Source organism: Ranitomeya imitator, chromosome 8 (genome assembly GCF_032444005.1).
Source record: "Ranitomeya imitator isolate aRanImi1 chromosome 8, aRanImi1.pri, whole genome shotgun sequence".
In the NCBI taxonomy this organism is placed as follows: Eukaryota; Metazoa; Chordata; class Amphibia; order Anura; family Dendrobatidae; genus Ranitomeya; species Ranitomeya imitator.
Window position 1 is genome coordinate 179,652,618 of NC_091289.1, and position 63,637 is coordinate 179,716,254.

The window sequence follows — 63,637 nt, forward strand, 5'->3', positions numbered from 1 at the left end:
GTGTTATCAGTCATTGTACAGGAGGAGGTGAGCTGTGACATCACCTATTGTGAATGGTGGATCCTGTATTATCTACTGTATATAGAGGAGTTATCAGTCATTGTACAGGAGGAGGAGGTGAGCTGTGATATCACCTATTGTGAATGGTGGATCCTGTATTATCTACTGTATATAGAGGTGTTATCAGTCATTGTACAGGAGGAGAAGGTGAGCTGACATCACCTATTGTGAATGGTGGATCCTGTATTATCTACTGTATATAGAGGAGTTATCAGTCATTGTACAGGAGGAGGAGGTGAGCTGTGATATCACCTATTGTGAATGGTGGATCCTGTATTATCTACTGTATATAGAGGTGTTATCAGTCATTGTACAGGAGGAGGAGGTGAGCTGTGATATCACCTATTGTGAATGGTGGATCCTGTATTATCTACTGTATATGGAGACATTATCACTGTAAAGTGGAGTCTTAAACCGTAGCATCCAGTGTAAAAATGGCAAAATTACCAATTTATTTATTTTAATCATGATAAAATATAAGTTGGAAGTTATTTTTTCTATTTCCAAAATGCATACAACACAAAACTGTGGCTCATTTTTTGATTCTCGCTTTCTTTTAAGATGTGACATCCGGGTTCACCAGGTGCTTCGACCAAGGCTGAATGTCCACATCCGTGTGCCATTGGTAAATGCTGCACAGATCGTCCACGCGGCTCCTGCTCCAAACTCAGCGGCCTCACAACAGGTTGTCAATTTCGGGTCAGGATATCTGCAGCCAGGAAAGATCTGTGAATCCAGTCCAAAATGCGTCAGCGTTATGATTGTTTCTGAAACTTTTCTGATGTTTTTTGCCTTATTTTTGGGGGGAGATATTAGGTTCTCTTCCCAAAAATTTGGATGGGTTTATATGTGACAGGTGCTGAAACATCTAATCTGTTCTAGACCAGACCCATCATCCCAGCGGTTATAACTTGGTTTTCAATTTTGAGGAGCAAAAAAAATGCACATTTGTTTTAGAACCAAAAAGTTTTTTCTTGTTTTGTTTTAATTAACCCTTTGAAGCTGCCAATGTATTAGAAACAGAACAATTACAATAAAAGTTATAGCAAAACCTAAGATTTTTTTTCCCCGTAGACAATATATAACATATGTTCCTGACGTCCCACATGTGGAGTTTGATCTTGGCAACCGTGTCCTAATAGTAATAATAAAGAAAAGCGTCTGGCACTTTACTTCTAGACATATATTCAGCTGCCGATCACATTGGTTGCAGATATTTCCGTGTCTGCTCCATTCATCTAAACGGTTCCCAGAAATCTATAGACGAGCCGCAGTAACCGCCTCGTGCACACGTGAAGAATGGATGTTTTAGTTGCAGAAATTTCACTCGAAACGATAATTCAACCAGAAATTCCAAAACTTTTTCATCATTAAATATTCAATGGTTATTTTAACTTTTTTTTTTTTTTTTTTACACTTGGGTCTATGTGCATTTGTGTCACTGTATAGGAGCCTGATCATATGAATTCTTCCCATGATAAACTTTAAAGGGGTCGTCCATATTTGGCAGGAAAATCTGAAGTCACTCTGTGCGACTGCAGGAGTGTGAACCCACAAATTATCCGCATTGGAGTACGAGGTGAGGATTTTCTGACGTCATGTTACCCCATGTATGCGATTTGCATACCCCCAGTCACATCCCGACTAGACGTGCTCAATACAAGTCAATTGAGAAAGGTCAGAAAACGTCTAGTCGGAATGTGGCCGGAAGTACGTAAATCCCATACATGCAGTAACACGACACCAGGTCTCGCTGCCGGCAGCGCAGAATCCAGACAGGGCGCAATCTGCGAGATTTGAGGATTCACAAGTCTGCAGTTACATAGATTAACTGCGGACTAGGAGGAGGCGGCGCCCGCAGGCCCGGAGAGATGGCTGTGTTGCGTTTCATTGGGATGGGGAGTCTTGCCCCCAGGACGGTTTCACGGTATGAGGGGGCACATTTTATAAAGGAGTATAACTAAAAGAGCCACCTTGTCAGAATGCAGCATTAGTGCTGCACAAGGTGGCTCTTTTAGTTACAAACGCCTGGAGGGGGTGGTGGGGGGGGTTCAGACAGGCGTTTTTCCGGCCGCCGGAAAAACTATTTTCGATGGATACTGAAAAAAAACAGATGAAACATGAGAACATCCATCGCTAATACAAGTCTATGAGAAAAAAACAAATCCAGTGGCAACTTTTGCCGGATCCGTTTTTCTCAAAATTCCCCATATTGTGCCTGATGGCAAAAAACTGATGTGTGACAGTAGCCTAAGGTATCGTCAAAAAGTGTTTTGTACAACGTTAGGAAGTTATTAATTCCTGATCACTGGGGGCCCTACTATCCCACCCCAAGAACGGAGTCTAAAGATCATCATTTGGATGGAGCAGAGGTCGAGCATTCCCAACGCCCCTCATCCTCTATAGGGCGGCTGAGGAGAGTTGAGCCCTGTGCCCAGCGAGCCCCTTAGACAATAAATGACCCCTTGTGATGTTAAAGTTATCCCCTATCCCAACTTGGCACAATCGCTTTTAAAAAGGGATTTTCCAAGACTAAAGTTTAATAGGAAGAAACATTCCCCACCACAATAAACGTTGAAATTCACTTATATTCGCAAAAAAGTACCCGCGGCTTCCCACTTGTTTACAGTGGTCCCTTCACCGCACTCTTATCCCATGAGATCCGGCAACGGGGTGCAGACCCGTTACTCCAGCCCTGTATTGGATTTTGGGGCATCACTATGTAGAGGAGACCGCGCATGTGTGGACTAAGCTGTCTGTATTATCCGTGCATGTGCAAGTCCAAGTTAAAGGGATGGTCTGATGTCTGTACACCGTATGACCAGACAATATGGCTGGATGACTACAGAGAAGAGGGGGTCATATGACCGCTGTAAAGAAGCGGCTAAAGCAGGAACTTTTACTAATGTAAGTAAGTGTCCCTCAATGAGGCGACGGAGAAAAGTTAATTGTGGAGGGGTATGATGCTGCCTTTTCAAGAATATTTTCTTAAGTGTGCTTTTCATAGTGCAGCATACAAAAAAAAATAATTACATGGGGAAAAAAAGTTACACAGTATATATTTAATACATAATAATAAAATATATTAATTTGTGTATACATATCTAATATATAAAGGTGTGTGTAGGTGTCTGTAATTGACAGCTGCCAGATGTGAACAAGGGGGACTTAAAGAGTGAGAGCGATGGCGCCAAAGAGTATATACCGTACAGTTGCTAAGGTGGGGCCCCGACATGGGATACTCACCACACACGGGGATATGAACACACAAAATGTGCCCCACACTACCACGTGCTTGAACACATATACCACCCTCAGCACACATTTCACCACACATACACCAACCACGCCACATAAAAGTCGAAACAAAATTCGCCACATGCAAAACTCACCTCATGGAAAACTCGCCACATGCAAAACTTGCACACCCGGAAAAATTGCACACGCACAAGAGTTGCAACTAGTGTTGAGTATTCCGATACTGCAAATATCGGGTATAGGCCAGGCCTCGACCAATCAGAGACGGGCACAGCATGGCGACGATGATGTCGTAAAGGTTGCCTCGACCAATCAGCGACGGGCACAGTCTGCCGCGAATTCGCCTCAACCAATCTGTCTGTCTGTCTTGGAAATCCCGGCTCTCTGATTGGTCGAGGCCGTCAGGCCTCGACCAATCAGCAACGGGCACAGCGACGATGATGTCATAAAGGACGTAGACATCTCACGTTTCTGATTCAGCGACGGGCACAGTATCGACGTAGATATCATAATGGTTACCATGGCGACAATGACGTCATAAAGGTTGCCTCGACCAATCAGCGACGGGCACAGTCTGCCGCGAATTCTGGAATCATCATTGTCCATATATTACAGGGACATGCATATTCTAGAATACCCGATGCGTTAGAATCGGGCCACAATCTAATAAATATATATATATATATATATATATATATATATATATATATATATATATATATATATATATATATATATATATATATATATATATATATATATATATATACACATACACACACACATTTATATGCACACTATAAGTTATATAAAAAAAATTACTGTATAATTTTTATTTATGATATTTATAAAAAGATTCATATACCGTATATACTCGAGTATAAGCCGAGATTTTCAGACCATTTTTTGGGGGCTAAAAGTCCCCCTCTCGGCTTAGGCCTCTTTGACACTGCATTGCAACGGACCCGTACCGACGGCCGTTGTGAAAGTTTTGCACGATGTGGGCAGCGGATGCAGTTTTTCGACTCATCCGCTGCCCATTCCGCAGTCCGGGGAGGAGGGGGCGGAGTTTCGGCCGCAATGAACAAAAATAAATAGTTACATTGAACTTTTTTTGTGACGACGGTCTGCCAAAACACGACGCATCCGTTGCACAACGGACGCGACGTGTGGTGATCCGTCGCTAATACAAGTCTATGGGGAAAAACGCATCCTGCAAGCACATTTGCAGGATCCGTTTTTTGCCCAAAACGACAGATTGCGACGGATGCCAAACGATGGAAGTGTGAAAGAGGACTTATACTCGAGTCATACCCAGGGGTTAGCAGGGGAGGGGGAGCGGGGGCTGTCTAATTATACTCACCTGCTCCTGGCGCGGTCCCAGCAGGTCCCTGGCTCCCCAGCTTTTTCCTGTACTGAGCAGTCACATGGTACCGCTCATTACAGTAATGAATATGCTACTTCACCTCCCATAAGGGTGGAGCCGCACATTCATTACTGTAATGAGCGGTAACATGTGACCGATCAGTACAGGAAAAAGCTGCGGTGCCGGGGAAGCACGGACTGCACAGTGCCAGGAGCAGGTGAGTATAACGGGGAGGGGAGCAGCCGAACGTGGAGCTGGTGACTATAGCAAGTCCCGGGGGCCTGAGCGACGGAGAGGTGAGTATGTGATTTTTTTTTTGTTTATTGCAGTAACAGCAAATGGGGCAAGTGTTTGTATGGAGCATCTTATGGGGCCATAATCAACATTTGTGCAGCATTATATGGGGCAAATGTCTGTATGGAGCATCTTACGGGGCCATAAAGTTTCTGCAGCACTATATGGGGCAAATATCTTTATGGAGCATCTTATGTGGCCATAATCAACATTTGTGCAGCACTATAATGGGCAAATGTGTCTATGGAGCATCTTATGGGGCCATTATTAACCTTTATGCAGGATTATATGTGGCGTATTTTAATTTGGAGCATCTTATGGGGCCATCAAACTGTATGGAGCATTATATGGGGCTCCTGATTCAATATGGATATTCAAAAACACTTAACCTACTGATGTCTCAATTAATTTTACTTTTATTGGTATCTATTTTTACTTTTGACATTTACCGGTAGCTGCTGCATTTCCCACCCTAGGCTTATACTCGAGTCATTAAGTTTTCCCAGTTTTTTGTGGCAAAATTAGGGGGGGGTCGGCTTATACTCGAGTATATACGGTATTTATTTAGAGTATATGCATATAAACACACACATATACTCTAATTCTATATTAACTTTTTTTTTTCTTTTTCATAGCATCTCCTAACCATTCCAATTTTAAAAACGGACAGCACATGTATGTGATTTTCATAGACCCATAAACTCGTATAGGTGACTCATCTGTGACGCAGATCCAGAACGGACGTTTAGAGGACACCATTTGCAAAACACGGACATGTGAATAGTCAGACTAAAATGACTCTGTTCTATCCATAACAAAAAAACAAAATCAAAACATTAAACCAAATGGAACAGCTGAAACAAGCAGTTTTTGCTCCACTTCGCAGCCATATGCCTCCCCAGGTACGATCACATGCGATTAGTCCCAGATCTCATTACCAGTCTTAGAACAAAACGACACGACTTGAGTTTGCCAAACTGATGCAAAATATTTATTCCAAGTTATTAGCTGCAGTGCTGACGTCGCCCTCACATACAGGTAACCAGTTCTTTAATCTGTAAATAATGTTATCAAAATAATCTTCTGAAATCTTCCCCAACAAATGGTCTTTTTTTTTTTTTCAAAGTTTTTTTTTTGTTTTTTGTTTTTTACCCAAATCTGGTTGTATTTTACAATCCACCCTGAATGTCAAGGCTTTGAAAAGAAAAAAAAAAAAAAAAGAAAAGGAAAAAAAAAAAAGTAAAATAGAAAAAAAAAAAAAAAAAAAATCAATTCTTCTGAATATCTTACAGATGCAAAGTCATTTTCCCCTTAAAACAAATACAAGCTAGAGAGCTCCAAGACAAAGTACCCGCTGTTACTAGCGTTGCAGAACATTGACGTATCATCACATTCGGGATGATAAAAAAATAAAAATAAGAAAATACAAACAAGTGAACGTTTAACCAAACAGTGATTGATTTTAGTGGGTTAACTTTGATTTAACTTGCACAGTTAGAAGCTTTGCTGCCTGCAAAATGATTTGTGTCATACTCCATAAAAACAAGAGAGGATGTAGGGAAAAGTAAAAAAAAACTAACAGAAAAAAAAAAGAAAATAAATGCCATCCTGCTTGCCTTCAGAGCTCATACAAAACACGGTTTGTGTTTAGGAAGCATAAAAAGACATTGAGCGCACCTTCCCCCTCCCCCACTCCTAAAAAGCTGCGATATGTCCCATTTTTCACAAAATACTCGAGAGCTACTCTGAGAATTGGAGGCCGGGTAGCAGAGAACCCCACACTTGTAACACAAGAACGTGTTTTTTTTTTGTTTTGTTTTTTATTTCCCCATAGCCTGGACACACGGTACAATGCAGTAGACAGGGGCAAGGAGAGTCTCGCTGTGTTTTTTTTTTTTTTTTAAAGGTTTCAAGATTCATCGTCTGAAGTGTCTGTGCTGCTTGTGTCGGAGTCTGAGCACTCGCTGGGGTCGGGGGTCAGAGGGACACGCCAATCAAAGAGCAGAGCACATCTTCGGGGCTGTCTGAGGAAGCCATTTCTTCTTAGCTTTAAGACAAAAAAAAAAAAAATTAAAAATAAGATAAGTATAACTTTTTCAGGAAATTCAATCAAAGTGAACACATGAGCATGAACACATTTTGCAGTATTTCTGTCCCAACAAAGTCATTGAGATTTCTGGAATCTCTGGCACATGTTGCTTATTTTTTTCCTTCCAGATGTGACTTGCAGCAGGTCAATCCTTTAGGGGATGTGCACACGTATTTTGGAGCTCTGCGAATTTTTCCGCAGCAGATTTGAGAAATCCGCAGGTAAAAGGCACTGGGTTTTACCTGCTTATTTACCGTGGTTTTTATGCGGATTGTGGGGATTCCACCTGCGGAATTGACATGCTGCGGAATGTAACCCGCAGCGTTTCCGCGCGTTTTTTTCCGCAGCATGTGCACTGCGGATTGCGGTTTCCATAGGTTTACAGTGTGCTGTAAACGCATGGAAAGCTGATGCGGACCCGCAGCAAAATCCGCAACGTGTGCACATAGCCTTAAGCGTTTTTCATTCATTCTAATGAGTGGGGGAAAAAAAAATGTAGTAGAGCTGCAAATACTTATGCCAAGAGACACGTTGTTGATGCAGAAAACTCAGCAGCAAATACTTAACATGTGCACAATCCCTAATGGGCATCAATAGCCACCGACTACAAATATTGCCGATCTGCCCTTAAACCAGAGTCAAGATCAACAATTCCAGAAAATCACATTCACCTGCTGAGATTTAATGTGAAACTCCTGTAGTTCCTCCTCAGTTAGGGGCAGACAATCTTCGTCGTTTTCTGGAGACTCCTGCCATCCCATTTCTTTCAAAAGCCTGAAAGCAAATAAAAGAACAAAAATAGAAATAAAATAAAAATACAATAAAATATTATAATATCTTAAATAAAACTGCACAATGCAGAGGTAATGTATGCAGTAATTATATTACAGACGCCACTAGTTCGGAGGTTCGTATCACAATAGATCAGGATCAGATTACAATTTCATGGTGCGACAATTACTTCAAGTAACAAAGAACGGGTTATAGATGTTTTTGAGGTTTTCCAGTCAAGCAATTTGATTGGAAGGTGTTACTCTAAATTACCTACGCCTTTAGTTTATTTTTGCACTGCCATAGTAATTACGGGTGAAAGAAAGGCGATTACGGCAGCTAAATAGGAAAGGGTTCTTTACAGTTAGAGCAGTCAGAAAGTGGAATGCCCGAACACAAGAGGTAGTAATGGCCGACACTGACAGCTTTTTTTTGTTTTTTTTAATAGAAGGGCTGGATGATTTCCTCGATACACATGACATTGTGGGTTATAGTGAAATTGGTGGAGAAAGGATGAACTTGATGGACAGGTCTTTTTTTCAACCTATGTAAAGCTATGCAGATATGAGTCTATAATGGTAAGAGGACACAGACAACTAAGAGGGATGAGCTAAAAACACGTTGGATCTGGCAATATCAGTGGTATCTGCATTGCATCTAAATTTTAACCCTTACCGGTGTTCTGCTTCCAGTGAATACGACAGCCGATCCCTTCTCTCATCCCCAGAGCCAGAGATACCATTGTGATGGCCGCCTACATTAATGTGCCCGGTAGAGTTGTCATTATGATCCAATGGACTCGGAACCTACCCAAAACAAAACATACTGCAGTTTAACCGACTATTAGTGCAAGGAACTAGGTAGATATCAGGAAAATCTAATATATATTTGTGATGATCTTCAGATAGTACGTATACATGATATGGGGACTATCCTCTTGTACTCCGTATTGGCAGGGGGCTGAATAGGTTTGGTAAATCCAGCAGACAGCTCCAATATCTCCAGACAGACGACAGAATGAGTTGCACTGAGCTCCGTGAATGGCTTCCAGGCACTTTCATGAGCCAGACTGGAGCTGTACAACATCAACAACTGCTAAGCTATAGAGTAGTGGCCATATCAGAAATTCATAGGTCATATGCTCAGTGCAGAACTAAACAGAGCCAAAAACGGCCTCTGGCGATCAAATGCACAAGAACTGGTCATCATGTATTGTTTGCACAGAGAAGACGAAGGAGAATAGCCATGATTTGTGTGTGTGGGTCTCCAACTTTGCAAAACTGCAGCTCCAAACGTGCCCGGACAAGCAGAGTTTTGCAACAGCTGGACACCCAGCTACAATAGATCCCTGCAGGCAAGATCCAAAATCAGCAGCTGCTAAACACATCCCTGTGGCGTGAACAAGGCTATGCACGGAGGTGACTGAGGGTTCACACCATTAACTCATCAAATCAGGACTTCGGCTACGTTCACACTAGCGTTGTGCGCCGCTGCGTCGGCGACGCGACGCACAACGCACCGAAAAACGCGTGCAAACGAACGCAAAAACGCTGCGTTTTTCGACGCGTGCGTCGTTTTTTGACGAAAATCGGACGCAAGGAAAATGCAACTTGTTGAGTTTTCTTGGTCCGGCGCTAGCGTCAAAAAAGACGCACGTGTCGGAAAACGCAACAAGCAAAAACATAGGGGCGCATGACGCGTGCGTCGCCCGACGCTAGCGCGACGCACACTAGCCGAACGCTAGTGTGAACGTAGCCTTATTGAGAAATCAATTGAATGCAGTTTATGCATCTTACATCTTCCAGTTTATCGGTATCTCTGTCTTCCAACTGGTCGGCATCTTGATCATCTTTTAGTGCCTTTAGAAATTCGCTCTTTTTGTCAGGGACTCGTCGCGTCATGCGGGTGAGACGTGAGATGCTGAGCTCCAGTGGTGGGGTAACACTGGCAGTGCCCTGGGAAAAACAAGAGAAATGAGAAGATCTCATCAGAAAAGAAAGTCACGCAATAGCTGATCAAACACTGCGCTGCTCAATGGTCTCCGTACTTTGCAGGACCCGGTAGGGGCTGCACGTGATGGACCTGTGACGTTTTTCAAGCTTATTAATAAGCATGTAGCAATGTACGATGTGCTACGATCAGACACAAATCGTGTCCAGTGTTTTGCACCTACAAATCCCTGCATATAGTGCCCGAGTGAAGAATCAAAAAAGGGGAACCTCAGCTGTGTAGAGAATAATAGGATATACCAGATTCATATTCATTTTTTTTTTAAAGTTTCTCTCTCAGACATCATTGTGAAAAGACGGAACGAAAAAGGATGGTATATATCCCGGGGATCATCAATTACTAAGGCTGGGTTCACACTGCGTTGTGTGAACCTGTCTAATGGACTACGTTACACCGCAGTGTAGCGCAGTCCATTAACGCCGCCATTACTTGCAATGGTGAACGCATTGCTAGCGCACGCCCACAATGGGCGTTAACTAGCGATGTGCCGTCATTGAGTGACGGACCCGAGACGCGGGCTGCAGCGTTTCCGGGTCCGTCACTGCTAGCGCACTGCTAGCGCAGATTGAGCTAGCAGATGCTCCATCTGCGCTAGCGCAGTGTCAAAGTCGGCACTTGCGTTAGTGCAGTCCGTTTAACGGACTGCACAACGCAAGTGTGAACCTAGCCTAAGGCAGCAATGCAAATTAACATATACATACGGCACATATCTGACTGTTTGGTACGTTACCTCTTTTGGGGAGGTCAATACAGGTGCTGGGGCCAACACTGGGCTAGTGAAAGAGGAATCTCTGTTGAAAAACGAGCTGGATTTGGGCTCCCGGCCATTTGCCTTCCAGGGGCCAGGCTGTAAAAGATGAAGAGCCTCGGTAATAGTGCTTTTAAACAGAAGAGACACTCGGGACTATAAACTTTTTTTCCCCTATTTTGCACGGTCCTCCACAGTTTTTTTTTTTTACGCATATATTTTCAGCAGACATAACTTTTGTCTGGATAGTTGGTTTATGCAGTTATTTTTGCTGCTCAAGGAGATTCAATGACTACAGACATTAAACGATTATTATTACCTTAGTGGATGAGGTCACAGGTTTGGGAATCAGGTTTTTGTACACGATTGGCCCGGAGGGGCTGGTCTTGTTGTTTCCATTGGAAAGGTGAGGTACAGGAGATGCAAATGCAGCAGAGAAAGCGGATGGATCGTCCTTTGAGATCTTTTTGATGACCAGCATCTTGAGGGGCTGCTTGGAACTGGGAGGATTTTCTTTATAAAACACGAAAAAAAATAAAATGCAAATAAATAAAAGGGCAGCCAGCATAGCATATTGACATTTTAATGGGCTCCTACCCAACCGAAATCAAAACTTTAACCGCTTAACGACCGCCGATATTTCTAAAGGTATAAGGCTACTTATTCCTCAGCACCGCTTTTTAGTGGCGCTGAGAAAAAAAGGGTATAGCGCCCCCCCCAGCATTGGGGGGTAGCCGAGACCCTGGAGAACATGATCAGGGCTGATTTTTATGGTCCCCCGATTGCCGTCACTTACACAAAAATTAAAAGTCTGATTTACAATTAATTTTGTGTACTTAGCGCCTAAAACCTGTATAACACGGATGACAACTACAAAGTGACATACCCCAGACTCCTGTCGGGGTCCCGGTCTGCTTGCTCTGAATGATCTGCTTTCCAGGCTCAGGATTTAAAGATGGCTGCAACAAACATAATGAGTGACTGTTTAGTAAACTTGTTTCTGTACAATAAAGGACATCAACTCCATGCCCTTAATACCCGACTTCAGCTACATAAAAACCATCATGTATTTTACAACTACCGTATTTTTCGGACTACAAGACGCACTTTTTCCCACCCAAAAAAGGGGGGAAAATGGGGGGTGCGTCTAATAGTCGCAATGCAGGCTTACCGTGGCGGCAGAGGCGCGGTGGCAGAGGTGCAGCGGCAGAGGTATGGGGGCAGAGGAGGCGCAGTAAGCGGGGTCCCTTTCTCGGGTGAGGTGATGCAGCAGCCCGGTATGCAGCAGAGCTGGGTGAATCCTGTTGTTATCGGTGGGCGCGGCCATCTTCCTGAGGCCGCGCGTGCGCAGATGGAGCGCTCTGCTTCCCGGGGCTTCAGGAAAATGGCCGCGGGAGGCCGCGCGTGCGCAAATGGAGATCGCGGCGGCCATTTTCCTGAAGCCCCGGGAAGCAGAGCGCTCCATCTGCGCACGCGCGGCCTCAGGAAGATGGCCGCGCCCACCGATAACAGGATTCACCCGGCTCTGCTGCATACCGGGCTGCTGCATCACCTCACCAGAGAAAGGGACCCCGCTTACTGCACCTCCTCTGCCGCTGCACCTCTGCCACCGCACCTCTGCCGCTGCACCTCTGCATTGCCTGCACGGTAAGCCTGGGACCCCTCTCACGCCATACCTCTGACAGCACCTCCTCATCCCAGCACCTCCTCATCCCAGCGCCTCCTCATCCCAGCACCTCCTCATCCCAGCACCTCCTCATCCCAGCATCACCCCACCTCTGCCGACACCTTGCCTCCTGTGACCCTGCTCTGCCACCGCCAGCCCTCAGGTAAGATACTGTAAATTCGGACAATAAGACGGACCCCCATCTTATAAAAAAAATCTTTTTTTCTGCAATTTTCACCCCAAATTTGGGGTGCGTCTTATGGTCCGGTGCGTCTTATAGTCCGAAAAATACGGTACCTGATGGGTTTTCTTTTTTATTTACACCTTGAGCAAGGGAGTATTATTGTGTCTTAATTGGATTAACCCTGTGGTGGTAGGGAGACTCATTTGTGGCAGGGGAAATACAAAGTATTTTCAGTAGTATTCTACATTGTATTTTAGGTCTTTAGATTAATCCACGTACAAAGTCTTCCTCCTCGAACTGTGGCTTTTTCTTGTCCGCGTTCTTTTCCTCTCGGGCCTCGGACGGCTGCTTTTCCTGCAGGGAAGTGTTCTTACGGAGAGCACTGCCGTTCCGGTGGCGATGGCCGGCGCTTCCTGCCCCGTTACTGCCACTGACTCCTCTCTGCAGCGGGCCGTCCTGCTGCCCCCTTGACACCCCATGCCACCCGGGCTGTGATGATGGGTTAGTCCCTTTCGAGACCCCGGAGTCCACCGAATCATGGCGTAGAAGGGATGGTTGGTGCCACGAATCTGAGAAAGAAGACACAGGAATGAGAGTTGTACTTGGGCTGCTGATATGTTTGGTCTTCAGAGAATGGAAAACACTCTGGATGGAAATGAGATCGTCATTCACTTCGAGCACAGCAAAATCTCAAAAACAAGTAACACTATTAACCCCAGCAGACATATGTGCACACCCTACATTGGGTGTGTTGTGCATGCTCCGGAGCTGAACTCAGCCTTCTCCATATACAGTGACAATTGCCTCCAATGGCAGCGACAGAGGCCAGATCCGAACTGTCGTGCCAGCCGGAGGCCTTCAGTAGTCACTGTTCATCTTTGTAGCTTGCTACTACAATATACAACACAAGCTAACCAAACTATCACAGATTCAAGCTTTGTATGGGGACTAAAGAAAAAAAAAATAATGTTTAAATTCCCAATTAAAAAAAAAAACCTAAACAGGTGTGTCATCGCTGGGCCCATAAATGATTGATTTATGGAAGTTTAAAATAAAACTATATGGTAAACAAAGGAAAAAAAAATAACTGGCGTCTTTCACGTTATCCTGCATCTCCTCAAAAAAAGATGGAATAAAGTGCAATAAAACATTGTCATGTACCCCAACAAATGTTTCTAATATTAACTATAACTTGCCACACAAAAAACAAAACAAAACCGTAAAACAGCTCCACTGGCAGAAAAGAAAGTTGCGAGTCTCAAATAAAAAGGGCGACCAAAACAGTTATGTTTGCAATATATTTTTTCTTTCTTTTAGGGAGGTGGGAAGTTTTGGTACTGTGTTAGCTGGAAAAAAAAAGTTTGATTGCTCTCAGTAGGAGAAATAAAATAATAATCTTGCAGTTCTGAGACCTTTAATGACTGTTTTTTGTTTTTTTTAACTTTTACAATGGTAACCAGGATAAATATCGGGTTACTAAGCGCGGCCCTGCACTTAGTAACCCGATATTTACCCTCGTTACCCGGGTGCTGCAGGGGGACTTCGGCATCGTTGAAGACCGTTTCAACGATGCCGAAGTCGTTCCCCTGATCGTTGGTCGCTGGAGAGCGCTGTCTGTGTGACAGCTCCCCAGCGACCACACAACGACTTAGGCTACTTTCACACTAGCGTCGGAATCTCCCCGTCGCAATGCGTCGGGGAGAGATTCCGACGCTAGCGTTTAACGTACTGCACAATGGAGGCAGCGGATGCATTTCTCCGGCGCATCCGCTGCCCCATTGTAAGGTGCGGGGAGGTGGGGGCGAAGTTCCGTCAGGAGCAAAAAACGTTACATGTAGCGTTTTTTGCTTCCGACGGTCCGCAAAAGCATGACGCATCCGTCGCTCGACGCATGCGACGTGTGGCAATCCGTCGCAAATGCGTCGTCAATACAAGTCTATGTGACGGATTGCAGAAAACGCTAGTGTGAAAGTAGCCTTACCAACGATCACGGCCAGGTCGTATCGCTGGTCGTGATCGTTGGTAAGTCGTTTAGTGTAAAGGCCCCTTCACATTAAGCGACGCTGCAGCGATACCGACAACGATCCGAATCGCTGCAGCGTCGCTGTTTGGTCGCTGGAGAGCTGTCACACAGACCGCTCTCCAGCGACCAACGATGCCGGTAACCAGGGTAAACATCGGGTAACTAAGCGCAGGGCCGCGCTTAGTAACCCGATGTTTACCCTGGTTACCATGCTAAAAGTAAAAAACAAACAAACACTAGATACTTACCTACAGCCGTCTGTCCTCCAGCGCTGCGCTCTGCTTCTCTGCTCTCCTCCTGTACTGTCTGGGAGCCGGAAAGCAGAGCGGTGACGTCACCGCTCTGCTTTCCGGCTCACAGCCAGTACAAGAGGAGTGCAGAGCGCAGCGCTGGAGGACAGACAGCGGTAGGTAAGTATCTAGTGTTTGTTTTTTTTTTACTTTTAGCATGGTAACCAGGGTAAACATCGGGTTACTAAGCGCGGCCCTGCGCTTAGTTACCCGATGTTTACCCTGGTTACCAGTGAAGACATCGCTGGATCGGTGTCACACACGCCGATCCAGCGATGTCTCCAGGGAGTCCAGCGACGAAATAAAGTTCTGGACTTTATTCAGCGACCAACGATCTCCCAGCAGGGGCCTGATCGTTGGTCGCTGTCACACATAAAGGCCCCTTCACATTAAGCGACGCTGCAGCGATACCGACAATGATCCGGATCGCTGCAGCGTCGCTGTTTGGTCGCTGGAGAGCTGTCACACAGACCGCTCTCCAGCGACCAACGATGCCGGTAAGCAGGGTAAACATCGGGTAACTAAGCGCAGGGCCGCGCTTAGTAACCCGATGTTTACCCTGGATACCATGCAAAAAGTAAAAAAAAAAAAAAAACACTAGATACTTACCTACCGCTGTCTGTCCTCCAGCGCTGCGCTCTGCTTCTCTGCTCTCCTCCTGTACTGGCTGTGAGCCGGAAAGCAGAGCGGTGACGTCACAGCCAGTGCAGGAGGAGAGCAGAGCACAGCGCCGGGGACAGACGGCTGTAGGTAAGTATGTAGTGTTTGTTTTTTTTTTACTTTTAGCATGGTAACCAGGGTAAACATCGGGTTACTAAGCGCTGCCCTGCGCTTAGTTACCCGATGTTTACCCTGGTTACCAGTGAAGACATCGCTGGATCGGTGTCACACACGCCGATCCAGCGATGTCTCCAGGGAGTCCAGCGACGAAATAAAGTTCTGGACTTTGTTCAGCGACCAACGATCTCCCAGCAGGGGCCTGATCGTTGGTCGCTGTCACACATAACGATTTCATTAACGATATCGTTGCTACGTCACAAATAGCAACGATATCGTTAACAATATCGTTATGTGTGAAGGTACCTTAACGGTACCTTTAGTGATGTTACACAGCAGCTTTCCAGACTTCTGAGGTTTCTTCATCAGGTGTGAAGTGTTACATAGTATCAGATGAAACACAAATATATACACAGAGCCAAGATAGCAAAATAAAGGGACATTTGGGACAAAGACAAAAAAAAAATTGAGGTCAGAGAGAGCCCTTAATTAGCTTAGATGGTGTGAAAGTTTTATTGTTCCAATATCCAATAAGATCAAGAGACCTGATGTCCTCAAAGATAGTGACACAATTTTCTAGAGACAGTGAGGGTATCAGGTCTCTGATCTTAAGTGAATATTGGGACAACAAGACTCACAAGAACATGTATCTATAAGCTAATTAAGGAGAAGTGTGTTTCTTCAGATACTTTGTTATACTCTGCCTGATGGAGCAGTTGGAAAGCTGCCATGTAAGGCTGTGTTCACATGTCCAGCACTCATCAGTTAGATCGGATCCAGCAGCGATCTGTTGGCAAAAGGTCAGTAGTTTATAAATAACCGATCCATTTTTAACATTGAAGTCTATGGAAAACTGATCCATTAATCAGCCATCCGTTGTCTTTCATTTCTAACGGTTCTGTTTACTTTGGTTACTGGATCCAGTAAGCAAAAAAAAAAAAAGGATCAGTTACAAATGAAAGTAAATCGGATGCCTGATTAACGGATTCGTTATCCATAGACTTCAATGTAAAAAAAGAAAAGGAAACACAGATCTAACAGATCAGTTACTAAAAAAAAAAAAAACGGACTAAAAAGAGCAATACTAACAAAAAAAACAATATATAATTTTGGCATCACCATAATCATACTAACAAAAAAAAAATATTTCCATGTAATTTCTAATGCACTTTGTGCTCTGTTAAAGCGAAACCCAACAAACAATGAATAGCATTTACTTTTTTCACCATTTTATCTCACTTACAATTTGTCAGTAGATTATATGGTGAGACTGAATGCTGCCATTCAAACTTGTCCCACCAAAGACAAACCCTACTAGAAGGCTGCATAACATCTTGTTTTTAAGCAATCAAGCTTTAGTTATTCACCTAATTTATCTCCTACAATGCGATTGCAGATATTTCATCATGACGACAACAAGGAACCTAACAATTGCCCTGAGGTCTGCCATGTCAGTGCTCCTAATTGGCAGTCTCATAGGATGCCCATCTACAGTACTGACAGGCATGGCACCCTGCAATACAGAAGTAGTGCAGGGTATCATAAGAACAACCAAGCTCTTACATCAACAAATCCAATAGGGGCCTAAAATAAAAAATAAAAAAAAATTGAAATTTTTTTTTTTTAAACATAAAAACAATGACCCCTATTCCCAAAGACTGTCTTTTTGTATAGCGGTCTTAATAAATTTGGCATGTTTTTTGCCAGGGATCTTTTTTGTCAAGATGCATGCGACTAATGAATCTGGTGCATCTTCCAACTGTCCTGAGTCCCCTGCCAGTGTTGGCGGACATTTCTGTCCTAACTTACACCACTTTTATGCCATTTGGCCACGCTCCATCTAATTTCCGCTGACAACCCCCCCCCCCCAAAAAAAAAAAAAAACTAATCACCGTGCAGTAAGACAATCTCATAAATTTGGTGCTGCTGTAGTTGCACTGACCTATAGGATAAAGTTTTGACATTTATAATTTACATTACATGCATTACAAGTCATTACATATAAAAGACACGGAGAAGGCCTAAAGACCAGAATTGACAATACTTTAAGGGTTAAATCTCATGACATGTTGGCATGCACAGGAGGATGTGAAGCACTACAAGTCTCAGGCTTACCTCCTGTGGTACGTAAGGGACCATTGTTGAAGAATCCATCAGAAGAATTGTGTCTTCTGCGACTCACTCCCAAACGGCCCTCACCCCTAGGAAGGTGTTCTCCATGTTTTTCGACAACGCCTGCAGAAGACTGAGCCAGAGAGGAGAGCAGCTGAAACCATTGACCAGTTAATGCAGCAATTTATAGGTCACTACATTTCCCTAATACAAAAAAAAGCCCCTCGGCCACGGGAGGGAGCGCCGCAGCCCCTGCGCTTAGTATGAACATCCATTTTGTGCTGTGCTTTAATCACTGAAATACATGAACTCTTCTCCACGTGCCCTGAAAAGACCAGTTCGCCCGTTGTCTCTATGGGCTGTCAGACTGATTTGCTTATCTCTGTTGGAAATTATTTTCTTTAATTGATTGCAGCCTCCATATTTCCGGATGCTCCAAATTCAATACAATGAAAGGTTCTCAAGGAGGAAACAGGAAAAATAACAGGGGCTTACCTTGGTGGACTGAGGTGTGGAGAAGTTAAGCCAAGCAGGAACAAAGTCATGCTGCGCCATTTAGGTTGTAGATCTTCTAGCATTGAATTGAGGCATTAATCCTCATGGCCAAGGCAGGGTCTGCTGAAAGGAAAAAGCAACACTACCTTCAGCGTACCAGTCACACGGAAAACAGAGCGTGCGCTACAACAGGGCAGCAAACTAAGAGCATAAGATCTCCGATGCTGCATTACATCCTGTTGACACTCCAGAGCTGCACTCACTATTCTGCTGGTGCAGTCACTGTGTACATACATTACATTACTGATCCTGAGTTACATCCTGTATTATACTCCAGAGCTGCACTCACTATTCTGCTGGTGCAGTCACTGTGTACATACATTACATTACTGATCCTGAGTTACATCCTGTATTATACTCCAGAGCTGCACTCACTATTCTGCTGGTGCAGTCACTGTGTACATACATTACATTACTGATCCTGAGTTACATCCTGTATTATACCCCAGAGCTGCACTCACTATTCTGCTGGTGCAGTCACTGTGTACATACATTATATTACTGATCCTGAGTTACATCCTGTATTATACTCCAGAGCTGCACTCACTATTCTGCTGGTGCAGTCACTGTGTACATACATTACATTACTGATCCTGAGTTACACCCTGTATTATACTCCAGAGCTGCACTCACTATTCTGCTGGTGCAGTCACTGTGTAAATACATTACATTACTGATCCTGAGTTACATCCTGTATTATACTCCAGAGCTGCACTCACTATTCTGCTGGTGCAGTCACTGTGTACATACATTACTGATCCTGAGTTACATCCTGTATTATACCCCAGAGCTGCACTCACTATTCTGCTGGTGCAGTCACTGTGTACATACATTACATTACTGATCCTGAGTTACATCCTGTATTATACTCCAGAGCTGCACTCACTATTCTGCTGGTGCAGTCACTGTGTACATACATTACATTACTGATCCTGAGTTACATCCTGTATTATACTCCAGAGCTGCACTCACTATTCTGCTGGTGCAGTCACTGTGTACATACATTACCGATACTGAATTACATTCGGTATTAAAGTCCAGAGCCGCACTCACTATTCTGCCGAAAAATTTGCAAACTTCTGCATAACCATTTAACAACGAACAAAACTTACCCCTTAGTATGTGCACACAGGGCAGCACCTTCCAGTATTTTAGGCCAGTTGAGATGTTGCTTGATATATTTCACTTATTATTGGGCGATAGAGGGTAAGGGCAGCCCCTCGTACAGACTGGCAGGGAACAGCCCCACTTCTACATGCCAGCTTGCCCTTTATTGTGACCTTGGCACGTTTTCAAGTGCTCATTTTGATTGTTTTAATCAAAACTTACAAATAAAAAAAATTTAAAAAAATTACAAAAAAAAAAAAAAAATTAAATCCTGGAAATCCAAGAGGTCACATGGGGCAAAAACCTAGTCACTAATCAGTATGGGAAAAAAAAGGAAAAAAAAAAAAGGAAAAAAAAATTCCCCAAATTCTACGTTCACCTCATGAAATAGACATGAAGGTCAGTGAGTAGTCAATACGGATAAGCGTCATACGAAAACATCCATCCGGGTCTTTTCCAGATGTTGGGTCAGGAACGTAGAGAGGACGCTGCTGCTGGCGATGTCCACACTTGTGCCGATTCTCTACACTGGAGTGATGCCGTCATTAAATACAAGGATGGAAAATTCAAGTGGTAAAGCAAATAAAAATGTGGAGAAAAAAAAAAGGAAAAAAGAAAGAAATGACTCTTATTTCAAGAGGCAAATCTAAACCAGTGACTATAATGAGACCATTATAGCTGAGGACTAAAGATTCACAAGGAAATTCTGCAAAAAATGGCCCCAAAATCCAGTTACTTCACTGCCAAACATTGGCAAGTAGAGGATCAAGTATGGAGGACAGTGACGCGGCAGACTTGTGTAGCGTGCGGTCAGGGAGGAAGCCTGCTTTATGTCAAACTTATTGTGGTCTGCAGCCCCTGCAAGGAAAAAAGAACAAAAAAACAAAAATATTAAAACATACTTTTGGTTGCCATGAATTATTATTACCATTTTTTTAGTTTACAAAATTATATATATTTATATTATTTTTTTCATATATTATGGTACAAATATAAAACTTAATATAAGATCTATAAATACCGTATATACTCGAGTATAAGCTGAGATTTTCAGCCCAAATTTTTGGGCTGAAAGTGCCCCTTTCGGCTTATACTCGAGTCAAGGTGGGTGGCAGGGTCGGCGGGTGAGGGGGAGAGGGCGCTGAGGCATACTTACCTAGTCCCAGCGATCCTGGCGCTCCCCCTGCCGTCCCACGGTCTTCGGTGCTGCAGCTCTTCCCCTCTATCAGCGGTCACCGGCACTGCTCATTAGAGAAATGAATAGGCGGCTCCACCTCCCATAGGGGTGAAGCCGCCTATTAATTTCTCTAATCAGTGGTAACGGTGACCGCTGATAGAGGAAGAAGCTGCGGCACCGAAGACCAGCTGTGACAGGCAGAGGGAGCGGGACGTCGGGACCAGGTAAGTATGTAATATTCACCTGTCCCCGTTCCAGCCGCCGGGCGCCGCTCCATCTTCCCGGCGCCGCTCCATCTTCCCAGCGTCTCTGCGCTGTGACTGTTCAGGTCAGAGGGCGCGATGACGCATATAGTGTGCGCGGCGCCCTCTGCCTGATCAGTCAGAGCGGAGAGAGACGCCGGGACCGGACGCCGGAACGAGACGCCGGGAGCTGCAATCAAGAGAGGTGAGTATGGCTTTTTTTTTTTTATTGCAGCAGCGGCACAGATTTATGTGGAGCATCTATGGGACAGTATGAACGGTGCAGAGCACTGTATGGGGCACAGATATGGGGCAGTATGAATGGTGCACAGCACTATATGGCACAGATATGGGGCAGTATGAACGGTGCAGAGCACTATATGGCACAGATATGGGGCAGTATGAACGGTGCACAGCACTATATGGGGCACAGATATGGGGCAGTATGAACGGTGTAGAGCACTGTATGGGGCACAGATATGGGGCAGTATGAACGGTGCACAGCACTATATGGCACAGATATGGGGCAGTATGAACGGTGCACAGCACTATATGGCACAGATATGGGACAGTATGAACGGTGCACAGCACTATATGGGGCACAGATATGGGACAGTATGAACGGTGCACAGCACTATATGGCACAGATATGGGGCAGTATGAACGGTGCAGAGCACTATATGGGGCACAGATATGGGACAGTATGAACGTTGCAGAGCACTATATGGGGCACAGATATGGGACAGTATGAACGGTGCACAGCACTATATGGCACAGATATGGGGCAGTATGAACTGTGCAGAGCACTATATGGGGCACAGATATGGGACAGTATGAACGGTGCACAGCACTATATGGGGCACAGATATGGGGCAGTATGAACGGTGCACAGCACTATATGGCACAGATATGGGACAGTATGAACGGTGCACAGCACTATATGGGGCACAGATATGGGACAGTATGAACGGTGCACAGCACTATATGGCACAGATATGGGGCAGTATGAACGGTGCAGAGCACTATATGGGGCACAGATATGGGACAGTATGAACGGTGCAGAGCACTATATGGGGCACAGATATGGGGCAGTATGAACGTTGCAGAGCACTATATGGGGCACAGATATGGGACAGTATGAACGGTGCACAGCACTATATGGCACAGATATGGGGCAGTATGAACTGTGCAGAGCACTATATGGGGCACAGATATGGGACAGTATGAACGGTGCACAGCACTATATGGGGCACAGATATGGGGCAGTATGAACGGTGCAGAGCACTATATGGGGCACAGATATGGGGCAGTATGAACGGTGCAGAGCACTATATGGGGCACAGATATGGGGCAGTATGAACGGTGCACAGCACTATATGGCACAGATATGGGGCAGTATGAACGGTGCAGAGCACTATATGGGGCACAGATATGGGGCAGTATGAACGGTGCAGAGCACTATATGGGGCACAGATATGGGGCAGTATGAACGGTGCAGAGCACTATATGGGGCACAGATATGGGACAGTATGAACGGTGCAGAGCACTATATGGGGCACAGATATGGGGCAGTATGAACGGTGCAGAGCACTATATGGGGAACAGATATGGGGCAGTATTAACGGTGCACAGCACTATATGGGGCACAGATATGGGGCAGTATGAACGGTGCAGAGCACTATATGGGGCACAGATATGGGGCAGTATGAACGGTGCACAGCACTATATGGGGCACGGATATGGGATAGTGAACGGTGCACAGCACTATATGGCACAGATATGGGACAGTATGAACGGTGCAGAGCACTATATGGGGCACAGATATGGGACAGTATGAACGGTGCAGAGCACTATATGGGGCACAGATATGGGACAGTATGAACGGTGCACAGCACTATATGGGGCACAGATATGGGACAGTATGAACGGTGCAGAGCACTATATGGGGCACAGATATGGGACAGTATGAACGGTGCACAGCACTATATGGGGCACAGATATGGGACAGTATGAACGGTGCACAGCACTATATGGGGCACAGATATGGGACAGTATGAACGGTGCACAGCACTATATAGCACAGATATGGGGCAGTATGAACGGTGCACAGCACTATATGGCACAGATATGGGGCAGTATGAACGGTGCAGAGCACTATATGGCACAGATATGGGACAGTATGAACGGTGCAGAGCACTATATGGCACAGATATGGGACAGTATGAACGGTGCACAGCACTATATGGCACAGATATGGGGCAGTATGAACGGTGCACAGCACTATATGGCACAGATATGGGGCAGTATGAACGGTGCACAGCACTATATGGCACAGATATGGGGCAGTATGAACGGTGCAGAGCACTATATGGCACAGATATGGGACAGTATGAACGGTGCAGAGCACTATATGGGGCACAGATATGGGACAGTATGAACGGTGCACAGCACTATATGGGGCAGTATGAACGGTGCACAGCACTATATGGCACAGATATGGGGCAGTATGAACGGTGCAGAGCACTATATGGGGCACAGATATGGGGCAGTATGAACGGTGCACAGCACTATATGGCACAGATATGGGGCAGTATGAACGGTGCACAGCACTATATGGGGCACAGATATGGAGCAATAATGAACGGTGCAGAGCACTGTATGGGGCACAGCTATGGGGAAATATGAACGGTGCAGAGCACTATATGGCACCGCTATGGGGAAATAATGATCTATTTTTATTTTTGAAATTCACCGGTAAATGCTGCATTTCCACCCTAGGCTTATACTCGAGTCAATAGGTTTTCCCAGTTTTTTGTGGCAAAATTAGGGGGGGTCGGCTTATACTCGAGTATATACGGGTACTTATTACACACGCCACATTGCGAGCAATTATTTAGACAGTTGACACTTATTACATGATGGAACTTGTAGTGTCACCACAACAACTGAGAAGTAGTGAGTGCATTATGACTTCCAAAATTGCACGGAGGCGGACGTGGCCCTCATGGGGGCGCGCACTGTACCTCAGTTGGGCAGTATGTTCCAGAATGCTCAATAGGATGCCAGTAAGTGAGAAAAGCACCATAAGGTTGCACATGGCAGTGCAGACATGTAAGGACTCTGTCCTGCTGTGTGCATGGACTGTCGGGATTGGAGATCCCAATAGATAAGCAGTCTCCGGAGAGCCGATCCTGCGGTTTTTACGGCCATGTTTACATAATGCTACGGCAGGAAGTTTCGCGACCACAACATTGAGAAATAAAGTTGCAAGAGTTTTTCTTGAGCAGCCGGGGCATGTGGCCAGGACCAAGCTGCAGCCACGTGACTGATGGTTGTGGTCAGCGTCCGGGTTATTATTCACCAGGGCAGGGAGACACCTGAGCATCAAGCTCATTATATAACACAGGTGACTATTACATCACCCGGCAGGTAAGAACATGACCGACGAGTACAACATGCAGCCAGGACAACGGCGCTCGCTGCTTACACGCAAGGACAGCTCCGGGCACTGCTCATCTAGTCCAGTGCCTGAGTCACACAGTCCTCGATCTATAAACCTTATGCTGCAGAGCGCCGTCGTCCTCCATGGTGGGAGACTGAACCTGGAGCAGAGCAATGCAGAATTCACCAGTCTGGTAGAGAGCGCAGCTCTGGATGTGACTGAAGTATGAGGCTATGTGCACACGTTCAGGATTTCTAGCAGAAAATTCCTGAGAAAAACCTGAAATTTTCTGCAAGAAATCCACAAGAAATCTGCATGCGTTTTTGCCGCGTTTTTTTTCCGGACATTTCCCAATGCATTTTGTAGTGGGAAATCCGCAAAAAAAAAAAAAAAAAAACGCAAAATTAATGTACATGCTGTGTTTTTTACCGCGATGCGCATCATGTGCACAAAACATGCGGAATTCATTCTAAATTATGGGATGCTTATTGTATGCGTTTTTTTTGCGGTTTTATAGCGTTTTTTTTATCGGGAAAAACGCGAAGAAACCGTGAAAAAACAGCAACGTGTGCACACAGCCTGAGCCATGACATAAAAATAAGAGCAGAGTATTTAGCCATTGCAGGAATCAAACATTTCACAAAATTACCAGTCAATTAATAAACGGGGAAGGGGGGGGGGGGGCATTATAATGCTGGAGACAGATCGTTAACCCCAACCCTGTGTTCTTCTGGGGAATTTCCACTCAAATACAATATTCGTGGCAATCTCCACCGATCATGCCCTGAAGCATACAGCAGACTTATCACTGCAAAAAAAAAAATCCAGCTTCTACCTGACATTCGTTTTTATTTTTGCATAGAGAGACTGGAAACTTTAAATACAGTTTACATTTGTAGATTACATAACCAGAGCAATGTGAGCAGGAAGGGTTTGCAAGCCTGGGGAAAAAAAACTAAACTTTATTTTTTTTTGTTACGGACAGCAAGCATAGAGTGCTGGGAATTAAACACATTTCTTCTAGAAAAGTAATAAACCTATTTGGCTATGTTCACACATTGCGGGTTTTTTTTGCCAAAATTCAAGCTTTGACTCGTTTTTCAGGATCGGGAAGATCAGGCTTTGCTTCCACTTTGCAAGTATAAATACAAGGTGTTAAGCAGCAAATAATGCGAGACTTATGTGAAAACATTTTTTTGGAGGGGAAAAGTCAATTTGATCAAATTATTTAGGGGAAGTTATTTTTTATTGTTTATAACGCCATTAATCAGTAATACAAGTAAAACTAAGCTTGGCGTGGAGAAACAAGGATTGCTTGGAACAAAACTCAACCTATGAAATGCAGCCAAGAACTATTGTTCTACAAGTGAAAAAAAAAATTACGCACTTGCAAATACAGGGGTGAAGTTAATTGTTCATCCAGTGTTTACTTTCTGCATCACTAATTTAACTTAACTATTCTTGTAGGGAGGAGAAACAAAAGGATTGCTGGAAAAGAAAGCCAAGTGCAGGTTACATTACAATAAAAAGATAAGAAGATACTTGCAAGGACATCAAGACATTACGGTTTATACTCAGGGAAAGAAAATAAAAAGCAAAATTTGCGCAAATTACCGTAATAACTGAACTCAGCACAACCAAAAAACAACCATTTCTTTCCAGGTTTTACATCCTGTTATATCTACGGTACTTTTTTTGTTTGTTGTTTTTCAGCAGAAACTCATGGCAGTATTTTTTTTTTTTTGCACTTTTTTGCTTTCTACGGGTTAAAAAAAAAATGCTAAAAATTGACAGCCTCAAGATTTCAAAAACTATTTAAATTCAGTGGGGAATAAGAAAAATAAATAGCGAGTCCAGTAGAGTTCTGAAACCCCACAGTTTTTGCTGCAACTGTAAAAAGCAGCTTTAAGTTACCGCATTTTCTGGCGTATAAGACGACCCCCAACTTTTCCATATAAAATATGGAATTTGGGATATGCCCGCCGTATAAGACGGGGGTCCACTTATACGCCCAGTCATCTTATACGGCGTGTGGCTCCCAGGGTCTGGAGGAGAGGAGACTCTCCTTCAGGCCCTGGGATCCATATTCATGTAAAAAATAAAGAATAAAAATAAAAAACATGGATATACTCACCCTCGGACGGGCCCTGGCTGTCACCGCTGCTAGCGTCTCCCTCTGCTCCTTAGAATGCGGTGAGTGAAGGACCTTCAATGACGTCGCGGTCACATGAGCGGTCATGTGACCGCGACGTCACTGAAGGTCCTTCACTCTGCATTCTAAGGAACAGAGGGAGACGCTAGCAGCGCTGTGATCCGGGGCCCGTCCGAAATGCAGGATCGCTCCCTGCACACGACGTACCCGGTGTATAAGACGACCCCCGACTTTTGGGACAATTTTTAGGGGTCTTATACGCCGGGAAATACGGTACTATAAGGCTATGTTCACATGTTGCGGGTTTTTTTCTGCTGCATTTCACAGTACCAGCAAAGTCTGAGATTTTTATTATTATACATTTTTATAGCGCCATTTATTCCATGGCGCTTTACATGTGAAAGACAAGTACTATAAACATGAGCAAAACAAGGCATAGACAAGTACAGAAGGAGAGAGGACCCTGCCTGCGAGGGCTCACAGAAATATCATGCACACTTTACGCAGCATGTCACTTCTTTCAGCGTTTTTCAGTCATTGACCGCAATGGATAGTGCAAAACCACTGCAAAAACACAGGCATCAGATTTTGGTGTTTGTTTTTTTTTTGGTTCCAAAACCAAAGTTGAAGGAGATTTTTTTAAAGCACTAAAATTTATCAACATGCACAACAGACAAATATACCCTGGCAAAAACGCAGTTTAAAAAAAAAAACCAAAACCTGTTTTTTTGTAAACAGTTTAAACTTGGCATTACAAAAAACTGCACCAAGAAACACTGATTATAGCCTAAAAAAAAGCAGCTAAAAAAATGCTGCAAAAAAAATACAACCTGTGGAAATACCCTTATGGTAATCACAAGAGCAAAAACAGCCCGAATGATCCGTACGGTGACGGATAAAAGAGGAGCCTGGAGACAGAACACTGCACGTGAATGGCGCATCCTTTAACCACACGGCCTGGTGATCTGTACAGATCTCGTGATGCGGGCATGAAGCAACAATCACCTTTACAAACTTATCAAAATCTGTTTATCGATGCAGCTCTGGTTGTGGCTGGAGCACAACACAATGCAAATGAAAATGAGCCAGGAAATCCTATTGTCTCTGTGGGCACCTGCTCAAGCATGGAGAGCTGGGCTCTGCTAAAGGAAGGAAAGATAAAACTGAATGCGGTGGACCTACCAGTCTAATGTCGAGGAATGGTCCCGGTTCTCATGACCTGTAACTTGCCTCCACTCTTCCAGTAAGCAGTTCCTGTTCAGCACAGATATTGCAGGTGAAATGCTGAGGAACCTCCTTTCCCTCACTTTTTAGCATCCAATGCTCCTTTCCATTGTCCAATGGTTTGCCCACCCTAAACAAAGCACGCCTCTCTATTTTGCTTATCTGGGGTCTGAACAGTGCAGGGACAAGGTATTTTTGTGCTCTAGGCCGATGAAACCAATATTTCTTTCCGGATAATGATTCTGGAGCCATATTTATGTATTATTAATATCCTCTGTTGTTCTATTTATGTACTGATGATGAATTTGGTTTCGTACTCATGCACCGATGATGACTCTGGCGATCAATGCAGCTCCTAAATTATCATCCATTCATGAACACATCACCATAGCCATCAGAAATACATGAATACAGCACCAGAACAACCATCACTACATGAATGTGTCACCAGAACCACCATCAGTACTTGAATACAAGAACCAAGCTTAGTACAGCAATCAATTGTAATCTATATCCTGGCTGCTGCATTCACCGCCCTTGCACCAACTCTTTACACGCCATTCATAATCGGCCCCTCTGTCCTTTCCTCTATGTATAGAACTCATGCTCTGTTCACATTGCTTAACAGCGCAGATCCATTCAGTCCCACCATCCAACACAAGAGACGCTCTCACAAATCACAACTATCTGCTCACTCTTTCTATCCTCCTTCTAGTCGCTGGAGACATCTCTCCCAACCCCGGCCCCCCATGTTATAGCCAGTCAAACCTCCCAACTGCTACACTCAGAAACCCCTCTAACCTTATTAATATTCCCTGCATGCCTTCTGTCTCTTTCAATTGTGCCCCTTGTAATTCTCGCTTAGTGTGTAATAAACTCTCCTTCATCCATGACTTCTTCCTTTCTAATTCTCTTAATCTTCTGGCTCTTACTGAAACCTGGATCCAGCAGTCAGACACCACCGATGCTGCTGCTCTTTCATATGGTGGACTACACTTTTCTCATACCCCAAGATCGGACAACAGAGCAGGTGGAGACGTTTGTCTGCTCCTTTCACCCAAATGTACCTTCCAAGTTATCCCCCCAAGTACCCTCACTTGTCTTCCCTTCCTTTGAAGTCCATGCTGTCAGACTCTACATCCTCTTCTCCATGCGAGTGGCGGTGGTGTATCGTCCTCCCGGCCCCTCTCATCAGTTCTTGGATCACTTTGCCACCGGGCTTCCACACTTTCTCTCCTGTGACACCCCCACCCTCATCATGGGTGATCTCAACATCCCCATTGCTTCTCCCCTCTCCCCATCTGCTTCTCACCTTTTATCTCTAACCTCCTCTTTCGGCCTCTCACAGCATACTAACTCTCCAACGCATGAAGATGGAAACTCCCTCGACTTGGTCTTCTCCCAGCTTTGCTCAGTGGATGATTTCACAAACTCCCCTCTCCCGCTCTCTGACCACAACCTTCTTTCATTCTCTATTAAGAACTGTCATCCCGCTCAGGACACCCCCACTTTCCACACTTCTAGAAACATACAGGCCATTAACACCCAGAAACTTATGAAGAGCTTGCAGTCCTCATTGGCCCCTATCTCTGCCATCTAATGTCCTGATTCTGCTCTGAAGCATTACAATGAAACCCTGCAGAGTGCCCTGGATGAAGCTGCACCTCCTATAAATAAAACAACTCGGAACAGACGGCAACAACCGTGGCACATGCTGCAAACACGTTTCCTGCAGCGGTGCTCCAGGTGCGCCAAACGTCTGTGGAGAAAATCTACCCGAAGATTTCATCCATTATAAGTTCATGCTAAAAACATACAACTCTGCCCTTCACCTCTCCAAACAAACCTACTTCAACACCCTCATCACCTCGCTGTCCAATAACCCTAAACGTCTCTTTGACACTTTCCAGTCCCTACTAAACCCAAGAGTGCAGGCCCCAACCACGGATCTCTGCGCTGATGATCTGGCCAATTACTTCAAAGAAAAAATTGACCACATTCGACAGGAAATTATCTCCCAATCCCTTCATACCATGCACTGTCCTCCCTCCCCTACTACATATAGTTCACTCTCTGACTTTGAACCAGTTACAGAAGAAGAAGTAATCAGGCTCCTTGCATCTTCTCGCCCAACCACTTGCACCAGTGACCCCATTCCGTCACATCTCCTCCAGTCCCTTTCCCCGGCTGTCACCTCTCACCTAACAAAAATATTCAACCTCTCTCTCTTCTGGTATTTTTCCCTCCTCATTTAAGCATGCCATCATACATCCATTACTTAAAAAACCATCCCTCGATCAAAACTGTGCCACTAATTATAGACCTGTCTCTAATCTTCCCTTCATCTCTAAACTCCTCGAGCGCCTGGTCCACTCCCGTCTTACCCGCTCTCTCTCAGATAACTCTCTTCTCGACCCTCTTCAATCTGGTTTCCGCTCTTTACACTCTACTGAAATTGCCCTCACTAAAGTCTCTAATGACCTACTAACAGCTAAATCTAATGGTCACTACTCCATGCTAATTCTCTTGGATCTCTGCAGCATTCGATACTGTGGATCATCAGCTCCTCCTCACTATGCTCCGCTCCATCGGCCTCAAGGACACCGTTCTCTCCTGGTTCTCCTCCTATCTCTCTGACCGATCCTTCACTGTATGTTTTGCTGGTTCCTCCTCCTCTCACCTTCCCCTTACTGTTGGGGTTCCTCAAGGTTCAGTCCTAGGCCCCCTCTTCTCGTTGTATACTGCCCCTATTGGACAATCAGTAGATTTGGTTTCCAGTACCATCTCTATGCTGACGACACCCAATTATACACCTCTTCTCCTGCTGTCACGCCGACCTTTTTAGTAAACACCAGTGATTGTCTTACGGCCGTCTCTAACATCATGTCCTCCCTCTATCTGAAACTAAACCTGTCAAAAACTGAACTCCTCGTGTTCTCTCCCTCTACTAACCTACCTTTGCCTGACATTGCCATCTCCGTGTGCGGTTCCACCATTACTCCAAAGCAACATGCCCGCTGCATTGGGGTCATACTTGATTCCGAGCTTTCATTCACCCCCCACATCCGATCACTGGCTCGCTCTTCTTATCTGAATCTCAAAAACATTTCTAGAATTCGCCCTTTTCTTACTTTCGACTCTGCAAAAACTCTTACTGTTTCACTTATTCATTCTCGTCTGGACTATTGTAACTCTCTACTAATCGGCCTCCCTCTTACAAAACTCTCCCCGCTCCAATCTGTCCTGAATGCTGCTGCCAGGATCATATTCCTCACCAACCGTTACACCGATGCCTCTACCTTGTACCAGTCATTACACTGGCTACCCATCCACTCCAGAATCCAGTACAAAACTACTACCCTCATCCACAAAGCACTCCATGGCTCAGCACCACCCTACATCTTCTCTCTGGTCTCAGTCTACCACCCTACCCGTGCCCTCCGCTCCACTAATGACCTCAGGTTAGCATCCTCAATCAGAACCTCCCACTCCCGTCTCCAAGACTTTACATGTGCTGCGCCAATTCTTTGGAATGCACTACCTAGGTTAATACGATTAATCCCCAATCTCCACAGTTTTAACCCCTTTCTGCCATTAGACGTACTATTGCGTCCATGTGGGGTGGGCTTTACTTCCCAAGGACGCAATAGTACGTCATATGCGATCGGCAGCGCTCACGGGGGGAGCGCCGCCGATCGCGGCCGGGTGTCAGCTGTTTATCGCAGCTGACATCCGGCACTATGTGCCAGGAGCGGTCACGGACCACCCCCGGCACATTAACCCCCGGCACACCGCGATCAAAGATGATCGCGATGTGCCGGCGGTACAGGGAAGCACCGCGCAGGGAGGGGGCTCCCTGCGGGCTTCCCTGAGCCCCCCGCAGCAACGCGATGTGATCGCGTTGCTGCGAGGGTCTCACCTCCCTCCCTGCTCCCTCCAGCCCCGGATCCAAGATGGCCGCGGATCCGGGTCCTGCAGGGAGGGAGGTGGCTTCACAGAGCCTGCTCAGAGCAGGCGCTGTGAAGCAGCCTGCACTCCTATCAGATCAGTGATCTGACAGAGTGCTGTGCAAACTGTCAGATCACTGATCTGTGATGTCCCCCCCCCTGGGACAAAGTAAAAAAGTAAAAAAAAAAAATTTCAAATGTGTAAAAAAAAATAAAAAAAAATATTCCAAAATAATGAAAAAAAAAAAAAAAATATTATTCCCATAAATACATTTCTTTATCTAAATAAAAAAAAAAAAACAATAAAAGTACACATATTTAGTATCGCCGCGTCCGTAACGGCCCGACCTATAAAACTGGCCCACTAGTTAACCCCTTCAGTAAACACCGTAAGAAGAAAAAAAAAAAAAAACGAGGCAAAAAACAACGCTTTATTATCATACCGCCGAACAAAAAGTGGAATAACACGCGATCAAAAAGACAGATATAACTAACCATGGTACCGCTGAAAACGTCATCTTGTCCCGCAAAAAACGAGCCGCCATACAGCATCATCAGCAAAAAAATAAAAAAGTTATAGTCCTGAGAATAAAGCGATGCAAAAATAATTATTTTTTCTATAAAATAGTTTTTATCGTATAAAAGCGCCAAAACATAAAAAAATGATATAAATGAGGTGTCGCTGTAATCGTACTGACCCGAAGAATAAAACTGCTTCATCAATTTTACCAAACGCGGAACGGTATAAACGCCTCCCCCAAAAGAAATTCATGAATAGCTGGTTTTTGGTCATTCTGCCTCACAAAAATCGGAATAAAAAGCGATCAAAAAATGTCACGTGCCCGAAAATGTTACCAATAAAAACATCAACTCGTCCCGCAAAAACCAAGACCTCACATGACTCTGTGGACCAGAATATAGAAAAATTATAGCTCTCAAAATGTGGTAACGCAAAAAATATTTTTTGCAATAAAAAGCGTCTTTCAGTGTGTGACGGCTGCCAATCATAAAAATCCGCTAAAAAACCCGCTATAAAAGTAAATCAAACCCCCCTTCATCACCCCCTTAGTTAGGGAAAAATTAAAAAAATGTATTTATTTCCATTTTCCCATTAGGGCTAGGGTTAGAGTTAGGGCTAGGGTTAGGGCTAGGGTTAGGGCTAGGGTTAGGGCTAGGGTTAGGGTTAGGATTAGGGTTAGGATTAGGGTTAGGGCTAGGGTTAGGGCTAGGGCTACAGTTTGGGTTGGGGCTAAAGTTACAGTTAGGGTTTAGATTACATTTACAGTTGGGAATAGGGTTGGGATTAGGGTTAGGGGTGTGTCAGGGTTAGAGGTGTGGTTAGGGTTACTGTTGGGATTAGGGTTAGGGATGTGTTTGGATTAGGGTTTCAGTTATAATTGGGGGGTTTCCACTGTTTAGGCACATCAGGGGCTCTCCAAACGCGACATGGCGTCCGATCTCAATTCCAGCCAATTCTGCGTTGAAAAAGTAAAACAGTGCTTCTTCCCTTCCGAGCTCTCCCGTGTGCCCAAACAGGGGTTTACCCCAACATATGGGGTATCAGCGTACTCAGGACAAATAGGACAACAACTTTTGGGGTCCAATTTCTCCTGCTACCCTTGGGAAAATACAAAACTCGGGGCTAAAACATATTTTTTGTGGGAAAAAAAAAGATTTTTTATTTTCACGGCTCTGCGTTATAAACTGTAGTGAAACACTTGGGGGTTCAAAGTTCTCACAACACATCTAGATTAGTTCCCTGGGGGGTCTAGTTTCCAATATGGGGTCACTTGTGGGGGGTTTCTACTGTTTAGGTACATTAGGGGTTCTGCAAACGCAATGTGACGTCTGCAGACCATTCCATCTAAGTCTGCATTCCAAATGGCGCTCCTTCCCTTCCGAGCTCTGCCATGCGCTCAAACGTTGGTTTCCCCCAACATACGGGGTATCAGCGTACTCAGGACAAATTGGACAACAACTTTTGGGGTCGAATTTCTCCTCTTACCCTCGGGAAAATACAAAACTGGGGGCTAAAAAATAATTTTGGGGGGAAAGATTTTTTTTTTTTAATTTTCACGGCTCTGCGTTACAAACTGTAGTGAAACACTTGGGGGTTCAAAGCTATCACAACACATCTAGATGAGTTCCTTAGGGGGTCTAGTTTCCAAAATGGTGTCACTTGTGGGAGGTTTCTACTGTTTAGGTACATTAGGGGCTCTGCAAATGCAATGTGACACCTGCAGACCATTCCATCTAAGTCCTCATTCCAAATGGAGCTCCTTCCCTTCCGAGCCCTCCCATGCGCCCAAACAGTGGTTCCCCCCCACATATGGGGTATCAGCGCACTCAGGACAAATTGGACAACAAATTGTGGGGTCGAATTTCTCCTTTTACCCTCGGGAAAATACAAAACTGGGGGCTAAAAAATAATTTTTGTGGGAAAAAAATTTTTGTTTTATTTTTACGGCTCTCCATTATAAACTTCTGTGAAGCCCTTGGTGGGTCAAAACGCTCAGCACACATCTAGATAAGTTCCTAAGGGGGTCTACTTTCCAAAATGGTGTCACTTGTGGGGGGTTTCTACTGTTTAGGTACATTAGGGGCTAGCCAAACACAATGTGACACCTGCAGACCATTCCATCTAAGTCTGCATTCAAATGGCACTCCTTCCCTTCTGAGCCCTCCCATGTGCCCAAACAGTGGTTCCCCCCACATATGGTGTATCATCGCACTCAGGACAAATTGGGCAACAAATTTTGGGGTCCAATTTCTCCTGTTACCCTCAGGAAAATACAAAACTGGGGGCTAAAAAAATAATTTTTGTGGGAAAAAAATTTTGTTTCATTTTTACGGCTCTGCATTATAAACTTCTGTGAAGCACTTGGTGGGTCAAAGTGCTCACCACACCTCTAGATAAGTTCCTTAGGGGGTCTACTTTCCAAAATGGTGTCATTTGTGGGGGGTTTCAATGTTTAGGCACATCAGTGGCTCTTCAAACGCAACATGGCGTCCCATCTCAATTCCTGTCAATTTTGCTTTGAAAAGTCAAACGGCGCTCCTTCCCTTCCGAGCTCTCCCATCCACCCAAACAGTGGTTTACCCCCACATATGGGGTATCCGCGTACTCAGGACAAATTGTACAACAACTTTTGGGGTCCAATTTCTTCTCTTACCCTTGGGAAAATAAAAAATTGGGGGCGAAAAGATAATTTTTGTGAAAAAATATGATTTTTTATTTTTACGGTTCTACATTATAAACTTCTGTGAAGCACTTGTTGGGTCAAAGTGCTCACCACACCTCTAGATAAGTTCCTTAGGGGGTCTACTTTCCAAAATGGTGTCACTTGTGGGGGGTTTCAATGTTTAGCCACATCAGGGGCTCTCCAAACGAAACATGGCGTCCCATCTCAATTCCAGTCAATTTTGCATTGAAAAGTCAAATGGCACTCCTTCGCTTCCGAGCTCTGCCATGCGCCCAAACAGTGGTTTACCCCCACATGTGGGGTATTGGCATACTCAGGACAAATTGTACAACAATGTTTGGGGTCCATTTTCTCCTGTTACCCTTGGTAAAATAAAACAAATTGGAGCTGAATTACATTTTTTGTGAAAAAAAGTTAAATGTTCATTTTTATTTAAACATTCAAAAAATTCCTGTGAAGCACCAGAAGGGTTAATAAACTTCTTGAATATGGTTTTGAGCACCTTGAGGGGTGTAGTTTTTAGAATGGTGTCACACTTGGGTATTTTCTATCATATAGACCCCTCAAAATGACTTCAAATGAGATGTGGTCCCTAAAATAAAATGGTGTTGTAGAAATGAGAAATTGCTGGTCAACTTTTAACCCTTATAACTCCCTAACAAAAAAAAATTTTGGTTCCAAAATTGTGCTGATGTAAAGTAGACATGTGGGAAATGTTACTTATTAAGTATTTTGTGTGACATATCTCTGTGATTTAATTGCATAAAAATTCAAAGTTGGAAAATTGCGAAATTTTCATAATTTTCGCCAAATTTCCGTTTTTTTCACAAATAAACGCAGGTACTATCAAATAATTTTTACCATTGTCATGAAGTACAATATGTCACGAGAAAACAATGTCAGAATCACCAGGATCCATTGAAGCGTTCCAGAGTTATAACCTCATAAAGGGACAGTGGTCAGAATTGTAAAAATTGGCCCTGTCATTAACGTGCAAACCACCCTTGGGGGTAAAGGGGTTAAGCGTGCCCTAAAAACTCATTTGTTCAGATCGGCCTACCGCCTCAACGCATTACCCTAACTATTCCTGTGTGGCCCATTTTAAAAAAATACAATCAGGTTCCTCGCATCATGTTCTCATACACTTTAGGCAGTTAATAGCCCTCTGTGTCTGTACTGTTACATACTTAGGCAGTTAACTGGTTCATGCAGCTTTACATGAACACCCGAGCCTAAAGGTACCTTCACATTAAGCGACGCTGCAGCGATACCGACAACGATCCGGATCGCTGCAGCGTCGCTGTTTGGTCGCTGGAGAGCTGTCACACAGACCGCTCTCCAGCGACCAACGATGCTGGTAACCAGGGTAAACATCGGGTAACTAAGCGCAGGGCCGCGCTTAGTAACCCGATGTTTACCCTGGTTACCATCCTAAAAGTAAAAAAAACAAACAGTACATACTTACCTACAGCCGTCTGTCCTCCAGCGCTGTGCTCTGCACTCCTCCTGTACTGTCTGTGTGAGCACAGCGGCCGGAAAGCAGAGCGGTGACGTCACCGCTCTGCTTTCCGGCTGACCGACGCTCACAGCCAGTACAGGAGGAGTGCAGAGCACAGCGCTGGAGGACAGACGGCTGTAGGTAGTATGTAGTGTTTGTTTTTTTTACTTTTAGGATGGTAACCAGGGTAAACATCGGGTTACTAAGCGCGGCCCTGCGCTTAGTTACCCGATGTTTACCCTGGTTACCAGTGAAGACATCGCTGGATCGGTGTCACACACGCCGATCCAGCGATGTCAGCAGGAGTCCAGCGACGAAATAAAGTTCTGGACTTTATTCAGCGACCAACAATCTCCCAGCAGGGGCCTGATCGTTGGTCGCTGTCACACATAACGATTTCATTAACGATATCGTTGCTACGTCACAAAAAGCAACGATATCGTTAACAATATCGTTATGTGTGAAGGTACCTTTACACTATGGCCGGTCCGAATAACTAAAGCAATTGTTACCATCCGCCTCTCGTGTCTCCCCTTTTCCCCATAGTTTGTAAGCTTGCGAGCAGGGCCCTCACTCCTCCTGGTATCTGTTTTGAACTGTATTTCTGTTATGCTGTAATGTCTATTGTCTGTACAAGTCCCCTCTATAATTTGTAAAGCGCTGCAGAATATGTTAGTGCTATATAAATAAAATTATTATATTATTGTCAAGTCGGCCCCATATACAATTGTATCGCACGAACCTACAACTCCCAGTATGTCCTTAACAATGGTGAGATGCTGGTAGTTATCAGACTGTAGACTATACAGGAACCACAGTACGTATGAAACGTAGGCAGTATCACAAAAAAACATTTACATCCAGGTACCTTCTAGGTGACTGGAGTAATCGCTTTCTTTTTGTCTCAATCTTGTCTTACAGATAAGTGCCAGAGCGCAGGAGAGGGGTGAGCGGTGTCAGTGGCTGACTCACTGACACTGCTCAATGGAGTGCCTGCGCCCTGGCAGTCAGTGTGCGAAATGCCTACGGCTGGAAGAAGGCGACGGTTGGCTGTGAGCAATCAGCGATGTCAGGGTTTATGGCTTTTCAAAGTGCGCCCCCCTCGCAGAGGCAAGAGGTAGCTCACGTCTAGGGGGCCGGGACCCTGCTTGCCCCTTATACTCCTAGTCTGAAAGACAAGAAAAACCAGGAGCAGAGACAAAGATGGCTCCCACCTGCTGTAATCTGTGTCTTGGTCCCTGCTGCTCCAGACTGATTACACTTCACTACATTCGACAGCAAGTTAGAAGAAAGACGCCTAGAAGCTGGCGCTTTGGATTCATTTTTCTGGGGAAAGAAAATATTAAGTGAAAAGTGATTTGCAGATGGTCTATCAAAATAATATTTAAGTGTGAGGGTATGTGCACACGTCAGGATTTTCTAGCAGAAATTTTCTGACAAAAACCGGACATTTCTGCCAGAAATCCGCATGCGTTTTTTTTCCAAATGCATAGAATAGCGGGGAAAAACGCAGAAAATCCACAAAATTAATGAACATGCTGCTTTTTTTACGGCAATGTGGTTTTTTTTTTTTGGCGGAAAAAAACGCATCATGTGCACAAAAATTGCAGAATGCATTCTAAATGATAGGATGCATATGTCTGCAGTTTGTAATGCGTTTTTATCGCGAAAAAACGTGGAAAAAAAACTGCGGAAAAAAACTGAACATGTGCACATAACCATATTCCCATCTCTATAAAGAGGTATTATTCAGTGTTAAAAAAAAAAGAGGCAACTTGGGAATTTACGGTTTATTAAAATTTGCAGCTGTGCTGAGATATTACCACTTGTTTATAGCTCATCACCTTGGAGCCCGACCACCACAGCTAAACAGCAGAACATGCACAGCGCTTACAAGCTCTTTTTCTATTGAGCTTGTAAGCACCATTTTGAAGATGGCCTGGTTCACTGTTTACAAGTCAGACAGCAGCGGTGGTCGGTCTCATAGGCAACAAGCTGCAAACAAACAAATAAAAATGTTACATATCTCAAGAACGGCTTTAAATTTTAATAGCTTTTTTTTTTTATATTATTTTATCGGGGCCAAGTGTGGGGTGTAAGCAGCGGTTGTCCTAGAAGTGAACAACCCCTTTAAGCCAATTCTCAGATAAATCGCTCAACTAAAGTTATTTGTGTGACTTGCTGTCGTGTTACGATTTCACAGCTACAACTTTACCACGAAACCTCTTTCCTGTCTGCACCTCTTTAATGATCTCTGCTTGCCATCAGTGAACGGGATCAATCTATTTTTGTGCCCGAAGTCCGATTCCGTCCAACTGGTGCAGATCTCATTGTGAGCTTTGCTCTGACAAACATGGCTAAACCTTTGCGCGATGACACATGGTGTTAGATCTCGTACAGCGATTAGAAAACAAAGGGCAAAACAAGATCCCAGACTGCGAGGCCGACTCCATGCTCTGCATCAGTTTAGGGCCGCAGGATGATCTGTGACCCACGTCACTATAATACGTGCCACAATCAGCAGCTCCCAGGACCAGGACACAAGCTCCCAGGACCAGGACACAAGAAAAGTCTCTTCCCTCTGACTTCCCCTGATATGGTTTTAGGGGAGGACAAATAAACTAAAAATGTTGCAGAACTTTTTTTTTTTTTATAAATGGGTCGTCTTAAAGCCAATGTAACCTATTAAGAAATACAGATGTTCTGTAAGCGCGCCAGCCCCCCGACCAGCCTAAAAGGCGGCTTCAGAGAAAATCTCTTCACCCCAGTCCTCAGCTGTCCAGTCCCTGTGCTTTCTGCAGACTTTTTTGGACATCTGGAAGACAGATTGTCTGGAGACGAAACGGTGAGCCCTGCGTGATCCAACAGGAAGGCATCCCGAGACCATTCATGTGTGGGGGCTTCTCGTCCATTGAGGGGTGTCACAATTTTAACAAAGATCACTGCTATAAATACTGGCATCTATACCAACTCCAGGATCAATTTCTCCAAACAATGCAGGAGTAATCTGGTGATGAACAATGACTTTACCAGCTTCATGGAGACCAAGTCACAAGGCAAAAGTCACAGCCAAGTGGTTCATTGAACATTTGGGTCTATGGACAGGAAACTCCCCAGATCTCAATCCGAAAAAGGAGGAGGACAAGCAAAAACACAGACATTGTGACAAACTCCAATCACTGATTAGGTAAGAACGTCAAGATCTTGCCCAGAGGCCGATATCCAGCTGCCGGGGCGAAGGGCAGAAGTCTTAATAAAAAACTTGGGATCAATACTGTAAATAAACATTGAGCATTGAACTTGAGACGGTCAATAAAAGTTTAAAAAGTTATGAAATTTTTGTAATTGTATTTCAGTAACCATAGAAACATCCGACAATGATCTAAAAATATTGAAGCAGCAAAACCTTGGGTAAACGAAAGTTTGTCTTAAAACTTTTCGGCCACGACGGTACATAGGTTGCCTTTTTAGTCTGAATGGACGCCATGCGATATTATATTTCCTCTGCAGCAGCTGCACACGACATATAGTGACCCACTGATTTACAAGGCAATTAGCGTTGACAACAAGTGACCCAAATAGGACAGTCCCTTTAAGGCCGCATTCACAGTGTTTCATATATACCATGCGGGTCTCCTGACTTATATGTACCTTAATATTTGCGCTCCATTGTTTTATTCCAGAGGCAACGCCATTCTTCTTAATATGTAAATGAGCTGTTAAGATCTATGAGCAGGACATAGATCTCTCCGAGAACCTGTCTCCACAGCTTATTATAAATGAAAGGAGGCGTTCCCAGTGTGAGACATGAAGATCAGGAGAGCAGACTGTCGGTCATTACATGTCTCACACTGGTAACGCCTCCTTTCATTGAGCATATGCTGTGGAGGCAGAGTCTCAGGAAGCGCTATGTTCAGCCCATAGATCTTAGTTGCTTATCTATATATTACGAAAAGCGTGAATTTCACTGGATTAAGATATTGAATTACAGAGATCAAGGTATTATTTTATTCAGCTTCCTATGAAGTGCTTACAAGTCAGGGTCACACAGCTGCAATACTTGACATGGCCACTGCTAGAAGTGCAGCGCTGTACCTAGAGGTGTCAGTAATCTGAGTGGTGCGGTGCCACAAGTCAGACTGATTTATAAGGAGGGTCATCAAATCTGTATATCGTCCTATATACAGCTCTCTGCCAGGTTCTGCTACATCACTACTGCTCAGCATGGCCTCATCAGTATCAGAAGACGTTTAGTCTAAGGAGGTTGAACTCGATGGATATTTTAATTTTAACAAACGTAACAAGCTCTGTATATAGTATCACCGCAGAGCAATCGCTGCGCATTAGGAGGGTGGGTTTACAGAAATGAGCTTCATCCGTCTGATGTGGGATTAGATCACTTCTGATTTGTTTCACCGATGAAAGTGGAATTAGTGATTCACCCTGAAACGCGCCCTGATGGCCGGCACGGAGGCCGCGCACTGGACAGTTATTCTAGTAATGCTGGGTCACATCCGGATTATCACTCAAGGAAGATTGCCTCTGAACTAAACACCACGCTTCACACTACCCAAACATCTATGTTCACCGAAAGGCCTGGGCTCAGTGGAAAGTCATGTTTGCGAAAAAAAGTTTGTATTTTTTTTTACAAATAATCTAAAAGCTCGAAAAACACATGCAGCTGTTCTGCGGTGTTTATTTTTTAGCAAAATCATTTTTGTTTCCCATTTCGCCAGCTAAAAACTGATTCCTTAGGGTAGGTGCACACGATTAGTAATTGCTGCAGGTTAGAGGCTGTGTACTTATTCAACGTCAAACCTGCAGCGTCCAGACGTTAAGGCCCCGTCACACATAGCGAGATCGCTAGCGAGATCACTGCTGAGTCACAAGTTTTGTGACGCAACAGCGATCTCGCTATGTGTGACACGTAGCAGCGATCAGGCCCCTGCTGTGAGATCGCTGGTCGTGTCGGAATGGCCTGGGCAATTTTTTGATCGTTGAGGCCCCGCTGACATCGCTGAATCGGCGTGTGTGACGCCGATTCAGCGATGTCTTCGCTGGTAACCAGGGTAAACATCGGGTTACTAAGCGCAGGGCCGCGCTTAGTAACCCGATGTTTACCCTGGAGACCATCGTTAAAGTAAAAAAAAAACAACCACTTCATACTTACCTACCGCTGTCTGTCCCCGGCGCTGTGCTTCTCTGCTCTGGCTGTGAGCACCAGGCAGCCGGAAAGCAGAGCGGTGACGTCACCGCTCTGCTTTCTGGCCGCTGTGCTCACAGTCAGTGCAGGAAGCAGAGCGCCGAGGACAGACAGCGGTAGGTAAGTATGTAGCGTTTGTTTTTTTACTTTAACGATGGTAACCAGGGTAAGCATCCGGTTACTAAGCGCGGCCCTGCGCTTAGTAACCCGATGTTTACCCTGGTTACCCGGGGACTTCGGCATCGTTGAAGACAGTTTCAACGATGCCAAAGTCTTTCCCCTGATCGTTGGTCGCTGGAGAGCGGTCTGTGTGACAGCTCTCCAGCGACCAAACCGCGACGCTGCAGCGATCCGGATCGTTGTCGGTATTGCTGCAGCGTTGCCAAGTGTGACGGGGGCTTTACAGCATAGTGGATGGGATTTCAAGAAATCCAATGTCCACTATGCGTCCGCAAACACCCGCGGAGACGGACATGCGGCGCGTCTCTCTAGACAGCGGAGACGGACATGCAGCACGTCCCTCCAGACCGCTAGCCTCAACAAGAGAAATTTCACCCGTACAATGTGTTGAACTCGGTGAATCTGCACGGTTCAGTGAACACCTGCAGATTCACCTGCGTTCAATAGACGGCAGCGCTTGGGACACAGCAAGACAAGCGCTGCGTCCAAAGCGCTGTCACTTCCGGATCGTGTGCACCCGGACGTAGGGGACATCCACATTGCTGAAAATTTTTCATACAGATCTGCACAAGTAAAACACACTGTCTGGTACAATAACAAGTTGTGTAGATGAGAGTTGCAGAATTGTTCCTCTAAGGGTATGTTTCCACGGGGCGTAATCTCTGCGCTTTGGACGCAGCAGATACCCCGCTCCGCCCAAAGAGCCGTTCCCTGTTGTACGCGCGGTGATTCTGGATGTGATCATTGAACATATGTGGAATCACCGCATCGTATTCATAGCCTGGGTTATTTATCTTGCAGAGACTGAGCGTCTTCGCAAGATAAATAGACATGCTGCGGTTGGTAAAGATGCGCCGCATGTCCGGTTACGCAGGGCCGCGCTTAGTAACCCGATGTTTACCCTGGTTACCAGCGTAAAAGTAAAAAAAAAAAAAAAAAAAAAAAAAAAAAAAAACACTACATACTTACCTTCTGCTGTCTGTCCCCGGCGCTCTGCTTTCCTGCACTGACTGTGAGCACAGTGGCCGGAAAGCAGAGCCGTGACGTCACCGCTCTGCTTTCCGGCCGCTGTGCTTACACAGGGCAGAGAAGCAGAACGCCGAGGGACAGACAGCAGAATGTAAGTATGTAGTGTTTGTTTTTTTTTACTTTTACGCTGGTAACCAGGGTAAACATCGGGTTACTAAGCGCGGCCCTGCGCTTAGTAACCCGATGTTTACCCTGGTTACCAGCGAAGACATCGGTGAATCGGTGTCACACACGCCGATTCAGCGATGTCTGCAGGGAGTCCAGCGACGAAATAAAGTGCTGGCCCTCTAGCCCCGACCAGCGATATCACAGCAGGGGCCTGATCGCTGCTGCCTGTCACACTGGACGATATCGCTAGCGAGGACGCTGCAACGTCACGGATCGCTAGCGATATCGTCTAGTGTGACGGTACCTTAAGATATGTTAATATCAAGGTAAAAGGATGAAGAATAAAATCATAAAAAGTAAACTTTTTTATTTATTTTTTTAAAAAAAAAAATCTTATTCTTATACAAATTAAACCAAGAAAAGTGCTGGATCTGAACACGAATCTAAAAGAGGGACGTGACTATAGTATATCGCACGGGATAAATATACAATAAATATATCAGTATAAAATAAAATATACACCGGTGTAAAGTATCAAGGCTAGAAAAGGATTAGTAATTGCTACCAAATAAAGGGCATGCTACAAAATATCACCATCTGAACCTAAAACCGAATTGGGAGGATATATATTTTCAAGCTTTGATACTTTTTTTGAACTGGGTGCAGTGCGTGCCTGCGTAGTTATAACTGACACATATGTATAACACATAACTGAAAGGCTACTAGACGAATGGTTCTGGCCCATTAAAAAGATCAGTCCACATTGTTTCTACAGCCTGTCGCGCAACCAGAGAGGCCGTGCTGGTACGTTAAGCTCAGCTTTTTTTCTCTCTTACACGGTCATGGGTCCATGAAAATTGGCTTTTAAAGTAGCGAAGAACCTTGTGTTAGAATTTGAAGGGTAATCCGAACATATATGAACATCCTGAGAAGGCCCCACAAGCTGCTGTGACGTTACAATGCACAATAGCCACTGGTTCCATACTACTATAAGCCAACAATCCCCATGAGATTATTAATCAGTCCACACAGCAGCATACAGAGAACCTATAGAAAGTAGCCCCCTCGTTCACAGGACGCTCCCCGGTATCAACCATACACCAGTCTCACATGACCGAGTACATTGTAAGCATTACATCACGGGTCCCAGATATGGAGTGACGAGTCTGTGACATGCGGGAGCTGGAAATATCGACGAGGGGTGTGCCTTTAAATAGCAAGTCTGGGTGTTCAGAGGGAGAGCGTGGCGCAGGAGTTACATCCACAACTTTCCTGCACACAAGACGGGAGGATATTATGTTTTTTTTTCATCTCCGTTTGTTCCTCATTTTCAGTGAGCCAAGTCGTCTTCTGCTGAGCCACAACATATCAGTCACTTCACCAGGAGTATAAACACCCCAATATTCTACATGGGATGGGGGTCTCTGAACTGTCCCCTAAGCCTATGGTCCAGTGGGGAAAGGATCCTGGCAGTGGTTCTGTCAGAGAAGGCAGAACAGACCAGCCGAGCAGAACGTTCCTTTACATGGAGGAGACAGGAGAGAACATTAGTTCTGCCGACAGCTATCTAATGGGTACGGCCAACAAAGGGTTTGTCTCGTGTTAATGATTAAAATTGCAAAGTGCCAGAAAAAAAATAAGCAACTTTGTAATTCACTTTTATTAAAAATCCTCTCCGTTCTCAAGATCAAAGGGATTTTACATTCTATAGTTTACTGCGTTGCCTAGGTAACCGGTCACATCACAGCAGCTTGCAATAAAGCCTGCAAACAATGCCAAGGCTATGTTCACACTAGGCATTTTTTTCTACAGCAAAACCTGATCTCTAGGCAGGAAAGAAGCTGCGGCACAAACGCAGGTTTTGCTGCGTTTTCCTGCAGTTTTGGCATGCGACATTTGTCTCTTGTGCACGCTGATAAAGTTTAGTGGGAAAAAAAAAAAAACTATTTAATCAGATTTTGGCACAAAAAAAAAAAAAAGCTTCAAATTCAGCTACCTGCATTGTCTGGTTCGGATTTTCAGCACTCATTACTTTCAATGGGTGTAAAATGCAGAAAAACGATGAAAGTAGTGAAATGCTCTATTGTGCAAAAACCATGCAAACCACAAAATACTGATGACAAAAAAACCAAGGGGTGTGCACAAGATTTTTAAAATCTTTTAGGATTTGCTGGCAATGCAAAACGCAGCTGAAAATGTTTAGTTAAAAAAAATGAACTAAAAGTGCTGAAAAAAAAAAAACACCCAGTGTGAACATAGCCTAAGGCTGTGTGCACATATTTCATTTTTTTCAGTGCAGATTTGTCACAAAACCTGAAAGGTTTCCTAGTCCTAGCAAAGTGAATGCGAATCCTGAAGTCTTAAGGCCCCGTCACACATAGCGAGATCGCTGCTGAGTCACAAGTTTTGTGACGCAACAGCGATCTCAGTAGCGATCTCGCTATGTGTGACACGTACCAGCGATCAGGCCCCTGCTGTGAGATCGCTGGTCGTGTCGGAATGGCCTGGGCCATTTTTTGATCGTTGAGGTCCCGCTGACATCGCTGAATCGGCGTGTGTGACGCCGATTCAGCGATGTCTTCACTGGTAACCAGGGTAAACATCGGGTAACTAAGCGCAGGGCCGCGCTTAGTAACCCGATGTTTACCCTGGTTACCATCCTAAAAGTAAAAAAAACAAACAGTACATACTTACCTACCGCTGTCTGTCCCCGGCGCTGTGCTCTGCTCTCCTCCTGCACTGGCTGTGAGCGTCGGTCAGCCGGAAAGCAGAGCGGTGTCGTCACCGCTCTGCTTTCCGGCCGCTGGGCTCACACAGACAGTACAGGAGGAGTGCAGAGCACAGCGCCGGGGACAGACAGCGGTAGGCAAGTATGTACTGTTTGTTTTTTTTACCTTAACGATGGTAACCAGGGTAAACATCGGGTTACTAAGCGCGGCCCTGCGCTTAGTTACTCGATGTTTACCCTGGTTACCGGCATCGTTGGTCGCTGGAGAGCTGTCTGTGTGACAGCTCTCCAGCGACGCTGCAGCGATCCGCATCGTTGTCGGTATCGCTGCAGCGTCGCTATGTGTGACGGGGCCCTTATGCACGTTGCTTATTTGTGACTTGCAGATTTGCATATGCAGCATGTCAATGCTTTCAGCGCTTTTGCTGCAGATTTAATCAATACCAATGAGTCGGGGAAAAGCTGCAACAAAAATGCAAGAAAAAAAAAAGCCAGGAAAAATGCGTATTTTTGCTGCTATGTTTTTTATGTCAAGAGATGCACAAATGGAGCAGAAATCTCTGCACCAAATACTTACCATGTGCACAAGCTGGAGAGATCTCTAGATTGAGTAGTCTCAGTTCTCCTACGTTTTTCCGATGCAGCAGAGGCAAGGTTGTCTGCTAGCTGCATGGGAGAGCGCACAGATCACACCGCTGGACTGCAATGTCAATCTTCAGGTGCAGACCCCCCTTACAAGAAGCCGGGAAGACTGGGGAGTAGTGCGCTTTTGAAGGAAGACGATGACATTAGAGATGAACAGTCCCATGGAAGCTCGGGTTCCTCAGAACTTTAGTCCAAAGTTCGGTTCTGGTACCAGAACCCCATAGAAGTCAATGGGGTCCCAAACTTTGTGTTGGAAAATTCTCTCTTCCCAAAACTTCGAATACTAAAACAGACTTCCAGGAGAAGTTTGTGTTCGGAGTTGATCACTAGTGATGAGCAAATGTGCTTGGATAACGTGTTTTCTGAGCATGCTCGGGTGTTTTCTGAGTATCTTGAGCGTGCTCAAATAATATCTTGCAGCTAACGGCTACAAAACATACAGCCGCAGGGAGTTGAATATATTGTCCAAGCATGTTTCCTCATCACTATTCAGCACCAAACCAGTACTAACCCCGAGCTTTGCAGTTCGGGTTTTCTCATCTCTAGAGAGCACCCATTTATCATAATTGGGAAGGATGAGGCACACATGCTCTGTTTGCATCATATTTATGGTTTCCGATGGATGCCATAGAGATGGGTGTATCCGGCCCCCCCCCCCCCCCCCCCCATCATACGGAATATTGTAGAGTACCATCGTAAATGCTAAATTTGTTGATAGTGTTGCACTCGGGGCTTTCTTGGTAGTCAAGCAAAACCTAAACAGCAAAAGGAACTTAAAGTGAATCTGTCAGTAGCACCAACCCGCCCAATTCATTTAAATGGATATGTAGGACATAGGAAGCTGAATAAACTGATACCTGCGATCTCATGTCTTATGACACAAATCCACGGTTTTCTTAATATGTAAATGAGCTGTTAAGATCTATGGGCTGGGCATAGAACTCCATGAGAAATCTGCCTCCAGAACTTATTGTAAAAGCAGTGAGAGCCATGTAATGACTGACAGTCTGCTCTCGTGATCTACATGTCTTAGGAGGGTTGACTCTACTGACCTTTAAAGAGCTGGTGTCCAATCTTCTATAATGATTCATCATTGTGCAGCAAAGAGTTCAACAAACTTTTCACAGCAGTTATTGCTACAATGCATCAGTCTGGTGACCGTCAAGAAAAAAACAGCAGCACAAATCTTGCTGTCCTACGTTCGTCATAATGCATCAGTGTAGGTCAAATGTATCGGTCTGAAGCCCAATAAGTCTGGCTGACAAAAGACAGCCTTGAATGGCTAATTAAACAGAAGGAAACGGAGATGTGTGAAGGATTCAATGACAAGTGACACAATGACACTTGGAAGTATTATTGGAAAAAAAGCAGCATGCTACTCATGTTCACAGCAGACTGATTTTCCAAGAACTCAGCTTGTGGTCAGTGAATAAGGTTATCCTTGTTTACATCTAGAAGCTGAGAAATTCTTCTTGCATGTGAGAATTTCCTAGAACTTAACAATCTGAGGCCAGTTTCACACGTCCAATGTTCACGGTCTGAGTAAAGGACTGATGTCTGGACCAGTCGTGGGTCTCCGGACCTAAACTTGACAGGTTTCACTACACTGCAGGTTTATGAGTGAAAGAGGTGCAAAATCGGCTTGAGGTCAAATTCAGATAAGGCATATAAAAAAATCAATGTGCCAGTCATTCTGTCAGACTATATCACAGACGGGGGCAGAGGCTGCACTATTCTGGTCAGTAAAATGGACTGCATGGTTCGTCTGAAAAATGGTTTGCTTTAATATTGATCACTGTGCTGCCCATACATCGAAAGGAGCCTGTCTGAACAAAGCCTAAGCTACCCCGAGACTCAAGTGCATCAGCGGCACAAATCTCTCCTGTCCTGACATCACACAGGGAATCTGTTTTATACCTTTCCAAACTACTATCTCCGCAACCTGCTCTTATTGCAGCCAGATGCTGCAGCCTACGACCAACTGACCCTACTCCTGGCTGACAAACAGCGGCAGGTTACTGATTGACTCGCTGGGTGACATCAAAGACACAAACTGTCACTGCATGCTGTATAAAAGTGAACCTTGGTGTTTATCAAATGTTAGCAGTACATGTCTGCTATATATAATATATACAGATACAGTATATCACAAAGCTATGCAATACTAGAACACAAGGCCATCAGCTTGAAAGAAGCGCTCACCATTGAAGATTACAACAAATATCACCCCTCCGCCCTCCCTAACAAGGGAGAGTCATGACAGCAATGCCTGCAGAGCAGACAGGAGCGGCTGCGCACAGCAGATAACGTCTCCTACGCCCTCTGTCCAGGCCTCAGACAGCAGGTGGAACTAATAGGAAGTGACCAAAACCTGCAGACACACAACAATAGAGAAACGGACACAGATTTCCTGAGCTGAGGGAACCCGTCTCATCGCTCTTATATAACTGTCAGCTCTGCAGGTCAGGCTCTGGCCTCGTAAAACACAAGTAGTATGTCATGATATTCTTGAGATCGCGTCAGGTGATGCAGGACAGTGCGTCAGGTGATGCAGGACAGTGCATCACAACAGTTCACTGGAGACTAAGGGTACCGTCACACAGTGGCATTTTGATCGCTACGACGGCACGATTCGTGACGTTCCAGCGATATATCCGTGACGTTCCAGCGATCGCGCTGTGTCTGACACGCTCCTGCGATCAGGGACCCCGCTGAGAATCGTACGTCGTAGCAGATTGTTTGAAACTTTCTTTCGTCGTCTAGTGTCCCGCTGTGGCGGCATGATCGCATGGTGTAACAAAGGTGTGCACGATATTGTATACGATGTGCGTATAGTAACCAACGGCTTCTACATCGCACATACGTCATGAAATTATCGCTCCAGCGTCGTACATTGCAAAGTGTGACAGCAGTCTACGACGCTGGAGCGATATTGTTACGATGCTGGAGCGTCACGGATTGTGCCGTCGTAGCGATCAAAATGCCACTGTGTGACGGTACCCTAAAACCAGCACAGATTTCTGCTGTAAGCTTTAACAAATCGGTCTAATCGGGCAGGTACACAACCAATTTAGTCTAATTGAGATTCCCATTTTTAGATAACGGGAAGCAAACTTATTCGGACCCTCAGCGATCAGGTCTAAACTGAAACAGCAAGTGCGACTGCCGTGCAACGAGGCCGCCCGAAAAATGGAGAAGTACATGGTGCTGGCTAAAAGGGTATTCCCAAAATTACACTCTAAGGAATTACTGATCGCTGGGGATCTGACCGCTGGGACCCCCCAGATTTTGGGACTCTTGTTCCAAGGAACTGCAGTGCCCCACCTTGAATGGATCGGAGGTGCGCATGTCAGAAACAATTGTCAGTTTGAAACATATAGGAAAAAATCGCTCATTTTTATAGGACTGAGAATATTATTATTATTATTATGATTATTATTATTATAGCGCCATTTATTCCATGGCGCTTTACATGTGAGGAGGGGTGTATATAATAAAAACAAGTACAATAATCTTGAATAATACAGGTCACATCTGGTATAGGAGGAGAGAGGACCCTGCCTGCGAGGGCTCACAATCTACAAGGGATGGGTGAGGATACAGTAGGTGAGGGTAGAGCTGGTCATGCAGTGGTTTGGGGCGATCGGTGGTTACTGCAGGTTGTAGGCTTGTTGGAAGAGGTGGGTCTTCAGGTTCTTTTTGAAGGTTTCGATGGTAGGTGAGAGTCTGATGTGTTGGGGTAGAGAGTTCCAGAGTAGGGGTGATGTGCGGGAGAAATCTTGTATACGATGGTGGGAAGAGGAGATAAGAGGGGAATAGAGAAGGAGGTTGCGTGTAGGTAAGTACCGGGAGTACCTGTTTTATCCAAGTCTACAAATAAAGGTTTTGCATTTTGAAATCCCTACCTCAACCTCTGCTCCATTAATAGTAATGCACAGCACTCTGCTATTTCGGGGAGTCCCAGAGATTTCCCCTCTCACCGATCACAGGGAGGCCCAACCGCTTGACCACCATTCAAGATGAGGAACTAACATCCCATCCTCAGAATTGCTAAACGACCCCCCGACCCCAACAGTCAGACCTCCACCGAACAATATGACAAGATTTGGGGAATAAACCCACAAGAGATGATCTTTGCTGCTGCTCTCCAGATTACCGATAACGACAGCAAGCAGAGATCTTGACCAAGGTGAGGGATCGCTACAAAGTCCATTTACAAAGTTGCAGAACTTTTCATTGTACATTTGTGAAGCTTTATTTACAGAATGCAGATGACACACGAGGGATCGGTCAGTTCTATATGATCGTCCCCTTTATGGAGGTAATACAATCTTATGAGTGTATTTATACACAACCCGCCGCACACATCACTAATTAAAGGGGTTTTCCAGGGGAGAAGAAAAAAAGAAAGTGGAGTTGGGTCTTACTTGCAGGGAATCATGTAAACAAAATGGAAAAAAAAAAAAAAAAGTAAAAAGTCTCCTTGCACTACTACATTGTAGCGAACAGTCAGCTGTGCGATCCCGCAGCTGTTAGACGTGTTTGATCTTCTGTACTTATATAAAAGTGCAGAATCTTTCTCATAACCTTTGCATGTCAGTTTCTCAGCGTTTCAGATCTCCACATACTGTCAGTGAATGAAAAGATCCCATCCACAAATACGGAAGTTTGCGGTGACAGTAAACAAAAAACACCTCGGTCTCCTGCCCTGGAACATTGCAGCATCTCTATTCACATCCAGCAAGCAGAGGAGTGGAAACTGGACAACAAGTTGCACTTTCCTGCTGGGATATTGGACTGGAAGCTCAGAGGGCAAGAGCAGTCACGTGACGTGGTGTGCTGCCATCAGGGGCCACTCTATGTACCACCTGTACACATGGCTCCTGTGTGACGTCACAGCACGGGGTATACACCGCAGGCGGCCTGGCTATGGGAGCATGCATGTATACACAGGCCTCACCGAGGGGCCACAGAGCAAGGGCCCCCGTACACAGGCAGAGGACGGCTGCACTACTACAACTTGCACCATGTGACCGCCCCTAGACAGGAGCCCACTCACACTCACACAGGCCCCAGCGGCGCCCGTCCCCGCCACAGACTCACCCGTTATCGCGCTCACTCTCCGGGCCTCTATCACACCGGGGACCGCCGCTCTCCCTCTAACAGCCGCTGCCCTCTTCCTGCTCCTCACAAACCATAACAAAGCGCGCACCAAAATGGCGTCCCCTGGAACCACACCATAGAGACGGCCCCTGGGTGTAGAGTGACTGGGGACACGCCTCTCTGTTACTGTCTGCACGCACAGCGCCACCTGCTGGAACCTGGCGGAAGATGCGGGCGCTGAATTTCAGTGACGTCACCTGATTACGCCATGTTACGACTGGCAGCCGACACGTCACGACGAGTCACCTGTGTGCTCACATTACACGGGGCTTTATGTATAACAAGATGGGTAAGGGTACCGTCACACAGTGGCACTTTGATCGCTAGGACGGCACAATCCGTGACGTTCCAGCGATATCGTTATGATCTCGCTGTGTCTGACACGCTACTGCGATCAGGGACCCCGCTGAGAATCGTACGTCGTAGCAGATCATCTGAAACTTTATTTCATCGCTGAATCTCCCGCTGACATCGCTGAATCGGCGTGTGTGACGCTGATTCAGCGATGTCTTCACTGGTAACCAGGGTAAACATCGGGTTACTAAGCGCAGGGCCGCGCTTAGTAACCCGATGTTTACCCTGGTTACCAGCGTAAACGTAAAAAAAAACAAACACTGCATACTTACCTTCAGCTGTCTGTCCCCAGCGCTGTGCTTCTCTGCACTCGTCCTGCATCCTGTGTCACCGCCGGCCAGCCAGAAAGCACAGCGGTGACGTCACCGCTCTGCTTTACGGCTGACCGGCGCTGACAGTGCAGAGGAGAGCACAGCGCCGGAGGACAGACACGGAATAAAGTATGTAATGTTTGTTTTTTTTACGTTTACGCTGGTAACCAGGGTAAACATCGGGTTACTAAGCGCGGCCCTGCGCTTAGTAACCCGATGTTTACCCTGGTTACCAGGGGACTTCGGGATCGTTGGTCGCTGGAGAGCTGTCTGCGTGACAGCTCTCCAGCGACGCTGCAGCAATCGACATCGTCATATCGCTGCAGCGTCGTTTCAGTGTGACAGTACCCTTAGATACAGCGACTTAGATGCAGGGGCTGCAATCGCACTAGGCCCTGGAGCCTAGGGGGCCCAAGAGTCTATGTGGCCTATGTGAAAAGACCAACACTGTTAAAGAAGCGCTCCTCCTCCCATCAGTTTCTATCCTCTTAATATATTGCAATCCTCATAGTATATAGCACTGTCTAGTTACAATTGCTGGTTTTGCCTTTCCCTCAGCTAATTCGTCTCTTTGCCCTGTAGAAACAGGAAGTCTCTTGTCCCCACAAAAATCATTCCCGCCTTCAACTCCAGACCCAGCTGCTCCCTCCTTTCCTCTCCCTTGACTTTTGCAGTGACTCATGACTCACGCAGGGAAAATTGACCTCCTGATACACAGCAGCTTTCCAGACTCCTGAGGTCTCTTTATCAGGTATAACAAAGGATCTGAAGAAAGATAAATATATACACAGAGCAGGGAGGGCAGAATAAATGGACAATTACAAAAACAAGCTGAGCTCAGAGGGAATCCTTAATTAGTTTAGATAAGTGGTGAGAAAGTTTTAGTGTCCCAGTTTCCATGTGAGATCTGATGTCGTCTGTCTCTGGAGCAGATTCCTCAGGTTGTCCACTTCTTTAGCATTGATGATTTAAGGTACCTTCACACATAACGATATTGTTAACGATATCGTTGCTATTTGTGACGTAGCAACGATATCGTTAATGAAATCGTTATGTGTGACAGCGACCAACGATCAGGCCCCTGCTGGGAGATCGTTGGTCGCTGAATAAAGTCCAGAACTTTATTTCGTCGCTGGATCTCCCTGGAGACATCGCTGGATCGGCGTGTGTGACACCGATTCAGCGATGTCTTCACTGGTAACCAGGGTAAACATCGGGTAACTAAGCGCAGGGCCGCGCTTAGTAACCCGATGTTTACCCTGGTTACCATGCTAAAAGTAAAAAAAAACAAACACTAGATACTTACCTACCGCTGTCTGTCCTCCAGCGCTGCGCTCTGCACTCCTCCTGTACTGGCTGTGAGCCGGAAAGCAGAGCGGTGACGTCACCGCTCTGCTTTCCGGCTCCCAGACAGTACAGGAGGAGAGCAGAGAAGCAGAGCGCAGCGCTGGAGGACAGACAGCGGTAGGTAAGTATCTAGTGTTTGTTTTTTTTTACTTTTAGCATGGTAACCAGGGTAAACATCGGGTTACTAAGCGCGGCCCTGCGCTTAGTTACCCGATGTTTACCCTGGTTACCGACATCGTTGGTTGCTGGAGAGCGGTCTGTGTGACAGCTCTCCAGCGACCAAACAGCGACGCTGCAGCGATTCCGATCGTTGTCGGTATCGCTGCAGCGTCGCTAAATGTGAATGGGGCCTTTAGCCTAAAGGAAAGGTCTGATCGGTGGGGGTCCACCACCTGGTACCCCCGCCGATCAGCTGTCATCGGTGGCGGCAGCCGCCGGTGAGAAGGACTCGCTTGCCGAGCTGCTCCATCTTCTGATAGTGGTTACTGCAGGGTACTACATATCTGCCCCAAATTGATGGGAATAAGAGGCGAATCTCTAGTACCAAGCCTCGGCCACTATCAGAAGACGGAGCAGCTCAGCAAGCGAGCACTTCCAGCCGGCGACCACCAACACCGATAACAGCTGGTCGCGGGGTTGCTGGATGTCAGACCCTGCGGCCACTCAGACACTGATCACCTAGCCTAAGGGTAGGTCATCAATGCTAAAGTAGTGGACAACCTCTTTAAGGCCAGGTTCACACTTGCGAGTGCGATGTGAGAAACTCGCACGAGTCTCTCGCATCAATACCCGGCGGCAGTGTGCGGCTCTATGTATTTCTATGCTGGTGGCAGTGCCGGGTATTGATGCGAGAGACTCGGGCAAGTTTCTCGCATTGCACTCGCAAGTGTAACATCGGCCTAAGTCATAAATCCTTGTAACAGATTTCGTCTTGTGTGAAGGGTATCAGAGACTCTTACATTTATATTCCCATACCCTTCAGTGTTGTTGTGAAGTTGCCTGTTAATATGCCAACTTTCATATTGTTTATGTTGTGTCCTGGAGCACAGAAACGTTTGACATCTACACTAGGTCCCTCCCCGAGGTGCCATCATCGCCACCCTGAATGTGGAATTCCCACACATCCCACATGAAGATGATGAAGATGGACGAGCCTCCCGGCAAAATGGCTTTGGAAGCTAATGGGATCCCTTCTGAGTCAGAAGACTCACCAGGTTTATCCTCATACATAACGTCTTCTCTGTTGGTGAGGAGTGATACCTACAACTCACCGGAACTGCTATGGGCATCACGATGGCGCCCCAGTATGCCAGCCTTTTCATGGCAAAACTAGAAAGTGACTTTTTAGTATCCTGCTCCATCAAACCTTTGCCCTATTTCTGTTACACCTAGGACATCTTATTAATCTGGACTAAGTGTGAACAATAGATAAAATTCCATGACAGATTCATTTCATCCCTCCGTAAACTTGACGTTGGACCACTCAAATGCAGAAATCAGCATTCTAGATATCACCATAAAAAACAAAATTGTTCAACACAGACATTGGTGTATTGGAAACCAACTGAGCGGACCACAGATGGGACAGCTCCCACCCAATTCATTGTCTACAGCCGGACCCTCAGACATAATCGTATCTGCTCCAGAGCAACAGTCAGTGATGTACACTTAAAGGGAACCTGTACTGAGTAACCTACAGACAGTGTCAGGTTGTCGCCATTATACTGATTACAATGATACCTTGGTTGCTGAAATCCATCTTGTGGTTGTTGTTTAATCCATCTTAAGATGGCGCCAGTGACGGCTCCAGTGCAGCAGCATCATTCGGAACGTGATAGACCATACTGCACAGGTCCCGCTGCCGGCGCTATATTGATGGAGCCAAATTTTTTCTCTACCAAAATGGAGCCGGCAGCGGGACCTGCATATTATAGATTGAATCATGCTACAGCACCGGCACCTGCATGAGGAATGTAATTTTTTTTCCTTCAAACAATAAGATATGCAGTATGTAAACTAGGGGCAGGTCAGAGAGGGATCAGTAACCTGCCAAAAGCCATACACATGAATACCTAATCAGAGCACCGCATGAAGACCCCCCACAAGACCACACCGGAGCACGAGCATATCAATAACTCAAAACTGAACATAAGGATTAAAGGGAACCTGTCACCCTCAAAATCAAAGGTGAGCTAAGCCCACCGGCATCAGGGGCGTATCTACAGCATTCTGGAATGCTGTAGATAAGCCCCCGATGTATCCTGAAAGATGAGAAAAACAGGTTAGATTATCTCTCCCAGGGTGGTCCCGCTGCGGTCCGGTCAGATGGGTGTCGCGGTCCGGGGCCTCCCATCTTCATCACATGATGTCCTCTTCTGGTCTTCTTGTTGCGGCTCCGGCGCAGGCGTACTTTGTCCTGTTGAGGGCATAGTAAAGTACTGCAGTGCGCAGACGCTGGGTCTCTCTGAACTTTCCCAGCGCCTGCGCACTGCAGTACTTTGCTCTACCCTCAACAGGACAAAGTATGCCTGCGCCGGAGCCGCAGCGTGAAGACCAGAAGAAGACGTCATCGTAACAAGATGGGAGGCCCCGGACCGGACCGCGACACCCATCTGACCGGACCGCAGCGGGACCACCCCTGAGTGAGTATAATCTCACCTCTTTTTCTCATCTTTCAGGAAACATTGGGGGCTTATCTACAGCATTCCAGAATGCTGTAGATAAGGGCCCCGTCACACTTAGCGACGCTAAAGCGATCCCGACAACGATACGACCTGTCAGGGATCGTTGCTGCGTCGCTATGTGGTCGCTGGTGAGATGTCAAACAGTGCGATCTCCCCAACGACGCAGCAGCGATGCGGCGACCAGTAGCGACCTGCACAACGATGTCGTTGTGACCCTGTCACATGGCAGCTATTATGACGATTCAGACCTCGATGAGGGACGTCCTGTGTGACGTTGTAGTCACACAGGCGTGCATTTGCGTTGCCTTTTCCGCGCCCATTCAGTTCTGATTGGTGGTCGCTACTGCGTTCTGATTGGTGGCGGCCTTGCCAAATAAATTAAGGAAAAATGAAAACGCATTTGAGACCCCAAACGATACCTACCGTGCACAAAATATAGGTGTCAGAAGAACCGTTGAATAATAGATAAATCGAAGAGGAGTCGCAGGCCGGAGAACTCTACAACAATCTGCAAACCACCACGCGGTCAGGAACAAAGGATGGAAGCGCTACTATGTCGCCTTCTGTTGAAGGCATGACCGCCAATCAGAACGCAGTAGCGACCACCAATCGGAGTGGAGGGGTGCGGAAAAGGCAACGCAAATGCACGCCTATGTGTCGGTGTCTGAGTCGTCAACGAGGTCGTTGGTAAGGTGTCAAACACAGCGATGTGTGCTACCCAGCGGGACCTCAACGACCAAAAAAACAGGATTTTTGGTTGCTTACCGTAAAATCTGTTTCTTGAAGCCTCCATTGGGGGACACAGGAACCATGGGGTGTATGCTGCTGCCACTAGGAGGCTGACACTATGCAAATAAAAAAGTTAGCTCCTCCTCTGCAGTATACACCCCACCGACTGGCATTATACTCTTCAGTTAGTGAGAAAGCAGTAGGAGATAAGTAGCAAGGTTGAAAACCATAACCACAAACTTGAGAACTGTAAACGTGAGAACAGTCATAGAACAGAAGAATTGGGAGGGAGCTGTGTCCCCCAATGGAGGCTTCAAGAAACAGATTTTACGGTAAGCAACCAAAAATCCTGTTTTCTTTATCGCCTCTCATTGGGGGACACAGGAACCATGGGACGTCCCAAAGCAGTCCCTAGGGCGGGAAAAACAGACTTCCATCAGGTCAGAGGACTCACCACTGCCGCCTGCAAGATCCTTCTGCCTAGGCTGGCGTCCGCCGAAGCGTAGGTATGGACCTTGTAAAATTTGGCGAACGTGTGGATGGAAGACCAAGTTGCCACTTTGCAAAGCTGTTAGGCGGAAACCCTGTGGTGCACCGCCCAGGAGGCGCCCACTGCCCGGGTAGAGTGAGCCTTAATCCCAGGAGGGGGCACTCTGTTCTTGACCCGGTAAGCCTCCAAAAATTGCCATTCTGATCCAGCGAGCAATAGTCGCTTTAGAAGTCGGCTGGCCTCTGCGCGTGCCATCAGGAATGACGAAAAAGGAATCCGTCTTCCGGAAAGTGGACGTTCTATCCCGGTAGATCCTCTCTGCCCTGACGAGGTCCAGCCTGTTCAACGATCACTCCAGGGGATGAGCCGGAGCTGGACAAAAGGAAGGTAGAACGATGACCTCGTCAAGGTGGAAAACCACCTTAGGAAGGCAGGAAGGCGGAGGCATGAAGACCGCCTTGTCCTGGTGAATGTCCAAGTACGGAGGTCAGCAGGACAGGGCCGCCAACTCGGAAAAGCGGCAGATAAAGGAGATGGCCACAAGAAAGGCCACCCTCAAAGATAGAACCGACAGGGGAAACTCCTTGAGAGGCTCAAAGGGGGAAACCCTCAGAACGTCCAGAACCAGGTTTAAATCCCATGAAACCATGGGGGCCCTGTACGGAGGGAAAGCGTGGGCTACTCCTTGAAGGAAGGTCTTAACCTATGGCCGAAAAGCTACAGTCTTCTGAAAGAGGATGGAAGACGCAGAGACCTGGCCCTTCCGGGAACTAAGAGCCAGGCCCGAATCCAGTCCTGCCTGAAGGAAGGCCAAAATGGAAGGCAGGGAAAAGGACATAGGTGAAAAGCAGTTGGACTAGCACCAACGAAGGTAAGCCTTCCAGGTACGATAGTAGATCCTGGAAGATGAAAGCTTCCGAGCCTGAATCACGGTGTGAATCACCCGGTCCGAAAGGCCGGACGCTCTTAGAACTGCGGTCTCAACAGCCACGCCGTTAAACTGAGCGACCGAGAATTCGGGTGGCAGATCGGACCCTGAGACAGCAGATCGTGCCTGTTTGGAAGGCGCCAGGGAGCGTCCGCAAGAAGATTGACGAGCTCCGCAAACCAAGCTCTCCTGGACCAATCCGGGGCGATCAGAATGACCGGCACCTTTTCCACTTTGATCTTTTTCAACAGTTTGGGAAGTAATGGAAGGGGTGGGAACAGGTAGGGCAGCACGAACTGTGACCCAGGAATGGCCAGAGCATTGACGCCCACTGCAAGAGGATCGCGAGACCTGGAGATGAACTGCAGAATCTTCCTGTTCATTCAAGACGCCGAGAGATCCACGTCCGGAGTCCCCCATCGAAGAAAAATCTTGATGGAAGACCTCCGGATGCAAGGACCATTCCCCTGCCACGAGGCCCTCGCGGCTGAGGAAGTCGGCGGCCCAATTGTCCACGCCGGGGATATGCCCTGTGGATAACACCGGAACCGTCGTCTCTGCCCAAAGCAGGATCTCGGATACCTCAGCAAGGGCCAAGGAGCACAGAGTCCCCCCCTTGATGGTTGACATATGCCACAGCAGTGGCGTTGTCAGTCTGGATCCGGATAGGCAGACCCCTGAGAATCCTTTCCCAGTGGTGGAGGGACAGAAAAAGGTGGCCCGAATCTCGAGTACATTGATCGGCAGAGACGACTCCTGCGCCGACCAACGGCCCTGAACCGTGCGGTGGCGAAAAAACCGCACCCCAGCCGAGGAGGCTGGCGTCCGTCGTCACCACTTACCAGGAACTGGAAAGAAGGACCTGCCCTGGGAGATGAGAGGTGACATCAGCCACCAGTTGAGAGACCGTTTGACCCGAGAAGAGTCGGATCGGACGGACCAGGGCGAAGACAGACCTGTCACACTGAGACAGAATGGCATGCTGAAAGGGTCGCGAATGAAACTGGGCGAAGGGAATCGCTTCCAATGTTGATACCATCCTCCCCAGAACCTTCATGGCCGATCGGAGGGAGGGAGGCCGAGGACCCTGGAGCAAGCGTATGTCCCGACATAGAGAGGATCTCTTGTCTATGGGAAGGAAGACTTTGGTCTAACAAGTGTCGAAGAGCATGCCCAGAAAAATGATGCGCTGAGAAGGAATAAGGCAGGACTTCTTCCGGTTGACCAGCCACCCAAAACGGCTAGGGTGTCGAGAACGACGGACAGACTTTCGTGAGCCTGAGAAAAGGACAGAGCCTTGATGAGGATGTCGTCGAGGAATGGAAAAAGGACCAGGCCTCTGACTCTGAAGATGGCCAACAGCGCCGCCATGATCTTCGTGAATACCCTTGGAGCGGTTGTGGGACCGAACGGCAGGGCAACGGATTGAAAATGTACCGGGAGCACCGCAAAGCGCAGGAATCGGTGACGTCCAGGAAATATCGGGACATGGAGGTAGGCGTCCTGAATATCTATGGAACACAGAAATTCTTGAGCCTGCATGGGAGCAATTATTGAACGAAGGGATTCCATCCCGAAGTGTCTCAGACGAACTCTCCTGTTCAGTAATCTGAGGTCCAGAATGGGGCGAACCTTGCCGTCTTTTTTTTTTTTTTTTTGGTACCACAAAAAGGTTCGAGTAGAAACCTGTGAACCGTTATTTCCCTGGGACGGGAACGATTTCCCCGGCCTTGAGAAGAGAAGCGATGGCTGCGAGGAAACCTGGGAGGTGGGTTGGAGTCTTGTCAGAGTCATGCTGAGGTGGATCTTCCAGTCCTGGCCTGGAGGATCTACCCGGGGAGTAGCGAGGACGCCAGGACGGAGTGGGCCTAAAGGGCACCGCTTTCTTCTCTTGACGTGCCTGTGGACTCTGGTGCTGCTGAGAAAAGGAGGTTGGTGCCGTGAGGCGATGAAAAAAAAAAAAAAAAGGCCGAAAAGACCGAAACTGCCGTCTAGGAGGAGGGCGACGAGGATTAGCCTGGGGGAGAGGGGACTTGTACCCCCGGTGGCGTCCTTAATGATTTGGTCCAGCTTGGAACCAAAGAGACGTGAGCCCTGAAAGGAGAGACTGGTGCGGGAACATAAGTCTGCCCCCCAGGCCTTGAGCCAAAACGGTCCGGCGGATGGTAACGGCATTGCTGGACGCCTGAGCCGCACAAGACGCGGCATCCAGAGAGACGGAGACCAGGTATTCACTCGCGTGGGAAATCTGGATGGCAAACTCCGCCAGTTGCTCAGGAGGCGCTCTGTCCAGGATATCTCGACGGAGCTCTTTGGCCCATTTGGAAAGGGATTTCGAAACCCAGGTGGAAGCAAAAACTGGGCATTTGAAGCGGCTGCAGCTGCCTCAAAGGCTGACTTCGCAAAGGACTCTATAACTATCGTTAAAGTCCTTTAGGGCTGCTCCGCCGGACAGTGGAAGCACCGTGTTGGTGGAGAGCCTGGAAACGGGGATCCACCGAGGGGGAGACCGTCCAATTGGCAGTAAGTTCTGGAGAAAAACTTAGGTGGTATAGCCCGTCTAAACGAAACCGCCTGATCTGCGGGTTCTGTAGAGGGATCCATAATGCCACAGGTTTGGTTTATAGCTCCAATGAGATTCTGGACCATATCCCTCATGGTGGCGATTTGGTTAGAATCCAGCTCCGAAATGTCCTCCGAGGGCTCATCAGATAACGCCTCGCCTGATTCAGGGGAGAAGGATCGGGAGGACGCCGACCGCAGAGGAGGACCGTGTGGCGAGATGGAGCGAGAAGAGGACTCAGACCGATGTTCCTGTCTGGACCTTTTGCGGCTTATCAAGGAGGGCTCGGGCGGAGGCTCCTGCAACCCGCTGGCCACTGTGGGGGCTGCGGAGGTAATCGGTCCAGCACGGATAACAGAAATTTTGAGACACCCACATTAGGTCGGCCACCGATAGAGACAGAGAGAAAACCCAGCCTGGGATGGGGGTATCACTCTCGGGCGGACCGGCCGGAGGATCCTGGGCGGTGGGAACAATCGGGTTGCTGCAGGCCTGACAGAGCGGAGAGGCAGAAGAGGATGAAGTAGGAGGAAGAGAGCGGCCCCCTTTAGAGTTAGACATTTTAGAGAGGTCCGTGAAGAAAATGCAAGAGGGTTAGGGGACAGAGGGGAGTGTCAGTCTGCAATTGCAGAACTACTCACGGCAGACGGATTGCGGAGTGAAGCTGACCAGCTTGATGCATGGACCTCTGGCGAGAAGTGGACCCTTAGGCAGGAGGGTAGAATGGCCTCCTGGCGCAATTTTGCCGATCTGCGGCTGTCTTGTATCCTGTGTGGAGGAGAGGGCTCGTGGCTAGGGAGTCCCAAGATGGCGCTGGTGGGCAGGGAAAAGAGTCGGTGCCTCAGTGCAATTGTCGGGCGGGAGAAAAGCCCGCCCGATGAAAGAGGGAAGGGGGCGGAGCCCGCCACCGGAAGTAGGCCCGGGCAGAAGCCGGGGCCTAAATTAGGAATAGGAGACCGGCGGAGAAGGGCCGCGGCGTAGGCCCAGTGCGCCGCATGGAGGAAGCGATGCGGCAGGTGAGCGACCGTTAACAGCGGCCGCATGCCCAAGCGGTGTGGCGACCTGGCAGGCCGCCACGCTGAGGGAGAAGGAACGGCCGCTTACCGTGGCCGGATGGTAGTGGTGGAGAAATGCGGCGGCTGTCAGAGCCCCCGCGCTGATGAAAAAGAATGGCCGCTGTAGGAGCAGGGAGAACGCAGGGGGCCAAAGCGATGCGGCGACTGGCAAAGCCGCCGCGCTCAGAGGAAAGGAACGGACGCTTACAGCGCCGGAGCAGGGAAGCCGCAGGGGCCCGAAGCGGTGTGGCACGGCCGCGCTATTAAGGAGGCTGCTGAGAGCACAGCGCAGTGACAGATAATAAGCGGCGCGGTAGACCGAAAAGGCAGCCGCGCCGGAACTAGGAGAGAGGGCGGCCGCAGCCGAATAGGCGCGGCGGCTGGGAACAAATGTGACCCACATAATGAACCCCTTAACAGGCACCCCCTTTTTGAGGAAACAGGGCCGCAGAAAAAAATAATAAATAAAAAATACTCACCTTAGACATCCCACGCCGGTACTAACCTGGAAAAAATGAGACGTCCAGGGAGCTGATGGACGTCCTCGTCTCCGCAACCGACAGGCTCTGGTGGGCGAGTGGGTGGGGGACGGAGCCAGGACCGGACTTCTAAGCACGCTGGTGTGCTAGGATCTTGGTCCTGGTGAGGGATCTATGAGGATATGGGGTGGCAGTACACGCCGTACTCATAGTCCGCATTGTGGGAGTACAGGTGTGACTGCTCACCCTGTATCCCTCCGGAAAAACCTGAAAAGAAACGACGCACATTGAGGTAGATAAGGGTCTAATGAAAGACCCGTGTCCACCTCCTACTGACACTAAGCTAAACTGAAGAGTATAATGCCAGTCGGTGGGGTGTATACTGCAGAGGAGGAGCTTTTTTATTTGCATAGTGTCAGCCTCCTAGTGGCAGCAGCATACACCCATGGTTCCTGTGTCCCCCAATGAGAGGCGATAAAGAAAAGGTCCAGGCCATTCCGACACGACCAGCGATCTCACAGCAGGGGCCTGGTCGCTGCTACGTGTCAAACATAGCGAGATCGCTACTGAGGTCGCTGTTGCGTCACAAAACTTGTGACTCAGCAGCGATCTCGCTAGCGACCTCGCTTAGTGTGAAGTAGCCTTAAGCCCCTGATGCCAGTGGGCTTAGCTCACCTTCGATTTTGGGTGTGACAGGTTCCATTTAAACAACAACCACAAGACGGATTTCATCACCAGGTATCATTGTAATCAGTATAACGGCGCCAACCTGACACTGTAGGTTACTGTGCAAAATCCTGCTGACAGGTTCCCTTTAAGAATTCGCTGAGCTCAGCTTGTTTTTCGTTTTTTTTTCTCAATGCCAGTTGCTCTGTCTCTGCTCTGTGTATATAATTGTGTTTCTTCTTGATACTTTGTGACACCCGGCGCCTGATGACCAGAACTCAGAAGTCTGGAAAGCTGCTCGGTAACATCACTGATCAGTCATTAAAGGTCTCATAACTACGAGTTTATTATGTATCACACAGGAGAGGATGAGATACACAGCTCACAGTCAGTATCACACAGGATAAGATTAGATACACAGCTCATCAGACAGTATCACACAGGACAGGATTAGATACACAGCTCAGCAGATATCACACAGGACAGGATTAGATACACAGCTCAGCAGACAGTATCACACAGGACAGGATTAGATACACAGCTCACAGTCAGTATCACACAGGACAGGATTAGATACACAGCTCAGCAGATATCACACAGGACAGGATTAGATACACAGCTCAGCAGACAGTATCACACAGGACAGGATTAGATACACAGCTCAGCAGACAGTATCACACAGGACAGGATTAGATACACAGCTCAGACAGTATCATACAGGATAGGATTAGATACACAGGCCAGCATACAGTATCACAGTTTAGGATTAGATACACGGCT

The 63,637-nt window shown here is 46.4% G+C and overlaps 1 protein-coding gene across 2 annotated transcripts; it reads right to left on the minus strand.

Moving 5' to 3' along the window:
- Window positions 1–5,941: 5,941 nt before the first annotated feature.
- On the minus strand, window positions 5,942–51,335 carry GPBP1L1 (GC-rich promoter binding protein 1 like 1). 2 transcript variants are annotated; one of them, XM_069738023.1, is made up of 12 exons: window positions 51,192–51,327; window positions 19,316–20,168; window positions 18,144–18,266; window positions 17,652–17,781; window positions 12,726–13,015; window positions 11,483–11,555; window positions 10,916–11,109; window positions 10,579–10,695; window positions 9,635–9,793; window positions 8,514–8,644; window positions 7,739–7,841; window positions 5,942–7,025 (listed from the first exon to the last, which is right to left on the minus strand). In XM_069738023.1, the coding sequence occupies exons 3-12, from the start codon at window positions 18,201–18,203 to the stop codon at window positions 6,888–6,890; spliced, it is 1,395 nt and encodes a 464-aa protein (XP_069594124.1). In that variant the 5' UTR covers window positions 18,204–18,266; window positions 19,316–20,168; window positions 51,192–51,327; the 3' UTR covers window positions 5,942–6,887. The 2 variants fall into 2 exon arrangements, with proteins under 2 accessions (XP_069594124.1, XP_069594125.1); XM_069738024.1 differs by lacking the exon at window positions 10,579–10,695 and having other exon boundaries at window positions 51,192–51,335.
- Window positions 51,336–63,637: the final 12,302 nt, after the last annotated feature.

Coding starts and splice junctions, on each gene's coding strand:
- GPBP1L1 (XM_069738023.1), bottom strand. CDS start 18,203: ATGGCGCAGCATGACTTTGTTCCTGCTTGGCTTAACTTCTCCACACCT. Junction 13,016..17,651: donor TCCCTTACGTACCACAGGAG/GTAAGCCTGAGA, acceptor CTTCTTTCTCAG/ATTCGTGGCACCAACCATCC. Junction 10,696..10,915: donor CTGTGACCTCATCCACTAAG/GTAATAATAATC, acceptor CATCTTTTACAG/CCTGGCCCCTGGAAGGCAAA.